This window comes from Cupressus sempervirens, chromosome 7, assembly GCF_028749045.1.
Source record: "Cupressus sempervirens isolate cs-2001-9-10 chromosome 7, ASM2874904v1, whole genome shotgun sequence".
Lineage (NCBI taxonomy): Eukaryota > Viridiplantae > Streptophyta > Pinopsida > Cupressales > Cupressaceae > Cupressus > Cupressus sempervirens.
This window is the reverse complement of record NC_143124.1, coordinates 880,669,554-880,741,642: the sequence shown is the minus strand read 5'-3', so window position 1 is coordinate 880,741,642 and position 72,089 is coordinate 880,669,554. Positions and strand designations below refer to the sequence as shown.

Genomic DNA, 72,089 nt, shown 5'->3' with positions numbered 1-72,089 from the left:
TCATAGTAACTTCAGATGCATTTTCTTGTAAAAATTAATTTTTTTGAACAGTTGTAAACTCTTAGAATGTGCATTGTTGTTTTCATGTATGTATGTATGTATATATGTATGTATATATATGTATGCATTTATGTACGTATGCATGCATGTATGTATGTATGTATATATATAGAGAGATATTGTGGATTGTCGATTAATCATTCCTCATTTTTTTTAATTGATTATGGAGATCTGCATGCAAAAGAGAGTGGAAAGCTCTGAACGAGGGTGGAAATCTTTGAATGTTGGTGGAGATCAATGGAGATCTAGGATTTTTTTGTTGTTCCCTTGTGATCTCCATGCCCTTTCTCTGTGATTTTCTTCAAGGAGAGAAGAGGTAGCTATGTAAATGTACTTTTCTTTTCCTTCTAAACATGTATCACTTGTTCATATATAATAGCTTTGGTCAGATTCAAGGATAACTGATTATGATGATTGTATACATATGTGCATGCATATATGTAAGTCAATTCACTATGTGAACTACTTTACATGCATACATACACATTTGCATAGTACTTGTGCTAAATTAAATTAATCATTCATGTCTTGAATTCACACAAGTAATTATCCTTGCATTCAATTGAATTTATTCATACCAAACTAAGTGTGCAAAAATATATCTCTTGGTGATTGAGTAAAGATCTTGTGCATAATATCGTCTAGGTAATGATTGGATGAATTCACATTAAATCATAATAGGATCGAGTAGATTATTCATTTATGTTACTTCGTAGTTTTTTTATTGAACATTTTGTTTAACATAATCAATAATTGATAAGTAGGAGATAATTTACACAAGTCAAATTGTTGTATTGCTATTAGGATTTAACTGTGTGATTTTGAGTCAAACTCATTGACCCATGTTTGATGAGTAGTGATTCAACATGAATCCATCTCTCATGAGAATAAATGGAACACTTAGCACTCATTAGAACACTTAACACTTGGTGAAGGTTTTTCAAATGGGGTTGCAAGCAGAGTGGGTTTAACCATGGAGGAAACTTCATAGTTAAGTGCGCTCAACATGGAGTAGCACTAGGATGGATGACCTCCTAGGAAGTCCCAGTGCTTCACCTCTGTGAGCATCACCTAGATCCAATGAGTGTTAAGTGTTCCATTGATTCTCATGAGAGATGGATTTATGTTGAATCACTACTCATGAAACATAGGTCAATGAGTTTGACTCAAAATCACACAGTTAAATCCTGATAGCAATATCACAATAATCAGTAATACAATAATTATATAGGTCAAGCTATATTTTAGTTGCTAATATTCGCAAATTGGCTAATTTTAGGCTTTTTTGGCTAGTAATTTGGCTAATAATTTAAGATTTGATACAACCTAAATCACCATCATTTTATAAAATTTAGCTCTAAAATATTTAAAATTGCTCAATAATTTATTTTATTGAAAAATTTTAACACAAATATTTGCCATAATATTTGTTACATGATTAGATTTGAGTCACCTAAATATAACATATTATTGGAGAAATTGAATTGAACTCACCAATAATTATCATAATTATTAGTTATTTTAGGGATATATCACCAATATTAGGTTTGCACTATTGATTTAAAGTATATGTAATGATCCTCATTATATTCCACGAGGTAAAATAATGTTCACTTTTGATTTGTAATATTCCATGGTGATTAATGAACTCATTATTATTGAGATTCGTCAATATTAATCATATTTAGAATAAAATATTGAGAGATTCACCAATAATTTTTTTTTTTTTCAAAATAATGAAAGATTCGCCAATATTTTATATCTTTTTTTGTAGGCGACTTTCTTAAAGTTTACCCTGATATAGCTACAGCTAGTACTCTTGTTTATTTTATTTAATCATATACATTTAAGACTATTATTTTTCTTAAAATTAGACTATATATTTGTTATCACTAGAACACAAATATAGATCTCTAATAGTCATCTTTTTTAATTTCAAGCTCTTCATATTTAACGTGAAGAGTTTCCACTACTAGACACTGGAATAGCCACAATGTGAAGCCACATAGCTCATGGATTTTTCCACCAAATTATATTTTTATTGTATTTTTTTTCCTTCAAAAATATTATAGGTGAATGTTCTTCTAATTTTCCATATATTTAATAATTTTTCACTTGTCATTTGAGGTAATTTAATATTATGAGATAGAGACATCTATCATAAGGATGGACATGCCAATTTTGATCATCCCATTTTGAAAGTTGATTCCCTTATCAAATTAATGAAACTACTTGCAACTAACACCCCTAACTTTCTGCAACTTGTCTGATTAGCCATTCACACAACCATCTTCCTCCTACTCCACCATCTAATCTTTTGTAAGTCTCTCATCTAAAGACCTAATACATGGATCTATTATCATCATGAGTAGACTCACTCTCCTAAGACGAATTCAATTGAAACTATTCATACCAAACTAAGTATGCATAAATTTGTACTTACAAATTATGTTATCTCTTGGTGATTGAGTAAAGATCAAATACAATTTTCCAAGGTGATAAATTGCATATGCAGATGTATGTATGCATGTATGTATATATGTATGTTTGTATATGTGTATCTCTACATCTCATTTATGTGCCCTTGTGATCACCTTCTGGGGGAAATATAAAGAGATACATGTTTAAAAGGAAAAGAAAATAACATTTACATAGGTACCTCTTCTCCCCTTGAAGAAAATTGCAGAGCAAGTACTCCTACATTTGGGCTCAAACACCAAAAATTACATCATCGTCGCAATTTGACCCCAAATGTTGTAGTGCTAGAAAGGGCACAGAGATCATAATGGCATGGCATGGCAACAAAATCAAAATCATAGAGCAAGGGTACAAAGATTACAAGGGTACGACAACAAAATGCAGAGATCACAAGGGCATGGGAATGAAATCCTAGATGTCCACTGACCTCCACCAAGGGCATGACAATGAAATGCAAAGATCATAATGGCATGGAAATGAAATGCAACAATCACAAGGGTACAACAATGAAATCTCCACCAATGTTCAGAGCTCTCCACCCTTGTTCAAAGCTCTCCACCCTCTTTCACATCCAGCTCTCCACAATCAAAACATGGAGAATGGTTTATGTTGTATTTTTTTTTTTTTTTTAATATCTAAAATCAACTTCACATTGTGTTGTAACTCTGCCATAGGTGTTTGATCCTTGATAGATTTCATTTCAGCATTTCAACATTCAATTTTTCAAGTTTCCTCTTCATTATATAGTCCTTTCCACTCTATAAATGACTTTGTTACTTCATTAAAACCAAGACTTGAACAAAGCCAATGATAAAACAAAACCCATATTCCAAAATCCAAATAATAAAACAATAAAACTCACTCTCTATGCTAAGTGACTTAGCTCAAGATCCTGCACAAAAATAATGCAGACTAGGAAAAATTGGTAGAGTTTGCAAGAAATTTTAGAAAAACATATCATAACAGATGTTTTTAGAAAGAAACAAGTCATAACCTAGTTAAATTAGTCTAGTTGCTGATTAGCTAGGTTGACTACAAATTCTTATAGAACTGTCATTAGATTAGGTACAATAAAATGAACAATCAATTATTACTAGTGGGCAGGATCAAATACTATTTTCCAAGGTGATAAAATTGCATATGCAAATGTATGTATGTATGTATGTGTAAATATATGTATATATGTATATGTATGTATGTATTTATCTATGTATGTATGTATATAGAGAGAGATATATATATATTGTGGATTGAGGGGATCAGTGGAGATCTAGGATTTCATTGTTGTGCCTTTATGATTGCTTTATTTCATTGTCATGCCCTTGTGATATCAACACCTCATTGTCGTGCCCTTGTGATCTCTATATATGTATGTATGTATGTACATAGATATATATGTATGTATGTATGTATGTATGTATGTATGTATGTATTTATATGTATATATATGTGTATATGGGTGTATGCATATAAACAAAGAGATCTTGGCACAATAGAAAAATAATAAAACTCACTCAACAGGTAGCATGGCCACAGATGCGATGACAACATCTATTGGTAAGTAGATTTCTCTTTTTTTCTGTCATTTTTCATGTTTTTATTTCACTTGAACTATTATTTCTTAGGGGGCATTTTCTAATATTAGATTCTTTTTTATGCAGGAGGCGATGAGGACATTCCTGGATGTACCCGTATGGTGAATTGGTCATGAGTAATGAAGATAGACTTCCCCTGAGAGTAGCAGAAGGCGATGAGGACATTCCAAGTACTTTAAAGATTGATCCTTTCTTAAAGATTTTAGATGTTAACAAGAAATTTAGATATGGAACCCTTTTTTTAAACTTTAAACATTGCTCCTTTCTTAAAGATTTTACATATTAATGGGGAATTTAGATGTTAGGGAGGGGTGGGGATTGGGGCCAAATGAGCTTCCACCTTCACGTGGTTGACCCTAATTAGTAGAAAATATTGAACTATTCTTGAAACCAAGTGTAGCTTAATATTAACCTATGATTGCATGACAACTAACTCTGTGAATCTACTGCGAGCTATGAGAGCATCATAGTTATTCATCATTTGTTGCCATTTTTTTTTATATTAATACAACACATCATCGCAATTGCAATGGCCACTTTTGATGGCTAGCCATCGGTCCCACAACATTCTTGCCACATGACTATCTCTATTGTGATGACCATTTTTAATGACTTGTTGTGGGACTCATTGCATTTTGTCACAAATATATCGCAATTGTGATGACGTTTTCAATAACTTGCCTTTGTAATTGGGATGGTAAAAATGAAGTCTCTACCAATGACTTACCTCAACTTATGACACCTATGTCTGTCCAAATTGGGATGGTCACCCCTTCTATCACAAATTGGGACGAAAAAGTCCAACACCCATTCGACAAGAGCCAATTCCTCATGATGTCGATTGGGCGATGACTGTCCATTGCAATTGTGATGGCTTGCCATCATAATTTGGGTCCAAATTTAGTAGTGAGAGCGACTACAAAATTTATTTTTATACCAACATTCATATTTATAATGAAATCATGTTGAGGTATGCATATCTCTTTTACTCGAAGATGAGTTTTGTGATATCTCTTCCTCAAATATCTCTCCCTTGGTCTATCCCTAACCTCTCATATGATTTGGCAAAGGTATAAGTGTTATGATGTTGACTTTTATTCTATTATGCATTGTTATATTCTTAATTTGTATTTGGTCTAAGAAGTTTGAGGTTTATAATTATTGCACACAACTGATTCTATTTATGCACTCTATATCTTACCGTGTGTGTGTATATATATATACATACATATATACACACACACATATATAATACATACATATATACATACATACATACATACATACACATGCACAAATATACATATGTGTGTGTGTGTGTGTGTGTGTGTGTGTACACAGTATAATCGCATAGTCATGAAACTTTAATGTAGAATGCAGATAGACTAACAATGAACTAGACTAAATCTAAGAAATCATTATCAAAATATAAATTCTACTAATGTTTCATGTTTCTCTAACTACAACTGCTATGAAACTTTAATGTAGAATGCAGATAGACTAACAATGAACTAGACTAAATCTAAGAAATCATTATCAAAATATAAATTCTACTAATGTTTCATGTTTCTCTAACTACAACTACTAAGAAAGCTCCTAGACCAGCATCTCAGTGATAGTTCTAGAACATGAGTATGCTTAGAATGCAAATCTACAAGAATGCATGCAAGATCTATGACTATAATGCAGATTATATGAGGATAAAAACTCTTAGAATGCTATGAAAATGGGCATACAATGAGCTAACATGTAATAAATGATGCTAAATAACATAAAAACAATGTTAAAATGCTATGAATTTTCTAGAATGATAATGCTAAAATGATAACTTAGAGTGTGCCTATAGTGTAGATGCCTAAAACTTGGGGTCCTTTCGCTCTTGGATTTCCCTCCTATTTATAGGATTTTGGAAGGGGTTGGGGTAAGAATTAGGATTTTCACCTTTGACTGGTGGATGAAAGTGAAACTGAAAATATCTCATAAGGGACCAAGAGGAAGAATCCAACAGACTTGGTTTTGAAGATAAATGGGGATATTTCTAATTCTTTTAAATGAAAAAGGGAGATTTTCTCTTTTGTGAGGATAATGTTGGCATTAAGTTAATATTGTCATTAGTGACAACACTTATCCATATCAGTATAGCTACCGAGCTCAGCACTTAATTCTCTACACTTACCGAGCATTCCAGTGTTAACCAAGCTTTGAAGAGTTCAGCAGTTTACACTGAGCAAATAGCGGCTACCAAGCAAATATAGGCAAATTTAAAGATCAATAGTGTCTACCAAGCTTCACAGTGTCTACCAAGCAATAAGTTTGTATCATGAAGATTCAGTGTAAACCGAGCATTGAAAGAAGTAGTGTTTACCGAGTGAAGCAAGGTAAACTCACTGTGCAGTATCTACCGAGTGATACTACATCTACCAAGTCACTAGTGGTTACCGAGTTCAGAACTACATCAAGTGATTAGTATGGACCGAGCCTTCACTTCTACCGAGTGCATGATGATGCTGAGTAATGCAGTGAACATCGTGTATCAGAAGGTCATCGAGTCACTTCAATGAACCCAAGTTATTTACTTTTGAGCCGACTTTGTAATGTATTTGTTCACTTGTGTTTTGGTCGAACTTGCAGTTTTGTAAATTTGAAAGGTATATATGTAAGGTGTATTGTAAGATATCACATGTATGAAGTAATAGCGATGTAATATGAAATATTTTTGAGAAATACATGCGAAAGATTATCAACAATAGTTCAAGGAATACAACAAGGTCATTACAGAGGCAGAAAAGTCATATTCATCACATAAGGTGATCAATGCATAAAGGATCTTATTAGTAATCAGTTGTAAGTAGATCCATTGCTTCATCTTAACAAGTGAATTAGTTTCTAAATCCTCTAACAAAGTAGACTTAACAGTCTTTGTATAAATCTCTTAACTGAGTGCATACTTCATTGTATGTTTGTAAATCCTCTAACAAGGTGGACCTAGCAGTCCTTTGTGCTCCCAACAAGGCAGATCACCATAAGTGGTCAATGTAAGCCTTAACAGGCCAACTTTATGCTGCAGTATTGAAATTTTGTGGGTATCATCCCCACCCCAATTTTGTTTTCTATTTGGAAGGTTTTTGGGTCACCAAAATATTGTGTTCTTTTGTGTGATGAATGTTTTATCTTTCAGTATTGATGTATGTAGTAACTTAGATGGATATGTGGTAAATTAAAAGGAAATATTTAAAGTTACTGATTCACCCCTCCCCTCTCAGTAACTTATCATATATTGAATATTTCCAACAAATAATTTATTAATAAATGTTTATTTATTTCCAACACTTTTTCTTTTTCTTCCCCCCTTTTTGAATTTCATTTTATGAATTTGAATTATTTTTCTTCTCTTTTAAAGTTGATTTAGGTTTTGTCGATTTGATAGATAATTAATGACCTGATGTGATTTTAATTTGAAAATTTGTTATGTTCTTCTTATTTCCTCCTTAATTTGCATTGATTGATCGAAATTGCATAATTCAAGTAGTTGCCAATTTTTGGGTGTCTACAAATGCCCTTCTTTGAGCTAATATGTGAAGCATATTAGTTCAAAGACTGTCTTGATTTTCTGATTTTAGGTCTAATTTTGATGATTGATGATGTTTTGATGTTTCAAGGTTGATATGATGTCTGATTGTCGATGACTTGATGTCTGATCATCGATGGTTTGATGTCTTGATTGTCGTTGATTTTTTTGATTGATGTTATGATGTTTTTACTTGGATACCCTAGTTTTGGTTAATTTGATGTTTGAAATTTTGGTTGGGATAGAACATTTTAGATTTTTCAGAATATTTTGATGCCCCAGTTTGAATGCCTCAGTTTGATATGGATATATTGCCCCCTTAGAAATGAAATTGGCCAAAAAATGGAAGTGCAAAAATTAAGTAGGTGCCAATTTTATTTCTAAAATGGTGGATAATTGACGGATAAAGATGGTCAAGTTAATTTAGTGCAACACCCAATTCGCAAAAGGGAGTAAAAAGATTCCAATGTTGGGCAAATAGGGTGAAAAGGTGATATAAATTCCCCCAAGGAGTGTTAAATAGGTCAAAGGCCTTTTACCCTTGTCATTTTCACTCTCTCTTTTGATATTTGGCATTTTGGAGCTTTGAGCTGGCGAGGATGGTTGTCCCTTTACGATAGCACAGATTCGAAAGGGGTCATCGGTACAAGCATCCAACAGACTATGTTGCCCCAATAAGTCATCGAGACCCTCCATTTTACGATTTTTGCATTTGTACCTAGATTTTTGGTGAATTTTGCACGAATTTTGGCAGGAAATTGACTTTTTATATGTTTAGCGCATTTACCATTTCTTTCAGTGCTTTTGATTTATTTTAGCACATTTGATGAATCTGTTAGTTCATATGTGGGATAGAACAGTGCTTTTAAAAACCTAGTTTTTAGGCAAATTAGCGCATATAGGAAAATTATAGTGCATTTAGTGGTTTTAGTAGTGCATTTGCATGATTTAGCGCTTCCAATTAGTCCTATAGTGCATATGTGTAATATTTTGACGCATTTGTTTCTAAGGGCACTTTTGCCTTGTGGAATAGTGCATATAGGCATTATAATAGCACTTAACCATGGTTAAGCGCATTCGATGGATGAAGTAGCACTTTTTAACAGTTAAGTAGTGCATCTTCCTGTTTTAATCGCATTTGAGTGATTTGGTAGCGCGTATGTCCTTGAAAATAGCCCAAATGGTTACTGAAGAGAAAAAACTAAGTGTAGGGCCTCAGTTGACTATAAGATAATGCAAAAGGCTAGATTTGAGGTTTGTGAGCTAGGGACAGTCATGCCGAGTGAACCATAGGGATCAGTTATTCACGAAGTGATGTTGTAGGATCAGTCTTGATGATAAATAGGTAAAGAGTGATGCCCCAATTCAGGATACAGAGTAGGGAAAATAAATCAGTCTGACTCAGGATAAAGAGGAATTAGTAACAAGTCTAAGATAGAACCAATAGCTAAGTAGTTAGATATAGATAGTAGATTGATGTATGATGATCACTTGGGATGAAAACTGACATTATTGTTTGTTTGTTTGTTTGATGAAAAATAGGTACATGGGTGAAAGCTCATGGTACAAGGATTTTATCTGTGGCCCTTAGAGGTAGTAGGTAGATTATCAAGTGTAGATTGCTAGGTGATCGACAGATGTGGATTCACTTATTTACTATAGATGCCCCAGTTCTGAGTGAACAAGGACTTATTGACAGTTGTGATCAAGTAGTGGCACTCAAACCACAACACTTTTCATTTGCCGATGGGGGAGATGACAATGACTCCTAAGGATGTATATCGAATATTTTAGATCCCGACAATAGGGGATTTGGTGTACTATGATCATACCGCCAATGGCACTGCTTTCTAAGATTTGTTCAAGGATGACAACATATCATGGTTTCAGATGCTACAGCATGAGGCATTGTCGATAGTTTTAGCAAGATTGATAGGAGGATTTTTGTTGCCAGATCACTGAAGGCGAGGGTGTCCAATTGGATGGGGCCGATTGATATAGGATATGATGGATTAGCCATGGAGATTTGCATGGGGTAGTTTCATTTTGACCCACTTATATCATGACTTACATCAGGTTGTGTATTATGGAGCCTCGTCACTATCAGCAAGGGTGATTTTGTTATAGCTATGGACATGGTAGCATTTGCCCATTACTCATCTAGTGTGTGTGCAATAGAGGCCACAAGGTATGTTGTACATGTATACTTACTCTAGTGCGATCATGCAACCCCATTTGGGCAAGATAGAGTATTGGCAATGTATATTGGATGACATTGATGAGGTTGTGTGGAGACCTTATAGGTTTACAGAGCCATGGGCTAAGGGCGATGATGAGATGGTATATTTCTTTGGTCTGAGGTATTTTCTTGGTCAAGTATCTGCAGTGATAGAGAGGTTTTGTTTCAGGTGGGTGGTGAGGTAGTTTGGTTGGCGGCAGGGCATGCCACGGGGATCAAAACATTATGCCTGAGTATAGTCAGAGAGAGTAGTATGGGGGCCAACTCTAGAGTATGAGGCTTGCCTAGAGGCTTTTCTGTAGATGATAGACACACCACAACCATGGGCATTACAGGATGGAGTAGTAGATGTAGGGATGGAGGGGGACTATGCACGATGGTTTTGAGAGCATCCCTTTGTGAGATATACAGATCTGGTAGAGCCTATTCCTGGGATTGATGAACCATTAAGTGGGGGCAAGGATGAGGATGATGAGGGTAGTCCGGGGAGAGGAAGAGGGAGATGGTAGGCCATAATCAGGGTGAGAGGTGTGGTTAGAGCATAGGGGAGGAGGGGCTGAGTAGCTATGGTGTTACCGCAAATGGGTGTGGCATGAGGTCCAGTGCAGAGGCTAGTGGATGCAAGGAGGGTTGGAGGGATCCAAGGCTGTCATGGTGCAAGGATGAGAGGAGAGATGGTTGAAGGTGTGGGAGTTGGATAGTGAGATAGATTTTTTGAGCAAGGTAGGGCAGAGTAGGTGAGGGATAGGTTGCCTGAGGATGTTTAGTTTATCCGATGACAGAGGCCATGGGTATAGGGTCCTATCAGAGATCCATGGGATAGATAGCCACTGGGGCTACAGTAGGTGCTACTAGAGGCATAGCCACATGTATAGCAGCAGGTGTCACCAGATGCACAACCACCACAAGAGAGGCCTGGGGTATCTACTAATTTGGGGTATCAAGACCTTTCTTATACAACATATCGATCAATTTACATAATATACCTAATAGGAAAATTATGAACAACAAATCAAATTTTTTATATCAAATTCTTATTTCTTTTTTTTGGTGTAAATACACATTTACTATTTACACTTACATAAATTTACTTAGGTTAATGCATTATTTTATTATTTTACAATATTTTATTATTTTATTTTGTGAGACACTTAGGAGTTTGTGTACCTTTTTGAGTTGTCATGTTGACAACATAGAAGTATGCAACTCTAATTCAACACATGGTATCTACAACACTGGAGTTTGCATCATTCACTGAGTTGTCATGTAGACAACACAATTATTCGCACTCCCTTTTTAGCACATGTTGTCTACAACATTGATTTGTGTGTTACACCCTTGTAGGCTTATTGTCTCATCATTGCACTTACTTCCGTGCTTAATGGAGGATAACCCATATCTAGTGGACATGTGTCTAGTTGTATGACTTATCATGTAGCTAATTCTGAGGCATTCTAGATGTATCTCAGAGGCCTTTACATATAGGCACTCCTAGTGTACTCTTAATGCATATTGAATGAATATATTGTCATTATGATCATACTCTCTCTTTCTAGTCTATAGTTGTGTTTATGTTTGAGTTCTTAGTTCCTAGGTGAATTTTTCCATAAGGCAAATTCTTACATGGTATCAGATCTTGGAGATTTTCTCATCACATAGCCATTTGAGACCATTGTTGTTTCAACACCTCAGCCCAAATCTGGAGTACTACAAAAATTGGGAGCATCTAGGGCCAGATCTAACCTCACCATTGCGTTTGGAATGTTGATTCGGTGAAGATCGACTGTAAATTCAGCTACATTCAGCTAGAGTCAACTGTGAGAATTTTTTTTGCAAATCGGCACCTAGAGGCCCCGATTTGCAATTTGGATATGGTCATTTGTAGATCTCATTAATTTATTTATTCGAATCTGAATTTTTAATTCTCTACTATTTTCAATAGTATTTTCGAAAATTTTTTGCCCTCCGGGCAAGTAGCGGAAAAATATTTTTTGTAGAACCAAGTTGTCAGTTCTTAGCCCTGCATAGAGGAATATTCCTTTAATCGCACCAAATATTCTATATTTTTCAACGGGATTTATTTAAGATTTTTTTAGCAATGCCTTTGCAAGTAACGACCGGCAATGAAATATACCACTCCAGGCACATCTGGCCATACACATAGCTCAACGGGCTCTTTGTGTTAATATCTGGCAAGTATTTGTTTTTAAACACTAACGGGCTCACGATACATTACATGTGGGATAAAATAAAGTAAAAACTCAGCACCGATCCTCCTAAATTTGGCGCCTTTTATTGTTTCCCGATAGCATTTCTTTGCCGACCTTCCAACCCTTCCTTCATTGGCAACGTTGATCCAAAGTCCGACGGTTATTTTTTGAGAACCCGATGTTGGTTTTCAAAACCCATCCTTTTTGGAGTTTTCTGGCCCGAAAAGTAGTCTTTTGACCATGAATTAGCTTTTCCAGCCTGTGCTTGTTTTTCGGGCATTGTGAACTAATTTTTGAGCTTTGCACACACAACAGTGACCTATACTCCTACAACAGTTACGTCTGCCACGTAGACCGTTCATTGAATGCCACGTAGACACAGCGATCTTCCATGTGACACCCCTTTATTTGACCTGACAATAGACCCTGCCAACTCACCCATTACATCCTCAGCTACACGTCAGCACATACGTAGGTGACAGGTTCCATTTTTTTAAAAAGTGCATTATTTTTTGTCTACTTTCCAAATCTGTAGTCAGATTCTAAGATTGTGTGGACAAAATTCTCACTTTTAGAACTAGGGCATTTTCTACATTGTAAAGCTTTGATTACTTTTCATAATTATTGTAAATCTGAGCTATAGTGCTTAGTGACAGATTTGTGCCTCAAAAGGCAGTTGTAAAAGCAAAATCAGAAAGTCCACTTTATTCATTTTGACAAGTGGCCCATTGTACACGCACTACTTATAAAGTGCCAAAAACATCTCTCTCTCTTTTTTGGTGGGGGTGGGGGGTCTTTTTATTGAGAGAAAGGGGGGTGTGTGTACTGTGTTCTTGTGTCTCTCTTTGTGTTCTTTTCATTTTTTGCATCATGGGTTCATTTAAATGTCCACCTCTAACTTCATGCAATTATTCTACATGGAAAGATACTGCATGGAGTAGATTAATGGAAAAGGGTTACAATCTTTATGTTGATGGTACAATTACCAAACATACTGATGCTAAAGAACTCATTGAATGGAAAAAACAAGACCAACAGGCTTTAGGAATTATCAGGAGTTGTGTACATAGAGATCTCTTCTTCTGCATTGCCTGTTGTACAGAATCCAAATCAACTTGGGACAAACTTGAATCATTGTATGGTAAGGTGGATGAAGAAAAGGGATTTCAGATTGAGGATGATCTACTTCTCTTGGATCCAAAGAACTTTGACATAATTCAGGATTACATCAACAAAGCCAATGATTATAGGGCACTTCTTAAAGATTGTGGAAATCCCATGAAGGATGACAAGTTGATTCATCACATCCTAAAGAGGCTACCTTCAGAGTATGCTTCATTTGTTTCAATTTTTAATACTCACAGGTTGAACATGGGAACTGCTTACCAGAAGCCTACATTCAATGCATTTGCAGAGATGTTGATTGTTGAACAATCTCACTTGATGGATTTAGGACTTCTCAAGTCATCAAAGACCAAAGCCTTGGTGGCTAGTGATGAGCACCAATCAAGTCAAGGAGGGAAAAGTTATAGCAACAACAAGAAGAAGCAATGGAAGCAGAAATCACAATTTGAGACACAACAATCCTCCTCACAACAAGGTAATTCTTCTTCCAACAAGACAGGAAGTAATGAAAAGAAGGAAAAACTTTTTTGTGCATACTGCAAAAAGCCAAATCATGACAAGTATCATTGCAAGACTAAAATAATCGATGAGTTAGAAAATCTACTCAAGAAGAACAAGATTCAAGTGTCAGGTACTTCCAAGGATTCAACTCCAACCTCTTCAAAGGGTAAAGGGAAAGCACTTATGGCAAACACAAGTTCGTATTCAGAATGGATACTTGACTCAGGTGCCTCCTATCACATGGGTTCTTTAAAGGGAGACTTTTCTTCATTGAAGCAGTCAAAGGTACCACACATCTTTGTGGGAGATGATACTAAAATGAAAGTTGAAGGAAAAGGACATATGGAAATGGACAATGGGAAATTCAAAGATGTTCTCTATGTTCCAAACCTTGGCTCCAATCTCCTCCCAATTTACCAAATCATTCACCTTGTAGATGGTCACAAAGTTAAGTTCCTTCCAAATTCAATGATGGTGTGCAGTCTTAGAGATGACTCATTAGTTGTAGTGGGGAAAGTCAATGATGACAAGAGGCTTTATTCCTTCTCCCACTTTGTGCCTAAGTCTCCTTCTCAAGCCTTGTTGACTCACTCACATTCACAAACCACATTATGGCACGAGCGGTTTGGTCACCTTACCTTCCGCTCTCTTCAACAACTTTGCTCAAAATGCATGGTCAAAGGTCTACCTAACATCAACTTTTATAAGGGTGAGTGTTCATCATGTTCAGTGGATATCCATCTCGACGAGAAGTATGATAAAGGGAAGTCTTCAAGATCACCAGCAGTTCTCTAGTTGGTTCACATGGTTTTAGCAGGACCCTTTGCAATGACTACAGTCAGCCAAGGCCACTACATCCTTACTCTTGTTGATGACTTTTCACGATTCACTTGGGTCTACTTTCTTCATCATAAGAGTGCAGTGGTTCATAAGCTTCAAGCTTTCAAGACTCATGTTGAACACAAATCAAGGAAAGCCATCAAGGTTCTACGGGTGGACAATGAGAATAGATATGTAGACAAAAGACTTAAGGATTTTTGCAAGCTTGAGGGGATTGATCTTCAGAATCCACCAACATTTAGTTTGCACAAGATAGATGTTGCAACACTGAGGATTAGGACTCTTAAAACTATGGCAAGTTGCATGATAAAAGCCAAGTCTCTTGATCCAGCACTTGAAGTTGAAGCCATTAGCAGTGTCGCTCACATACTTAATAGGTCTCCTCATAATGCCCTAGATAGGAAGACTCCTTTTGAGGCATGGTGTGGCAGAAAACTAGTTGTGAGTCACTTCATAGTCTTCGGTTGTCTAGCATGGGCTAACCTATCTTCCAAGAGATGCAAGGCACTAACACCTAGTCCTTGTACTTTCATTGGATATGAAGACAGTTCTAAGGCTTACAGACTTATGGATCCAGAGACACACAAGATTTTTGTGGAGAAGGATGTTCACTTAAAGGAAAGTTCACCCAACTTATCCTCTAATCCTCTCCGCACTTCATACACTGTGGAAACTGAGAGTGACACCAGCGATAGTGCTTCAACAGATTTAGACACATGGGGTTCTATCGACAGTTGTAGTGAGAGGTCATGACATCAGTCTGTTAGGATTAAACCACAGACAAAAAATAACAATTACATGCAAATATAACCAATGACAAAAAATAATAGATCACACAGAAACAAGAACACAAGACACTAAGATTTAACATGGTTCACCCAATCCCTGGGCTACGTCCACCAAACAACAAGTCTGATATTATTACGATCCAATGATTATAACCTAATTACAATCTGTAATCCCTTATAGCTCAATATCGCCGCAAGAACCAATTTTGAATCATCACTATGAAATAATCCTAACCCTAAGCCCTTTTATACAAGTATTCAACTACTTTAGGGTTACTACATGTCGGCCATAAATTAGCCATTACTATAGTGGCGAATCTATGAATAGTACCAAAAAAAATTTTGGGGGGATGCCTCGAGCCCCAAAGAATTTATAAAGTATGTACAGTACTTTCCTTATCAATCGCCATAAACTAACAATCTCCCACTTGGAGACTATTCCTGTAGCGATGTCGCTAATCCATGAGGCTCCCACTGGATCAAACCATCCTGAACTCTGTTGTTCTATTATTCATGTTCAGTCTAGAAGACTAACCAAAGCTGAAGAGGAGTTCAACTTCTCCCTTGTTACTACCTTTGTCAACTATCTATTGGATTATCATTTGTATTTATCTTCTCCATCTTTAACTATCCATCCTCCAAAATTGATCGAATGAAATGGTACCGCAACTATATATGTTTGGTCTTTGAATGCAGAGTTGAATTCTTTGCAAGATGAATGGCACTCTGACTATCTATGAACAAATAATTATCCTTCTGAGGATGTCCTAATTCTTCCAAGAAGAACTAAAGCCATATCAACTCCTTGGCTACCTCTGTAGCAGCTACATACTCTGCCTCTGTAGTGGATAAAGCATTAACCTTTTGTAACCTAGAAACCCAACTCACGGTTGGCCCACCAACAGTAAAGACATAACCTATAGTACTTTGCCTGGTATCAATATCCCCTACCAAATCTAAGTCAACATAGCCCTGTAAATCAGTCATAGAGCCCCCAAAGTATAAACACTTATTGGATGTTCCTCTCAAATATTTGAGAATCCATTTGACTGTATTCCAATGCTCAATTCTTGGATGACTCATATACCTGCTAACGAATCCCACTACATGTGCAATATTTGGCCTAGTACATACCATAGCATACATCAAGCTTCCTATAGCTGAAGCATAGGGTACCTTGGACATCTTATCCTCCTCTTCTTGTGTCTTAAGACACATCTCCTTAGTCAACTTCAAATGACTAGGTAAAGGTGTGTTGACAGCTTTAGCATTATCCATAGAGAAACATTGCAACACCTTCTCGACATAATCAACCTAAGATAGCGTTAATGTTTTTTTCTTCCTATCTCTGCAAATCTTCATACCAAGGATTTTTGTTGTTGCCCCCAAATCCTTAATAGCAAATGCATGTGCTAATTAGTGTTTCAACCCCTTAATGTGATCCATGTTAGACCCAGCTACAAGCATATCATCAACATATAAACATAAAATAATGTAGCTATCATCATCCAACCTCTTAAAGTAGACACAATGATCTGAATGACACCTACTATAACCATGCTCATGCATAAAACTGTCAAATTTCAGATACCATTGCCGAAGTGCTTGCTTCAAGCCATATAAACTTTTTTTCAATTTGCACACGAAGTTCTCCTTACCTTTGACCTCAAATCCCCGCGGCTGAGCCATATATATCTCTTCATCCAAATCACCATGAAGGAAGGTTGTTTTAACATCAAGTTGCTCTAAATGCAAATCTTCAAGAACCACAAGACTTAAAATAGTACGGATATAAGTCATCTTAACAACAGGAGAAAATATCTCATCAAAATCAATGCCCTTTTTCTATGCAAATCCTTTGACAACTAACTTGGCTTTAAATATTTTCTTACCTCCTTCCTCTTCTTTCAACTTGTAAACCCACTTATTCTATAAAGCCTTTTTACCTACAAGCAACTTGCACAAATCCCATGTCTTATTCTTCAGCAAAGAGCCCATTTCATCTTTCATTGCAAACTCCCACTGAATCTTAGTAACCACCTGCACAGCTTCATCATAACTTTCAGGTTCACCAACATTAGTAAGTAAAATAGAATGCAAGAGGGACAAAATCTTTGTGGAGGTCTAATTTTCTTTGTTGACCATCTAACATTCACCGGTGTGTGTGGTATTTGTTGTTGCGATTGTTGCACATCACGAGGAATGGCTGGAACATCAACTTGTGGAGTATTATCTAGCACTACATAATCATCTTCTTTCTTCTCATGTTGCTGCAACAGGTCTTTGTGAAACACTTTCTCATTGAATATGACATCCCTGCTTCTTACAATTTTATGATTTTCAAAATCCCAAAGCTTATAACCAAACTCATTAATGTCATATCCAACATATACACATTTCTTTGACTTAGCTTCTAGCTTGGTTCTATTTTAAAAATCTAAAACCCATGAAACATCAACACTTCCTAAAGATAGAAGCAAAGCATCCTCTTCAGATTTGTTACTTACCAAATTTACTTCGTTGTCTCCATCTGATTTATCTCCTTCATTTTTCTTTCGCTTTCAACAATCTTTCTTTTTATGACCTGGTTTCCCACAGTACAAGTAGTCATTGGGTCCTCTCGATTGCGACCTCCTCCCCTTTGACTTTCCTCTTGATTTCCCATGATTTCCGTAATTACTTCCTCTCTCAATCATTCTGCCCCTACTTTGTGCATTCAAAGCACTTCTTGATGTAGATCCACCTGAGGTTTTCTTATGAGTTTCCTCACTCAAAATAACACCGATCACATCATTATATTTTAGGGTACTAGATCCAGGAACAAAATTACTCATAGCCATTACCAAGCCATTCCAACTTTTAGGCAAAGAACACAAAATCAAGAGAGCCCTATTTTCTTCATCAAAATTGACACCCACAGAAGATAACTCACTAGTAATAGTATTAAACTCATTTAAATGATCTGTAAAAAATCCATCTTCTGCCATTTTCATATTAAATAAACGCTTCATGAGAAATACCTTGTTTGAAGTGGAGGGCTTTTCATATAGTTTTGCTAGGGTTTGCATCAATTCTTATATCGTCTTCGCTTTTGTAATATTAAATGCCACTAATGGTGCCAGACATAATCGAATGCTTCCAAGTGCCTTTCTGTCTAAAAGATCCCATTCGTCATTTGACATAGATCCCTAATTCTTGGCTTTTCCTTCTAATGGCTACCATAAATCCTTCTGATAAAGATAATCTTTCATTTGTATCTTCCATAACTAGAAGTTCTACCCATTAAACCTGTCAACCCTTAGCTTACCCTCATCTGCTATCGCTCACACTTGACCGTGAGACTCCCACTCAACTGTGAGACTTTCTTGTAGAGGATAACTAAAAAATAACCTCGCTTTGATACCACTTGTTAAGATTAAACCACAGACAAAAAATAACAATTACATGCAAATATAACCAATAACAGAAAATAATAGATCACACCAAAAAAAGAATACAAGACACCAAGATTTAACGTGGTTCACCCAATCCCTGGGCTACGTCCACTAAACAACAAGTTTGATATTATTACGATCCAATGATTATAACCTGATTACAATTTGTAATCCCTTACAACTCAATATCGCCGCAAGAACCAATTTTGAATCACCACTATGAAACAATCCTAACCCTAAGCCCTTTTATACAAGTATTAAACCGCTTTAGGGTTACTACATGTCGGCCATAAATTAGCCATTACTTTAGTGGCAAATATATGAATGGCGAATCTATGAATAGTACCCAAAAAGATATCTAGGGCGATGCCTCGAGCCCCAAAGAATTTATGAAGTATGTACAGTACTTTCCTGATTAATCACCACAAACTAACACAATCTAGTCCACATGCATACATTGCCATAGTGAAAGGTCCAACATAATAGGGTACACATCGTCTTCCAGCTTCAACTTCAGTTGATGACTACATGGCAGACATTTTAGGTTTGTTCATGGAGTCACACATTACAAACTTGGGAGATAGTCTTGATGATTTACATCTTCTCTTTGATAAAGATGATCCTTCTATAGTTGTTGCGAGGGCTCACTTTGACCCTCACGTCCATTCTCTACATGATCAATCTTCACAGGTTGACATGATTGTGGATCTTTATGAACAACAGTTGTCGGAGGTCTCTTTATCAATCGAGGAGACAGATGGTTCATTGGAACAAGTTCAACAGACATCCTTGCCAAATCTGTATTCGTGCTTTTCAGCATAGTTGGAAGGGGCAACCATCAGCATCAACATAGGGATACTTGAGTAGGTTTTAGGGCCACCATACATCTTTAGGCTTGTACCTTTGCCTTTGTTTCTTCCAAAGGGGAGGAACATCATTTTGCACTCTTGGACTAGCTTCTTCCTTGGAGCAGCAGTCACTGGTCGACACTCTTCATTTAGGGGGTAGGGGGGGAACTACCTTGTCTCTCTTCCTCTTCTTTCTTATGGGGGGGAATTTTTCCTCTTATGAGGTTTAGTTCTTCTCATTTTTCCCTATTGTATATACTAGATGTATGTTGTAATGGGGGAGTCTTGATTACTCCATCCATCCATGCATCCCTATCCATCTCTCTTTTTGGGGGAGGGATTTTCCCATGAGGTTTTCCCTCTTTCTTTGCTTTATAAGAGAATGCATTTCATTATGTACATGGGTACCTAACATGGCCTAGTAGTGGGGACCCATTATACATTTCATCCTAGTTTTTGTAAGCTTAAGGGCATTCCCCTGAGTTGCACTTAAGGGGGGGTGTTGGTGTAAATATGTATTTACTATTTACACTTACTTAAGTTTACTTAGGTTAATGTATTATTTTTTTTATTTTTTTTGTGAGACACTTAGGAATTTGTGTACCTTTTTGAGTTGTCATGTTGACAACATAGAGGTACACAACTCTAATTTAGCACTTGGTGTCTACAACACTGGAGTTAGCATCATTCACTGAGTTGTGATGTAGACAACATAGTTATTCGCACTCCCTTTTTAGCACATGTTGTCTACAACACTGATTTGCGTGTTACACCCTTGTAGGCTTATCCTTGCATCATCATACTTACTTCCGTACTTAATGGAGGATAACCCATATCTGGTGGACATATGCTTGATTGTATGACTTATCATGTAGCTAATTCCGAGGCATTTTAGATGTATCTCAAAGGCCTTTATATATAGGCACTCCTAGTGTACTCTAATGCATATTGAATGAATATATTGTCATTCTGATCATACTCTCTCTTTCTGGTCCACAATTATGCTTGTGTTTGAGTTCTTAGTTCTTGGGTGAATTTTTCCCTGAGGCAAATTCTTACACTTTTCCAAACCCCGCTCGAATCAAAATACAATTCTATACAATTTAAAAAAATGAGTGTTTCTATAATATTTTCAAAACCCACATGTTGATTTTAACAAATCCCTTACGAATCACCCAATTTACCAAACAAGGGTTTTCCAATCTTAAATTGTTTACACATGTTTTTGAAATGAAAAACAATAGATTCACAACAAGGGTTTCATATTAAACCACATACAATTCAATAACGAATATTAATTTTTTTCTCAAACAAGGGTTTCAACCCAAATGAATTTTGAAACAAATCTATCAATCATGAATAAGGCATAATGATTTCACAAAGGAAACTACTGCACAAAACTCACGAGATCATACTTGGATATGATGCTAAACTTTGGATGCATAGAGCTCGCAAGCGAATTCTTTTTCTTTTGGAAACCCTCTTCTCATAAATTGGCTCCTCCAAACCTGTGTGTGGAGAAATGAACTTTAATTCCCTAAAAAAGAGCTTTCCCCAAATTAGGGCTTCGATTTTGCAATCATACAAAACCCTTTTTCTTAACTAATTTATTATATTTTATTTTTCATGTGCAATCTTTTTGGAATTTAATTAAAACATCTTTATTGAATCAAGTTCTTTCTCTCTTTAATTAATTCTCAAGATGTTTTGATAAAATATTTATCAACTTAAATAATAATAGTATTTAGAGTTTCTTATCAAAATGAACTCCTATATACATTGCTATTGAATTAATTAAATATGATCACACCAAAATTAGAACTTTTCAATATATCTTTAAATTTAATTAATTTCTCAATTAATTAAATATTAATTTTTCTTTATGACATTTTTCATTAAATTAAATCATTAAATATTCATTTAATTTGATTTAATTATAATTGAAAATCACAATAGACTCACAAGATGAACTACAAAAAACCCATTAAAAAGTACAAAATACTAGATCAAACTCAAGGGTCAAAATTACGGATTTACGTCACTTAATGAATTCAGAAGGGAAAACAACTAAGATACTTGTCCTACTTTCTAGGACAACTGGCTTAAGGTTGGGATTTGGACTCAAGAATTAGCTCCCCCCTTTTACCATTGAGATATTGCGATAGGGTATGCTCATCTTGGTAATTAAGCAAAGTCGATATCCATACCTACAATCTACATAAAATCCATGCATGTACATTCACATATAATTTAAACTAAACAAGTAATGGTAGGGAGTGGTGCATCGTGTAGATCCTGACTAGCAGGTCATTACGACTCCCTCCCTCATCCACATCAGAAATGTCAAACACAAAGTAAAACATACAAGTACACCATACAAATGCAAGTATGGGGTAACCATATAACTATATATAAATCACACATCTAGCTATCATCATTAGATAAATGAAATCACTGTATGAACATACATGTATCATCATAGAAATAATCCTAAACACATGAAATAACTAACTCATCACATAAATTAACTACATATGAAATAACATCTAACCAAACTCAATAACTAAGTATCTTTGATCATAAGACATAACCATCAAACTGGCCTAAAAGAATTCAACAATACAATATGAAAATTCAACTAGGGGTAGGCATTACACCTCGTAGGTAGGTGGGCCCTACTGATAGCAAAATGCTCTTTTTGTACATTGTCCTCAAGATCTGAATCCTTTGAAGTGTTGCAATGACCAAATCAAGAAAAACAATATATATGCAAAAGATATTAATGGGTCTTCATAATTCCTTTCTGATTCTCTAGTTCATATAGAAATGCAAGAGAAAAGCATATAAGATTTTCCAAGACCACTACAAATAATCTAATATTTCAATAATTGCTTTGATACCATGTTAGAATTTGTATAAAGTAAATAAAAATCAGAATCTAATGAAAGAAATAGATTAATTAAGAGGAAATAAAATTGTCAGAATAACAATACAAGAACAATCTCTGATGTAAATGCTCAAAGGCATAATAGCATCAATATTTCATAATATGTAATACACAAGAGCTAACCTATTTATATAGGCAACAACTGGGAGGATACTTGGACAATATTGAGACAAGTGTCTTAACTTGGAGGAAGTAGAGTCCCGATGGAATCAACCACCTACCATCCATCTACAATCTAGAAGGGTGGTTCCAAATTGGAATTAACCACGTGTGATATCTTAGGAGTAGTTGGAGTCAAAAGGATGACTCATAATATCCTCCTAATAATAATACCCAAGAATATATAATTTCTTCTCATTTATGAGCTCACCTAAGTAAACTTAATATAAGAGTGAAATGGAAAAGAACCATTTACTCTAATACAATTAGGTGCTACTAATTTAGACACTAATTCATGCATTGAATTAGGTGCTAAACTGGACACTAATTTAGGTGCTAAATTGGGTGTTAATTTAGACACTAAATTAGGAACTACTAATTTAGGTGCTACATTAGGTGTTAATTTAGATACTAAATTAGGAACTACTAATTTAGGTGCCAAATTAGACACTAAATATTGTGGGCTAAATAACACCTGATTTAGTGCCTGCAGATTTTATTCAGTGCAAAAGAAAAGTCAAATATAACACCATCCCCAAAAATAACACAAACTTTTCAAGAAATTAGAGGTGTTATTTAATGTGCACTATTTAGTGTTTAATTTGGCACCTAATTTAGTAGTTCATAATTTTGTATCTAAATTAACACCCAATTTAACATCTAAATTAGTCTCTAGTTTAGCACCTAATTTAGTGCTTGAATTAATGCCTAAATTAGTAGTGCCTAACTTAACACCTAATTTAGTGCCTAAATTAACACCTAATTTACCACCAAAATTAGTGCCTAATTTACCACCAAAATTAGTAGTGCATAAATTAACACCTAATTTAGTACCTAAAGTAGGACCTAATTCAACACATAATTTTGCACCTAAATTAGTAACACCTAAATTAATGTGTAATTTACCACTTGAACTATAATTCCATCCATCTACTTTAGTAATCTTGGATCATTGGTTTTGTTCTAATAATTGTCATTGCTATCATAAGGTTCCCCCCTTCAAAGCTATTGATCCATCCTTTTCTATAAGCCTTATTTTATATTTTGGTCTTAACATTCGATTATGACATCCTTGTATTACTCTTGTAACATTATAGTGATTATATTTATACTTTATGGATAAGACTATGTGTGACTTTATTAGCATCAACATTTTAGATCATACTCAATGATCCATCGTCAAGATGAGAGATCTGAGAATGTGAAGAAATAATAGGATGAAACCCATGTTTTAATAATCTTATGATAGTGATGACAATTAGTGGAACAAAACTAATGATCTAGGGTTACTAAAGTAGATGGATGACTTCATTGGATTGTTTCTACTTGTGCTTTGAGGAAGGATTTATCTTGCACACGTGCATGGGTAATGACCCTATGACTTTGATGAATATTGGGAAATCCTTTGTTATATGGTTACCTTAGTTGATCACATCATGTTAAATATGAATTATGGAACCCTTGTTTGTATTTTCATGGTTTATCAATCTAATATAATCATTTGTAGTAGCAAGTGCATGTTTGAGAGGATATTATCTATATTAGTTTAATTTAATTTACATTTATTTCTCACATCCTTTAATCTTTTACACTTACTTTAAAATTGTGGTTAGAACAATTTTAGATCAATTTAGATACCAATGTTTTCCATTTTCAAATTTGATAACTATAGGTATAATGTTCTCAGTTTTATGGGAATGATTGTGTAAGTTTTTTTTTTTGTCATCAATGTTTCAAATCATACTACATGATCCATCATTAGGATGCAAAAGAGTCAAGGAAAAAAGAAGAAAGATCATGACGTAGACAAGGGAAGAAAACTAGGGCCAAAAGGCTCACCCAGCTATCCAAACCAGCTTGCAAGAGTTAATACAACAAAAGCAAACACAAAGAATAGCAACTAAAGGAGGAAGAAGAGTGAACTATTTTTATTGATTCATCAAAATATCTTCATACATGCCCAACTGTAAGGCCTTCTAGGTTACACTCAAATACAAATACATTCACATTCAAAGATCCAACAACAAATTCGTACTTTTAGTTTTGCTCTACAATCTACTTCCCAAAAACTTTCCAAAAACTTACCTAACTCTAAGTCTAAACCCTCTATATATACTTTGCAAAACAACCTATAGATCATTCTAGAACATTACATAAGAGGAAGGTCGACCCACAACGGTTTGGAAACATCCCAAGAAAAGATCTTAACATAAATGTCGTAATTGAAATAAATCTCTCAAGTCAGCTCGCAAAAATCACGTCCAAATGCTAACACTCGACATAAGGAGGAGAACTTGGCACATGAAGGATCACTTGACATACATTGGGTAACTCGGCAAGGAATTGCTACAGTAACTCGGCACATGAAGGAATTGCTATAGTAACTCGATTCCAACTAAGTGCTACAGTAACTTAGCAAAAACTAAGTGCTACAGTAACTCGACATCAACTGAGTGCTACAATAACTGGGCTCCAACTTATAGATTGAACAAAAATGAGCAGGATAATAAGGCAACCTAGTATGCTCCTACATTAGACAACCAGGGTTGAAAGAAATGATTCTCCTAAATCATTGAGATGTCACAACCTGAGCTGAATCCAACTCAAATTGAGGAATCCATGAAGCATCTTCAATAGGTCTATTCTTCCACTTCACCAAATATTCATATTAATCTTTTCCTCTTGTGCTCTTGCCAACTCTCTGATCCAATATCTGTTCAACTTCTTCAATCTGCTTCGTAGGATAATCATTTGATACAACAACTTCATCCTCTAACTCATGATACTTATAAAAATCAGCAATATTGAATATAGGAGATATATCCATGTCATCAGGTAACTCAACTTCATAAGCATTACCACTGTCAAACTTCTTCAAGAGCTTGAAGGTCCAAATTTCTTCATCTTTAGCTTGCTGTATGTTCCAACTGGGAATCTTCTTTTCTTTAGATGAACCATCATCTCATCACCAACTTGAAAATCATGGTGTCTTCTAGACTAATCAACATTCTCCTTATATTTTTGATTACTTTGTTCCAACCTCAACTTCACTTCCTTGTGCAAAGACTCCATAAAATCAACAAATTCTTCTTCTGCAGCGCTTCTCTTTTCTTCACCAGCAACATCTCTCAAATCTGATACTCCTCTAAGCTTCATTTCAATAACAATCTCAAAAGGTGTCTTCCCTATAATCCTATTCATAGAATTATTATATGCAAATTCAACTTGTGCCAATACCATCTCCCAATTACTTGACTTATTCCCAACTAAACATCTCAGCAAATTACCTAAGCTTCTATTCACAACCCCTGTTTGTCCATATATTTGTGAATGGAATGTAGAACTAAACTTTAATTTAGTACCCATCTTCTTCCACAAAGTCTTCCAAAAATAACCAACAAACTTACTGTCTCTATCAAAAATAATGCTTCTTGGTAATCCATGCAATCTCATAATCTCTTTAAAGAAAAGTTCAACAACATGCTCAACATCTGATGTCTTTTTACATGGTATGAAATGGCCATCTTGGAAAATTTGTCTAGTACAACAAATATAGAATCACACCCCTTCACTGTCTTAGGCAATCCAAGAACAAAATCCATACTGATATCACTTCAAGGTTTCTCAAGAACAGTAATAGGTGTATACAAACTAGTATTTTGACTTACTCCTTTTGCAATTTGACAAACTCCACAACTCTTTACAAATTTCTAAACATCCTTATACATTTGTGGCTAATAATACTTCTCTTTTGGCAAACTCAATGTCCTATCAATTCCAAAATGTTCAGCCAGTCCACCACTATTATTTTCCTTAATCATATTCAATCTCATAGAACTTCTAGGAATACACAACTGAATGCCTTTGAACAACATACCTTCTTGAATGAAGTACTCATCATACTTACTTATGTGGTTTGTCAAATTTGGTGCTCTGCGCTCTCTCCATGCCTTAGAAAAATCAGGATCAACATCATACAACTCTTTCATTTCATCAAAACCAAGAACTTCAACCTTCATTTCAGTCAACAAAAAATGTCTTGTACTCAATGCATCAATAACTTCGATAGTAACTCCACTCTTATGCTTAATAACAAATGTGAAACTTTGCAAATACTCAACCCACTTCATATGTCTTTGATTCAATTTATGTTGACTTCCCAAGTATTGTAAAGCTATGATCAGTATACAACACAAACTCCTTAGGAATCAAATAATGTCTCCACTTCTTCAATGCTTGAATAATAACATAAAACTCTTGATCATACACAGAATACTTCCTTTTGGCATCATTCAACTTTTTACTAAAGAAAGCAACGGGTTTACCTTCTTGACTTAATACAGCTCCTATTGCATTACCACTTGCATCACATTCAACTTGAAATACATTGTTGAAATCAAGCAAAGCCAATACAGGTAATTCAACAACTTTTTGTTTCAAAGTTTCAAAACTCTTATCAACTTCATGTGTCCACTTGAATTCCTTTTTATCCCCCTTCATTGTTTCAGTCATAGCATTACAATCAGAACTAAAATTCCTTATAAACTTCCTATAAAAACTAGCCAAACCATGAAATGATCATTCCAAATTTTCTTTAACCTTCTCAAGATCAATCTTCAATCCATCAGCTGAAATCCCAAATCCCAAATACACAATCTCCTCTTGCATAAAAGAACATTTTTTTCAGATTAATCAGCAACTTTTCCTCTTTCAACCTCTGCAATACTTGTCTAATATGCTCAAGATGTTTTTCCTTAGTCTTACTGAATATCAAAATGTCATCCAAATAAACAATCACAAACTTACCCAAAAATCTTTTCAGAACTTCATTCATCAACCTCATTAAAGTACCAGGTGCATTAGTCAAACCAAAAGGCATAACCAACCATTCATACAAACCATCTTTTGTCTTGAAAGCAGTCTTCCATTCATCACCTTCTCTAATTTTGATCTGATGATAGCCACTCTTCAAATCAATCTTGGTAAAATACTTTGCTCCACTCAAAAAATCCATTATGTCATCCATCCTCAGCATAGGAAACCTATATTTCACTGTTATCTTGTTAATAGCTCTGGAATCAGTACACATTCTTCATTCTCCATTCTTTTTAGGTGCTAATACAACAGGTACAACACATGGACTCTAGCTTTTTCCAATCAAACCTTTTTGCAACAACTCATGCACTTGTCTGTTAAGTTCTTCATTCTTTGTAGGTGTCAATGTGTATGGTGCTTTGTTTGGCAAACTAGCTCCAAGAATCAGATCCATACAATGACTTATGCTTCTTACAAGAGGTAAACCATCAGGAATATCATAAAAAATAATGTCTTTATACTCATTCAACAATTCTATAATTTCTACTAGTACTTGGTTATCACTATCTACTATCACTCGATCATTACCAGCTTCTGCTGCTCGGTCATTACTACCAACATTTAGTCCTCTAGGAACTATGACAAAACAAACTTGATTCTTCTTCACTTCTTTTTCGAATTGCTTTCCATTAATCATGCAAACCTTTACTGCAGTACAATTGACCTCATATGGACTTTCAATCAAAGGCAACAATATTTGCTTCTTCTCATTCACCCAAAGAGTATATTGATTCAATCTTCCATCATGCATAACATATCTATCATATTGCCAAGGTCTACTTAACAGAATATGACAACAATCTATAGGCATAATATCACACAAAACTTCATCAAAGTAATGTCCAATCTTGAACTTCACAAGGCATTGCTCATTTACCAATATCTTATGCTCGTCTTTGATCCATGAAACATGATAAGGTTTGGGATGCTTCAGCCTTTGCAATTGCAACTTTGTAACCAACTCTTATGATTTCAAACTTGTAGAACTTCCACTGTCAATGATCACTTTGCAACATTTTCCAACAATCTTACATCTTGTCTTGAAAGGAATTCTCCTTAAAATAGGTTCCTCATCACTTCCCTTATTACATAAGGTTCTTCTCACCATCAAATTTTCTCTAGCCTCGGGTCCACTTGGTGAACCCTCGTCATCTCCTTGAATCACAACATTTATGTTACCTTGCCCACTTTTAGAGGATCTACATTCAAAAGATCTATGCCCCTCTTTACCACATTTGAAACAATTACCATGAAATCCACCTCTAGAATAATAATTATCTCTTCCTTGGTAAGAATTACCACTTCTCCATTCGGTCTTGCCCTTGTCATCATTCTTCCATTCAGATTTTCTTTTATCCTATACAAAATTGTCATATCTACTACCTTCACCATAAAATCTACCTCTATCTCTCTAGAATCTACCACTTCTACCTCTTTGGAATTGTTCATGCTTCTTTGTCAAGATCTCCTCAGCTTTTAAGTCATATCGATATGCTTCTTCAACACTTTCCAACTTTGCAAAACTTATTTCATCTTGAATTCCAGATCTCAATCCATTTATGTATGTTGCAATTTTCTCAACATCATCATCCACATGTCCAGATCTAATGTCCAATCTATAGAATTCCTTAGTATACTCTTTCACAGTCATGTCTTTTTGTTTCAAATTTTGCATCTTTCTCAACGAGCTAACTTGGTAATCAGCAGGAAGGAATTTGTTCTTTAACTTGTTCACCATCTTTGGCCAAGTTCTGATCTCCTCCTCTCCTCTCCATTGTCTATCAGTTTGCAAGTGCTCCCACCATATTCATGCATGACCTTTCAACCTAGTGACTGCAATCTTCACCTTTCTATTATCAGGAGAGTTTTCAAACTCAAAGAACTTCTCCATATCAGAGATCCAATCCAACACAGCATTAGTATCCAATTTTCCATCATAAGGAACAACTTCTACAACAGGCTTTGAATTTTCCCTAGACAACACTCATAACAATCTTTCCTCATCTTGATCTTCTTCAGGTTCTGGATTATGGTTTGGTGCTGCTGATTCATCATCACTTACATCATCAAGATGTGCTCCTCTCCTTTGGGTTGTCTCCACATCATCTACTCTGGCTACAATTTATCTCAACTGATCCAATATAGCACAATTGACATTTCTTCTACCATGAACCATCTTTACAAATCAAGTTCCTATAAGATCATAACCCTCTACAAGTTATAGGTCAAATTCGTAGATCTGCCACCCTACAACCAAATCCAAATCAGGGTTCTACATGATCCAATCTCCACAAGGACGAACCTCAAGCTCTAATACCAATTGACACAGGCAAGGGAAGAAAACTAGGGCCAAAGGCTCACCCAGCTATCCAAACCACCCTGCAAGAGTTAACACAACAGAAACAAACACAAATAACAACAACCAAAGGAGGAAGAAGAGTGAACTACTTTTATTGATTCATCAAAATATCTTCATACATGCCCAATTGCAAGGCCTTTTGGGTTATGCCCAAATAAAAATACATTCACATTCAAAGCTCTAACAATAAATTCATACTTTCAGTTCTGCTCTGCAATCTACTTACCAATTTTTTTTCAAAAGCTTACCTAACTCTAAGTTTAAACCCTCTATTTATACTTGCCAAAACAGCTTACAAATCATTCTAGAACATTACATAAGAGGAAGGCCGACCCACAATGGTCTGGACACATCCCAAGAAAAGATCTTAACATAAATTTCGTGATCGAAATAAATCTCGCAAGTCGGCTCGTAGAAATCATGTCCAAATGTTGACAATTGGCATAAGCAGGAGAACTCAGCACATGAAGGGTCACTCGGCATACACTGGGTAACTCGACATATGAAGGAATTGCTATAGTAACTCAACACATGAAGGAATTGCTATAGTAACTCGACACATGAAGGAATTGCTATAGTAACTTGCCACATGAAAGAATTGCTACAGTAACTTGGCACATAAAGGAATTGCTACAGTAACTTGGCCCCAACTAAGTGCTACAGTAACTCGGCACCAAGTAAGTGCTACAATAACTTGGCATCAACTAAGTGCTACAGTAACTCGGCTCCAACTTGTAGATTGAACAAAAATGAGCAGGATAACAAGCTTCTGCATTAGATCATACTATATGTTCTTCTTTTTCCCTTGACTCTTTTGCATCCTGATGATGGATCATGTAGTATGATCAAAAACGTCGATGACAAAAAAATTACACAATCATTCTCAGAATACTGAGAATATTTTACATGGATTGTGAAAATCTAATAGCTTTGAACTATAGGTATAATATTCAAAGATACGAAAAATCCATATTTTATTAGTAAAAAAAGAAATAGAACCGAATAAGTGTAATTGTTGTACTTAGTTATCAAATGATGATAATACTTATAAAATTTTATTTTTGGTTCACATGTTCCATATCTAAAATGACCTAAACAAAATAAATATAATAATAATATTTGTACAAAACCATGTTTAATTAATATGCTTATATAAATTCCTATAATTAATTACTTTTCTTAAAATTTTAAAACACTTTTTTGAAGTAAATATAATATGACCATTTAAGTGTTCCACTAAGATCTCGTTCTGGTTAACTATTAGAGGACCCTCTTCCATTTTACTCATTAGAAATGAAAAAGTGGAAATTATTTAAAAAAAAAATAGTGCCACAGGCATAATGTAAAAGGCCTTTAAAAATAAATTGATTAAATGTGTTTTTGAAAGTTTAGACTACGAGACGCATATAGAATTGTTAACTAGGCGAGACCGTTTGACACGTATGGCGGTTCAACCTTAATATCTGATCGCTGACCATGGGTGGATTTGGGCGCATTCAGAATAAAGATTATAATTTCTCTTATTCGCCTCTCTGCCTGCAACCATTGATACCTCTGGTTGTCTAGCGGCGAAGTCTCCGCTAAAAGTTGTATAGGTGACTAGAGAACAAAAACTTCATAAAGAAATCAAAGAAGAGTTCTTTAGGGTTTACTTTCCTACATAAGCCTGCACCTTAGTTGCCTTTCCAAATTTAGCGGAGCTGGCAGCTTTGAATGAAGTCTACGCCTTTTCTACATAGATACAACTGGAGAGATTCCTGATAATTTCATTCGTCTCTTCTTCGTTAAAGTAGGTGAAGACTCAGTAGTCTCACTTTCTTACCCCTACTGAGATTTCGATCTAAAGAGCATCGGTTTGGTATATTGCAATCCGTTTCACGGTTGGTTTTCTCTGTATATTCTGTGAAATGATTTTCCTTTTTGTACTAGTTTTGCAGCTTGATACCCTAGTTTTGTCGTACGTTTCTTTATTGCGCCAGGGTTGAAGCCGTGACTCTCTCTGTTGCTTTTATTAGCCACCATGGCGAATGCTTTGGACATGTCTCTCGATGACTTGATAAAAAAGAACAAACAGTCTGGTCGAGGAGGGCGAGGAGGTCGAGGCAGCGGTAGGGCGAACGGGGCTTCTGCAGGCCCCCTACGCAACCGGGCAGTGCTTCGATCGGCAAATCGCCCAGCGCCATATTCTCTTTCGAAGGTAAGCAAGTGAAAAATTTGAGGCTGGGTTTTTCTTTTTCCTTTTCGTGGTTCTCGATTTCTATGTAAAAATATTTTCCGAAGTGGTGAAGATGGTTTAAACGTCGTTTTTTCAGGGCTTTTGAATTCCATTATTGATTATGTAGAATATGTTTTGTATTGATCACAATAAAAATCTATTATCTTGTATGCACCTATAGACTGTTTGTAGCTTTTGAACCAAATTATTATTGTTATTCAAGGCTGTAGTCATATCTGTTATCTCTCTGACCGACAGAGTTCTTATAAGTTCTCGATGTAGTTGACCCTCTGCGGATATAGTTTTGGAGAATGTTCAGTATTAAGATGAGAGCAGATAGCAGAATCCCAAACTTAGATTAATTAAACAGATTTCTATCCTTGAAAATTCTTGAAATCCGGCATACTCTATGGGTTGTTTGCTTTGTAGCCTTCAAATTTGGAATAGACTCGCACTGGGCAATTCCATCAAGGGTTTAAACCCAGCCAGACAAAATTGGCTGCCAAATTAAATCTAGCAGAAGCCATTCATCCATAAATTGACCAAAATTGTCAAAACAGTCCCACAGGCGGCAAATGTTCTTTATTCTCTGTTGTGGTGCTGTGATGCACGAATTGGATGTCGGAATGTAGGATGGAGGAGGGAAAATATCTTGAAGGAGGGGTACCATCTTGCTTATTTTTTTCTGGTGCCTGGCATAAATAGAAATTTGGACGTTGCAATGGAGTAGGGAGGGATAGATACTTTTTTTGAGTTCTCCCTTTCGCTACACTTTTTTAAATGAGGGATGACTTGTTAGGTGCCAGGGTACACTTGACTTAGATCGAGCCACTTTTTATTTGGACCAAGTCTCATAACCTGTTCTACATATTCAATTGCATGATACATTGTATGGAAATAGAATCTAAGATGCTATCAAATAATATTTGCAGGATTTATATAAGTATTCAATGCAATTTTATTTTTCTCGCTCTTGCCCAACTTTATCAAGAATTAAAAAATGTTAATAAGAAGTGGTATTATAGCCTCTCTGTTCAGAGGGATAGTCCTGTTCCAAGGATATTTGTTTTATGGTATTATTGTTTTGGTTTGGGAATATTGGCTATCTGATGAATTCTTTGTTGGATCAGCCATTCCAGCAAGCTCCCGAGTCTGCCTGGCAACATGATCTGTTTGATGCACAGATGACAGATGCAGCTCCATCCAATAGACTTTTTCGGATTGAGACAGGAACAAGAGTGGATATAGAGAACTTGGATTATGGTGTTTCTAATGATGACATAAAGGTAGTAGACTCACTATTGCATTACTTATTTATTTTTATGAAATTTATTTCATATTCCCATGCTACTTTGGTTGCTTTTGTTCAATGATGAGTGTTGTCTGATTTTTTTTGTTATTTTCTTTTTCAGGGTAAGTATTTTTTGTTACTTTCAGCTCTCTGTCTGCTCCATTTCAAGCATTTAATCTCTTTTATTTTGAAAGGCTAGTGGAGCAAAACCAAAATAGAAAATACCAAGAGACATGCTTTATTTGTAACCAGAATCACTGTAGTTATACATGCAAAATGCTTTTCTCATTTTGATATCCGTGCCATCATTTCTGTAGGAATTGTTTTCAGAGGTTGGTGATATTAAACGGCATCAGGTTCACTATGATAGGAGTGGGAGGTCAAAGGTATTTGCAAAAATGTCCTATTGCATCCATAATCCTGGTTGCTTGCATGTTTGTGCAAGAAAGGGCATTGTTTTAATTCACTACTATTGTTTTCTGCCTGATGGCAGGGTACAGCAGAAGTTGTTTTTGCTAGGCGAGAAGATGCTGAAGCAGCTGTGAGACGATACAATAATGTACAACTTGATGGAAAACCACTAAAGATAAAAGTAGTTGGAGCAAACCCAACATTGCCACCTAATTATCCAGCTCCAAATTATCTACCTAGAAACTGGACACCAGATAATGGATTCTTGGTACCAGTGAGGTAAGGAGTAATGAGCAGATAGCGTTAGCCTTTTTGAATAATGGCTTATGTTTACACATTTATTTGCCTTCTTGTGTTGAAGAGTTACCTTCTTTTGCAGCTTTGATCATATAAAGATGCCCCCCTCTAGACGGCATTTTATTCATTCTGTGCTATATTAGAATATTTTTTAGCTTGTTTTCAAATGCTTCTGTTCCCATGCTAAAACTGTAGTATGACTGTAGAAAGCATTAAATATCATGTATGTTCTAGATATTTGTTGAATGCTTGTTCTAATTTGGTGCTAACATGTACTTCCGATCCATCTTGTTTTACTACTATAATGTGCCTTGTGTGCTGCTCTCTAAATAAATATAACAATGATGAGAAATTTGATATCAAGCTCTGATTACTTCAGACTCCAGCCATTCCCCATTGCTGAATGCTGATTGGAATTAGGAACATCTTGTTTTATTGGTCCTTGACTCCTTTCAAAGAAGATATAAGATTAAATTAAATGCACTATATTTGTTAGTTGGTAAGATGGTGATGGCGATTCTAGGAATTTGCAATGTTTTGTGTGGACTACATTTTTCGTGATTGACCATATATTCATGATAATGATATTTAAGTATAACACTGACTAAGAATATACAAATGATAGTATTCCAGCAGTGATAAAGTGAAACACATGTGATTAAGACAAAATTGCACCAAACTAATTTCTTTTTAGTAATCCTTTTGCAACTGTAAAATTTGCTTAATATACAAAAATCTAGGGCAGAGTTTTCTATAAAAAATGTATTTATTGGCTCTAGTATTACCATTATTTTGTTTTATAATCCAGAGGCCGAAGCCATATATTAAGAATCGTAGTATGACCATTATTATCCTAGTTAAAAAAATGTAATTGAATAGAGAGTGACTGTTCTCAAACTTAACAGACATAATTGGATTTGTTAACAGGCCAGTACCTAGCTAAAGATAAAATTCATTTTTTGGGTTTGTGATGGGGATTGCTTTGGCCCAAGTTTGTTGTTTAATTTTTTGGGAAATCTTGGCATTAATAGACCAAACTGGACATTTCTTCTTAAATGTATTAAGATCACTTTGTTAACGTGCTATATAGGACATAATGCACATAAAATGTTTGGGTCTGGCATGGATCTTATCTTTTTGTTAAATAATGAACTGAGATTGTCCTATTGGAGTCATCATATTAGTAGAGGCAATTCTGCTTTTCCTTTTCTAGGAAATTGTTTTGCTGGTGTCTTTTGCCATCAGCTTCTCAAGGTAATGGCCAAGAGATACTTCCTCAATCTATTGTAAAGGCTGAAATAATAATCTGAAAAACCACCTCTTCTAATAACTTAGAATAATATTTGCTAAATCTATTAGCGTACTTTATGCTCTTTAATAAGTTTATGCTGTTTATTTATGTTGCTGATTTGGGTAGGGCGTCTGGAACTTGGTATGGTGGTATGAGTTTTTTCCTTGGGTATGGCCAATGGCTATGTCACAGGGTTTGCTGAAGTTCGCCAATGATGTTCAAAATTAGGTGAACTTTATCTTTTTATGAGAAATCTTTGTTTGCCAATAAATTCTTGCAAAATCAGTTTTAGATTTTAGAAAAACTGCCTATCTTGATAGCATGGCCAACATAGATATCGCTGCATATAAGATGCAATTTAAATGAGTATGATCATCGCTTCAGACTTGGACACAACATAGGTGCGATCCTGTTTCAGACGTGATTCAATTCAAAATGTCGTGTTTCCATAGTGCTCATCTTCCCACTCAGCTAGAGGGCCCAGATGCAAGGTAGCCATTTAGTCTCTTAAGGAAAACTTCAAACTAACCCTTGGTAATGTCTATAGGTTTGGTTTCTCCTTTTCATTTTTTTGTTTGTTTTTTTTGAAATATCTTTATATGTTGGTTTAGAAATGATCTTTTTTTTTTAAATTTTGTTTTTGGTTCTATATATATATATTGATTAGTAAACGGCCAAGGCCTTGATTATATTAAAATTAATAAAAGTACAATAGAGTATCTCCTTTCAAACGGGCATTGGTAGGAAAGAATGGAGAAGAAAACCTCCAGTCTTGCTTGGTACCATAGTCTATATTATTACATTATTGGAAGGGGCATACCCTAGTTGTCATTTTCCAAATTTTATTTTAAGTACAAAAAGATAGACTAGTGTCCACTTCTGAATTTTGTGTTCATTGACGTTATACTGATCATTCATAATTCTTTGTGCGAGATGAGAGTAACAAATTCGACCAGATCTTTACATTTAGTAGGTACCTCTTCTATAGCTATATTGGAAGAAATGATTACACCTTATTAACCTGCTGATCAGAAATACAACTTAAAGAGAACGTTAGTATTGTTAGTAAAAAAGATTCGACTGGGCAATCCTCGAGCTCCTAGCTTGAAATTAATGAAATTCTAAGTTTAACCATATGGGACTAGATTATTTGAGTCAAACCAAATTAATGGTTGTTTCTCTCAAGCTCTAATATAATATTCATTTATAATGCAAGCTTTGAAAAAACATTCTTTCGACTAAATAAGAATCATTGTAAACTTTTGAGTCCTAGTGAACCAAATTTTTATATAGAGGCATTGTATTTCTCTGGGATTAATCTGAACTTTGTTTATCAATATTTCCATACAGAGTTAGACTATTGCCCTTGTTAACTTAATGCCATCTTAAAATAACACATTTTGAATTTGTACTTATTAGGGTCGACACTGTGGGTTGCTAAATGTGAAACATTATTTCACCCTTCTCAAATGATTTTGATCATCAAAATCTGCTCAATTTAACTTTCAAGATAGTATGGAACTTGATAATCTTTTACATTTTGAAGACAATTTCCTCTAACACATCTAAATAGATAAGGTAGAACCCGGTTTAAATTTAACAAATTTGAAATGAATATTCGTCCTTAACAATACAACCCTATTAGCTTACATCATTCGAAGGAGGCAAAAGGCAAAAGCTAATCCCAACAAATTGATATAAAGATAACACATATTTTTATTTATATCGAAAAGAATTTATAGACCGAGTTCTTAGATAAAAGAGTACCCGAGCTATTAAACATTACTACCAAGCTTGTAGACCTCCCCCTGAAAATGATGCTATTTTGATGTATAAAACAAAATCCTATATACAGATCTGACATAGTCCTCCATATATACAAGGACTCAAAATAGAACTTACTATGTATATTCTTATTCCGAATTAAGAAACTTTGGTTACATATATATACCATGCTTGTGGCATACATGACCTGACATTTTTTCAGAACCAAAGCCTACAGAGCTAAGAGGAGGAGATAAAAGATCAAACCAAGAGCTAGCTAGACACAAAAGGCCGATGGTAGGCAAAAGATACAAAACAGGGGAAACCCCAACCATTTTTTTGGAATTCAAAAACAAAACATTCAAATGGAACCAACATGAATAAGTCATCCAGAGCATACACCTATTTCCAATATACCATGATAATTTATGTGATGTCGTTGGGATTCTTAGTTTGGAAATTTGGCGGGAATTCAAAGGAACTCTTTTCCCTGTTTGATTTTTCCATGTTGGGGTTACATAATTCCAGAGCTTCCAAATTATCAAGCACCACACCCGAATGAACATAAGACTTAAAGATGCTGAGATAGTTTCTGAGCCATTCCTTGCTACGATCTTCTTCGATCCCTCTCCACCTAAGAAGAAAATGAATTTTGGCTTCCATTCTCGGCCATGCTTGAAAAAAGGCAGCATTCTCTCGGATAACTAGAGAAGGACGCCTAGTTATGATGGCCAAATCAAAACTCCTAGGTGGATGCAACACGTACATTTCTAGGAGGGGAATCCTAAATTTCTCATCTATACTCAGTATAGCTTCTTTCAGACCCACACACCAAATTGGATTAAAAACATTAAAGCAGAGTTTGATCATAGCCCACTTCTCTACTTTGGCTCTGGCCAAACAGCCTATAAATGCCCCTATAATATCATTATTAGTTCTCCAAGAGAAATCATAGTTAAAAATACCTTCTCTTATGACACGACTCACTGCAATCCTGGTCATGTCATCCACCGAGTTTAACAGTTGGTTCCATCTCTCTGGTTTTACATTACCTCGTTTAACAGTTGGTTCCATCTCTCTGGTTTTACATTACCTCGAAATGCCATGGTCCACGCCTTCGAGGCGTGGAATAAACTAATGTTAGTTTCCATATTAGGGTTGATGCTAGCTCGAACTGAAAGAAAAGGGAATAGTATAATGAATAAATAGCATACTAGCGCACTACAAGTGAAGGATCTAGAAGAGCGTGGACTAATGATGTCAACAGATGTTGCCACCTATATGGGGCCGAATTGTGATGAAACATGACGATGCCTAGTATCTTGACATGATGGATAAAATAGGGGAGATAAAAATGGGGTTAAGATGTTAAGATAGAATTATAAAAACACATCCCAAAGAAAGATTAGTACTATTTGTAAAAATTGACCAGTGTTCATAAAAGTGCTCTCCTAAAAATATGCTAATCTTCACTCCTATTTGAGGGAGTTGTTATGCTAAATAAGAAATACTTTTTATATTCTTGTTTAAAATTATATTTAAAATCTAACCGTATTTTGAAAGATCCTCGCTAATTATTTTCCGTCTAACTTAGGAGTAGAATTACATGTTAATCTAAGAAGATATGCACACACACACATATATATATATATATATGTATGTATATGTACATATATGTATGTATATGTACATATATGTATGTATATGTACATATATATATATATATATATATATATATATATATATATATATATATGTATGTATGTATATGTATGTATATATATATATATATGTGTGTGTGTGTGTGTGTGTGTGTGCATATCTTCTTAGATTAACATGTAATTCTACTCCATGCAGCAAACTTAGGGAAAGACGGAAAATAATTAGCGAGGAATATATATAATATGATTTATACAGGGTATTATGGATTATATATGTATGATTTATATAGGGAATTATGGGTTTACTAATAACATATATATGTATGTTTATACAAGGTATTATGGATTTACTAATCACACACACACACACACGCACACGTGCACGCACACACATGCACACACGCACACACGCACACGCATGCACACACGCACGCGCACACGCACGCACACACATACACATGTTTGTTTATATAGGGTATTATGGATTTACTAATAATATAGATGTTATGTTATTTGGACTCGTATATCTGAATTGTTCTTAGGGCTAATTTAGGTGAATTATCTAATTATATTTAGAGCTGTTACTTGATTTCCGATTTGTTTTCTTACGATTAAACATTAAGAAATATAATGTGTGCCAGGAATTCCTTTTAAGACTATTGATCATTATAGCTTAAAATATTTTCACCATTAGCACCCTTATTTGCTAGCTGGTTTGCCTTTTTGTTAACTCTCCGGAAAATGTGGAAGATCTGAATATCTATGAAACGGTCCAGAATATTAAGCACTTCTTCCAGTTTCGAGTTTAAAACCCAATTCGCAACTTTCTTTTCCTAATGGCATTTAGGACAATCTGAGAATATCCTTAAATAAAAATCTTTGATAAACCTAAATTTAGGCAAATTTGGAGACCTTCTTGCAGGGCTTTTAGTTCAGCTAGATTGTTAGTTGTTGGTTCTATGGATTTAGCCCTTTTAGCAATCCACTTACCTGACTCATTATTAGTGATACATTCGATTCCAGCAAAACTAAGATTGCTTGTTGAGGCTTCGTTAAAGTTTAACTTGGTCCATCCAATTGGTGGAGGGATCCATTTGCAATTCTCCTTCGCCTCTTTATTCTTTTTTAATAAATAAGTGGAGGATTAATTAGAGTCTTCCAGTTTTTTTCATTAATCCATCCCAGCTTGAGAATGATCCTTCCTCTATCTGAGTTTTCCTTATATGAGTGTTTAAAGTCTCAACTATACATGCCTCAATTTTTTTAATAATCTCTATTGTCTGCAAATCTTGATCACGGAATATTCTCCTATTTCTTTCTTTCCAAACCTCCCACATAAGGATAGATGGGCAAATATTCCATATTTTATTGTATATACCTTTACTACTATTTGTTGGCCAGCCCTTAAGGAAATCAACTAGGGATTCCAGCATGGGAGTGGTCCAACTCAGCATATGTCCGAGCCATTCCCAATAGTATTGTGTATATGTACATCTATATACGATGTGATCAATATCTTCATTGTCTTGCCTACATAGTACACATCTTGATGGACCCTCAATACTTGACTTTTGGAGTCTGTCATCAGTTAGGATCCTCTTTTGAAATGCTAGCCATAAAAAAAAACCTGACTTTGGCAAACAGGATGAATCCCAACAGAGTTTTAGTGGGATATTCACTTCTTCTCATCTTTGGGTATTAGTGATAGCTCTATATACATTTTTAACACTATACCTGCCATCTTTTGAAGCTGCCCAGATAAGATTGTTGTTTCTTTCTAATTGCTTTATTTTCCTTTTTTGGATTTTTTTCGTATACCTTTTTTAACTACTGGATCCATATCCAAATTCTTCACAGATTTCCATTCCCAACTTGTGATTTCATTAATAATTTTTTTGGTTTTATAATCACTGACCTTGCACCCCCATTGTTTAACTAATTTCTCTTTGATAGTCTTTGGGAACCCCATACTAACTACTGAGGGGTATTCATCCCATGAATCCTCCTAGAATAAGGCTTCATCACCCTTACATCCCATGTGAGAAATTTACTAACAAGGGCTCGGCTTTTAACTATAAAATTCCATCTTTTGGATCCTTTAGGGAAGATCCTTATTCTAAAGATTGAATAGGGATCATCAACATTAAGGTATTTGTTGTACATGATTTTAGCCCATTTATGATCCCTTTCTTCAAAAAGGTGCCAGGTAAGTTTAGCCCCTAATGCTTCATTTTGCCAACTTAAGTTTTTTATGCCTAAACCTCCTAATTCCTTTGGTTTACATACATTGTCCCACTTTATGAGGGCCAATTTTTTTTGAATCAATAAAGTCATTCCAAAGAAAGCTTTTGAGCTTTGCTTCGAACTTCTTATTGATATGTTTAGAGAGAGGAAGGCAAGACAACGGGTATGTTGGAAGTGTGGACAAACCTGCTCTAATCTTGGTAACTTCACTAGCTTTTGTTAGCCATTTATCTTTCCAGCTTCCTATCCTCGCATCCATTTTTTCAAGAGTCATATGCCAAGCCTTATTAGATTTACTGCCTTTTTCTAACTCTATTCCCAAATATTTGCATGGGAATGCACCTCTTTTATACCCCATAATGTTACAAATTTGCTTTTCAATTTCAGGTTTGGTGTTAATGAGAAAGATTTCAGATTTTTGGTTCAATATTATAATTTAATATTTTTAAACTTTTAATTAGATTATAATCATATATTATCTTTATTTATTATATATTAATTTCTGCCAAAGGCAGATAAACTAATGCATTCTTTCAATTTTTTTAACAATTAGTGTATAGAATTAATTTTTTTAACAAAACTTCTATAATTTAAATTTAATTTAAATTTCTTCATAATTTAAAATACCATTATTTAATTTTTTTTGTAAGTAAGAAATTCAAAATTTCAATAAATAAACAAATTTATGCATTTAATTACATTGTTCAATGACATCGTAAACTATATAATGACAATATGACTGCACCATGTTTTGTAGTGTCCATTTTATACACAAATACATTAATTTGTCCATGTTTGTTTCCCCACTAATATATGTCTTTTCAAAACTAAGAGATTCAAACTATCTCTAAAACAATTTATTTTTTATTCTTATTATCATTTCCAATTGTTGAGAGTCCTTACAAATAATAATAACCACGAAAAAGTGGATTGGAAAAATAAAAAGTATTTGCTGACATAAGCCATTTATTTTTTCCTATACAAACAAAATAATATGCACATTTTATTTCATTTATTATTGTCAAATAATGACAATCAAACCATTAGTTGGTTTACTAATAGCTCAGTTATTTATAAATATAATAAACGATTAAAGCATGGTTATCGAGAAACCCGTCTCCCCCCTGAAAGACACGTCTCGGAGATAGAGATGCTTCTTGGAGACTTTTCGCATCTCCGAAGACCTCAAAAAAGGTTGAGGACTTTATGACGAAGTCTCCTGAAGTCTCCTAGTCTCCTAAATCCAAAAAGTGAAGTTTCCCCAAGGTCTCCTAATAAAAAATAAATGTAAAATATAATATTAAATTATTTTATATATTTTTGCCCTTATTTTAATTTTTTTAATGCAAAAATTGAGACCAATGACAACTTAAATGATTTTGAGAGCATGATAGCTGAAGACATTGAGATGGATGATCACAACCTTGTGGAGTAGATCATAGTACTAGTACCATCAATATACTAGTACTAGATAGATTTCTGGTTTTTGTTTACTGTACTAAGTTTGCTCATTTTTGTTTGCATATCAGCAATTTAGCATCAAACTATACTTTTGTGAATTTAAAATTAATGATAATCTCATCAATTATCAATTTGATATGATGACGATCATATGCAATATTCGGAAACCAACTATGACTATGAGATATAGTAACGTAATTATGTGAGTTTTGAAATATTTGACTCAATATTAATGTGACATTGCTATTATTATTTACTTTAGTCTTTTAGTTTTATAGTATTACTATTTTGCATTTAGTATTAGACTATTTAAACTATTAAAAAAATTGCCGTCTCCAAGTAATCTCGTCTCCTATTTTTGAAAAATTGTAGTACTGGTACTAATACCAGTACCAGAGACCTGCAAGTCTCCTCGTCTCTCGGTGACCTTGAATTAAAAAAAAAAATTAATGTAGCTTAATTTTTTTGTCAATTTTTTATATATTTTATTAATTATATATATTTTTTGGAATGATAAAAGGCAATTGACATAATTTTAAAATATTTTTGAACATAATTACAATTTTGTTTTACCCTCGTTTAATGTGTAAGCACTTGGAGTAAAAGAACAGGGAAGAAAACCCCTGGTCTTCCCTGGGACACTTGTGTCATTCTACTAAAATGTACATTTGCCCCTTATTTAGAAAGGGGACTTTGGGAAGGCATATCGTCCTTTACTTATAATTGGAGTGATGATACACATTTAGGGTACACTTACCCCTAATCCCACTCTTACATATAATTGAAATGATAATATAAATTTGGGGTACATATGTCTTTAATTTGGGGATTTGAGTCTCCTGCTTGCTATGCTTCCCTTTGACAGAGCTAAATTTTGTTTCTGCGTTTTTCATTTTGACTAAGATCTTCGTTATTGTATTTTGCAATAGTGAGCATAGGATGAATGAAGAAAACTTATTAAAATTAAAGAAAATCAAGGTTTAATGCTGAATTTATCAAACCATATGCATCTCTCCAGTTATGAGATAAACACGCCTTAGTTTTCAATTGCCATTTAGAACACTTCTACTTGTGTCTTTGAATAAAGAGAATTTACATTCTATCAAAAACATTACACTTGTTAAGTTTAGCTTGAAACACTTATTGATAATACCCTATATTTGTTTTGGGATATTAATTAATTTATTGATAAATCTTTGTATATCCATTAGGAAGTAATCTTTCATTTTGTCTATCCATATAATTGCTTTCGAGCGAAAGTGTCAATAGAGAAATTAGACACTCATTCTAGCCAAGTTAAGGTCACCTATGTCAAAAATTGGAAAAAAATGGAATTGGGGAGAAAGGGAGCTTTACAGAGAGAGATGTCATGCTAAAATGCCAAACTGAAGGAAAAGGATGAGAAAGAATACCAATAGAAAAAGGAATAATTTAAAAAATAGAATCCAAAACACAAATATATTATGGAAAAATTGAATATGCATTAAGAAAGAGATCTAAACTACACCTTAACTCGAATAAAGCTTCAAAATATATAAGTTTTTGATTAGATAAACAGGGTTTACAGGGATCCTGAAACTCGAGAGTTAATACATATCAGGCTGAAAATAAGCGTTAGAAGCCTAGCCACAAAAGAAACAAGTCTAAAGTCTGAAGTAGCACAAGGCCTAGCCAAATAAACAAAGGCCAAAGAAAAGGCCAAACCAAAAAGACAAAACGAAACAGCCAAAAGCCAAAACGAAAAGCCAACCAAAAAGGAAAATAACAGGAACTACTCCTCGATCTTTCTTTCCAGCTCCTGCATGACCTGTGCAGCCTCCTGTGCCATCTTGTTCTTCTCGGCCTCCTACTGGTGAGTCCTGAGATCTTCTTGGTCCAGAGTAGAAAAGGTGATACCAGTGGTATTGTCTTCATCGGATCTGGCTTTACCCCTGTCTTTTCCTTCCACATCCCCCTGCATCCCCCAAAATATATAAGTTAGTCCATATGAATTGCTTGAAATACTTATTGATAATACCCGTATCATGCCTGTGATATTAATTCATTTAATAAAAAGTATTTCTATATCCATAAGGAAATAATCTTCCATTTTGTCTACCCATATAACTGCATTCAAGCAAAAGAGCTAATAAAGGTATTGAAGACTCCTTATGTTAAGGTCTCCTATGTCAAAAACAAGGGAAAAAAGAAATGGGGGAAAAATGAGTCCTACAAAGCAAAAGACACCAAGCTAAAACATCAGGTTGAAGGAAAAAGATTAGAAAGGAAACCAACGAAAAAAAGAATCTTTGAAAAAACATAATCAATAACATAGATAAGATCTGAAAAATTGAATGCTCATCAAGAAAGAGAGCTAAACTAAACCGCAACTCTAATAATGCCTCAAAATGTATAGCAAGTCCATATGTTAAAATCATTAATGTTTACACAACCACAAGTATGAGATTATGGTTGAGCATTTGAGTCTAAAGATAGCGACAATAAAAAATATACAATCTTAGTGTTAATTACATATGACGATAATTCAAATACGACATATGACTATTATTTTGTCCTCAGAGTCTTCAGAATTCAAGCCTTTTGCAGCCTTGGCCTTTCTTTGACTACTTTTGTTCGTATACATCTATTTGATTCTGCTAGACTTGCAGAGTTCTGGTAAGATGAATTTCATGCGCTCCAAGTCACTCAGGTCCAAAGATGAGGGAATATGATATCCATAGGCTTTAATATATTCTTCTAACCAAAGGGTGTATCTCCCTTAATGATATTGGACCAACGTAATAGAAAGTTATTGTTCCTTTCCATATTTGGCCAAAGTCTTTCAAAGGTAGATATATCTCTGATATTAAGAATGAATCATCTAGTGATTTTAGCATATTCTAAACTTCCAACAGGTGCTTCCATATATGCCTTAGGGTAGGGGAACTCTCCATTAAAATTTATGCAACTACATTATTGAGGGCTTTAGAGGCAATTTTTAACAAAGACTGCTTTACAGAGCGCTATGATGCCCCATTTGACCAGTTTAGCCTAAAAGATATAGGCAATGAAAGTATTGATGGTGTTATTATTGGTTCTCCAAGTGTTCTCATAACTAAAGTGTCTTTCTCCAAGCACCCTTTCAATAGCTTGTTTGGCTAGGTCATCTATGATGTTGAAAAGCCTGTTCCAACATTTTGGTTTACTGTCCACCATGAAAGCCATGCTTCTAACTTTTGAAGTGTGGTAAAGCACAATGTGGGTATCCATTGGCAAATTGAAAGCTTGGAGGGAAGATGAAAAGTTAAAATAGGAAAGAACATCTAGATTGTTCCCGATTTCCGGTGTGAAGAGTATTGTGCTAATGAAAGGAAGAGCCTCGAGGTTAGCTAATCACAAAGAATACATGTGACCTATCACTTAAAGCATGTGGGGATATTGCCAAAGTCACGACTCATCCAACAAGGGAAAGGGAAACAATGGTGAATCTATTTAATCATGATGATAGGGGAAGATACTAATCTAAAGAAGTGGGATAAATGGTAAAATAAAGTAGATAAATAAATAAATACAAAGAAACAAAAAAAATGTAACTAAATAAACCGATCACAAAGCCCCTATAAATTGAAGAGTAGGAGAAATCATTGTCTCGAGGTTAGCTAAGCACAAAGAATACATGTGACCTATCACCTAAAACATGTGGGGATTTTACCAAAATCGTGACTCATCAAATAAGGGAAAGGGAAACAATGGTGAATCTATTTAATTTATGATGATAAGAAAAGATACTAATCTAAACAAGTGGGATAAATGGCAAAATAAAGTAGATAAGTAATTAAATACAAGAAAACTAAAGAAATCTAACTCAATAAATCGATCACAAAGCCCTATAAATTGACCCATTAATTAGAATAATATTAAAAATATTAATACTTTAAAATCATTTATTATTTTTTATAAATTTATTTCTTTTCCATATTTTTGGTTTTTCTCTTTGGCTAAGAGCCAAGGATTAAGGGGTATCCATTTTGCCCAATTTGCTTGGGGCATGATCTCGACCTCATTCCTTTTTTAATGTCAAAGCCTTATACTCAACAAGATTAGATCCTTGGTGGGCTCCTTAAGAACCTTTCAACTTTACTGGTAGACCAAGTGACCATTGATAAAACATGACAATTTCACTTTATAATATCAAAAGATGAAAAATTAAATTATATGATGAACAAAAACAACTTATCTTTTAATTTCATATATTACCTATTTTATTAAATCTTAATTCCAATTAATTAAAGAATTACTTTTACCTTTTTTCAAGTTGTTAATTTAATTATTAAATTTAATGTGTAATTAATTTAAGAAAAAAGGATTTTGATATATTTTTGCTTTCATTTAAATTATTCTATTTTAGATTTCAATTTGTATATAATATTCAAATTTATTTTAATTATCTTTCTTTTTATCTTTATAAATTTAATATTTAGGTTGAATAAACTATTGTATTTTAAATATAATACAAAACATGTTAGGGTAAAATATTCGTTGTTTTCTAATTAACTTTAAGAATCTTTTACATTTAAAACATGACAATTTCACTCTCAATAAGATGAAAAGATGAAAAATAAACTATATAATAAATAGAATACAAGTCATCTTTTAAACTTTTTAATATATTTGCATTTTATTATAATTTTAGTTCTAATTAATTCAAGAATTGCTTTTACATTTTTTATCGTCAATTTAATTATTAAATTTATGTGCTATTAAAATAAAAAAATGGGATTTTGATATATTCTTTCATTTTAAATGATTCTATTTTAATTTTCAATTTGTATATAATTTTCAAATTTATTTTAACAATCTTTCTTTTTATCTTTGTAAAATTAATTTTTAGGTTGAAAAAATTATTATAGTTTAAATATAATAAATATAGTTTAAATATATAGTTTAAGTATTATCCAAATTTTAGGGGTGGCGGAAACGAAGTTGAACTCAAACATAAGATGGATACATGTACGACATGTGCGTGTTTTTGATTTGTAAGATGCAACCTGAGTATTGGGAACAACACTACTGGAGCTATAAATTAGTGAGGTCATATTTTGAGAGATCTCATGATCAAGCATCTATTTATAAGTTTTATTTTTTTGATGGGTAATAGGTCAAAGCCAAGATTAATTATTATATTTTTGTTAATATTAATTATTCATTGTTGATCTCAAGTAGACTAGAACCCAAGACCTCCCAGATGAGAGGCTTACAACTCACTGTTGTGTTGTAGGTTGTTGCCTCTATCTTTAAGTTTATAACCCATATCTCTTCTATTTTGCTCACCACCTTTTCTCATCATGATCGAGCATCTTCTTATCACTCCACAGTAGCTCTGCCTCCTTATTTCTCCTGCTTATCCCTCCTGCCCATTCCCCACCATCATCTCTTATTGTTCTTCCTTCTTATATCTACCTGCGTCAGACTACCCTTATTCCGTCACACACACCCTATAGCCCTTAACTCCTGTGATCTCCTTTTTTGTACAGTTGTGCTGGCTGTGTCACTCCTTTACCCCTGTCCTCTGTTGTGCCATTCTGGTCCTACTCATATCTCCCTCTGCTCTCCCTCTGCCACATTTGAGTTTCCCCAATATACTGACTTGTTTTCCTCTTCTTAGTCCTGTCTCCCAGTACCTTCATATGTTCCAACGTGGTGGCATTTCTGACCTCACTCCCTTTGTCACATCATTGGGTTATGCACACATACTCCAATCCACTGCACCTTCTCTGCATTTTGTTTGTGCATGGTATCCAATTATTGGGTTTGATCTCTTGACCACCCTATCAACAGGGCTCTTGACTTTCCGTCAGGCTCCGCAGTCATCCCTGTGTGTGTGTATTTATGTATTATATCAATTAAACATTTAAATATTAAGTTTGATCAAATATAAGTGAAACATGGCAATCACTATTATCCTTAAAGATTATTTTCTATGTTAAGCTGAAATTAATTGTTTATTTTAAGTAATGTGGAAAAAATCTTTCTTTATAGAATTATCAACAGTAACTGTTGAAGTCTGAGATAGCTGCGAGTCAGATCTTTCTACCTGCGATGACCTGCAATTCTGTAGCTGCAATCTAGGTCAAGGATATGCCAAATTTCATCCACGAAACTTGGATTTCAGCAAACTTTTACCATTTACAAACTTCATCAGAAATTAACGTTGTTTAGTTTAATTATTTAGCGATTGTCATACTATTTTGACAATTTTGCAGATATATTAATCATATTTGAAAATTAATTAATTTATAAAAGGTAAATTTAATGGTGACTTTTTTTGGAATTTTTATCCTTGCCAAATCCCATCTGAATTTTATGATCAATGAACTCGAATTCGAATTCAAACTTTGTGACTTAGGCTGCAGTAGAGACCTGAAAATCCATGTTTATTATAGTTGAATCCCACTATATGCTCATAGGGGGACACTTGTACCTTATCCCATGATTTAGTGGGCAACTATGAGGATAAGCTCATAGTGGACAGCTATGATATGACAGTGCCCCACTATGATAGTGGGCAACTAATCTTATCAAACAAGTTAAGATATGATCATATCTAATCATAGTGGGCAATTATGATATTTTATATATTGAATAGCTTAAGTCTCCAATCTATATATTGGGAGCTTCTTGTATCATAAAAAATAAGTTGGAGAACAAGTTAGAGACTTTGTAGATACATGCTTATTGATTGACTGTGTGAAGACACCAATCAGAAGCATTCATCTTGTACTTTTTTTGAGAACTGAGTAAAGGAACTATTTTTAGGTGTGGCTGGGTTGTTTCCTTCAGTGAAGAGGATTTTTCCTAGGATAATCCATGTCATCTGCTCATATGTTGTTCTGGTTTTCTGCATATTGCTGTTATGTGATATATCTGATAGTGGACAACTAATCTGATCTTCATAGTTGCCCACTATCATAGTTGTCCACTATAAGTTTATCCTCATAGTTGCCCACTATATCATAGGGGAAGGTTCAAGTGTCCCATTATGAGCATATAGTGGGACCCAACTATAATAAGCATGGATTTTCAGGTCTCTACTGCAGCTACAGACTTGCAGGTCATCACAGGTAGAAAAATCTGACTTGCAGCTATCTCAGACTTCATCTTAGCAAGAGAGAGATCTTCAAAGTGCCAGAACCTTATCATGTCCCACTGTGAGCATATGGTGGGATCCAACTATAATAAGCATGGATTTTCAGATCTCTGCTGCAGCTACAGACTTGCAGGTCATCACAGGTAGAAAAGTTTGACCTGCAGCTATCGAAGTGCCAGAAAAGATAGCTGCGGGTCAAACTTTTCTACATGTGATGACCTGTAAGTCTGTAGCTGCAGTAGAGACCTGAAATCCATGCTTATTATAGTTGATTCCCACTATATGCTCCTAATGGAACACTTGTACCCTATCTTATGATAGAGTGGTCAACTATGAGGATAAGCTTATAGTGAGCAACTATGATAGTGGTCAACTAATCTTATCAAACATCTTATCATATAGTGGTCAACTAATCTTATCAAACATCTTATCATAGTGGGCAATTATGATATAGCTGTATTTGAATGGCTAAAGTCTCCAATCTATGCATTAAGAACTTCTTGTATCATCAAAAATAGGTTAGAGAACAAGTGAGAGACTTTATAATTACATGCTTATTTTAACTGTGTGAAGACATCAATCATAAGCATTCATCTTGTACTTATTATGAGAACTCAATAAAAGACTCTAGGTGTGGCTGGGTTGTTTCCCTTAGTGAAGAGGGTTTTTCCTAGGATAAATATCTGTATCATCTGTTCATATGTGTTACATGGCTGGCTCAATATGTCAATGGCAATTTCTTGAAGGTTTTTAGCTGAAGGCACAAACATTTGCCACCATCTATTTGAAACAAGGAAAAGAAAAAAAAAGATTAGTCTCATTTCCACCTTTAAATCTAGAAAGTCCATAAGCTGCAACATTTACCTGGCTGCATTTTCTTACGACCTTCTTTGCAGATTTGGTTTGCAAAAATGGGCCCTCTTGCATTTATTATAGGCATCCATTTCAAGCAATGTATATGTGACATTAGTGGTCATTGTCAATATCACAGTATATAGGCCACTAAGAACCTCTTCATCTGCCTTGAAATCATCACGGAAACAAATTGCTGGATTGAGATAATAGGCTGCTGCATGGATGGGTCTATGAAGCTGATTTTGCCACCTCCTATCAACTATGTCCCAAATGGGGCTATACTTGTCCTCAACTTCTACATATTTGGCTCTAATGGCCTCCTTGGCCTTATCCATGCCCTCATATATGTAGCCTATAGCGGACTTCTCGTTAGCAACTCATAGGAGGGCTAAGAGGGGGCTCAATGACGCACAAAACAATTAAACAAAAAATAATCGAGTGGATGATTATATGATCACTAAAATATGAAACTTTTCAAAGTTGCACAATGAAAATAAAAACAAAATATGCATAAATTAAATTTTAAATTTTAAGTGTTTAAATTACCTCCACAATCTCCTTACAAGGGGTCCAAAAACCACCTTCATCATAAATGCGTTTTGTTGCATCTATCCCTGCAAGGGTGGTGGCATGGGACAAAGAAGAGTCCATTGTGGACCAACAAACATGCACCTCAAAGCTAACCTTGAATTTAGCCAAGATTTTAGTGTGATAAAATTAGACGTAGATCTTGTGATATTGGGATGAGCCAACTCCTTTTCCCCATGTATTTCCTCATAATTTTGAGGACCAATGCATGATTATAGGTGAACTTGCAATTTTTTTTGGCCTTATCAACACATGATTTCACCCAACTAGTCTTGTCAATATCCTCTAACATGAGGTCAAAGCAATGGGCCGCACATGGAGTTCAAAAGATTTTTGGGTGCCTCTCCATCAAAAGTTTTCCTGCAGTAATTTTAAATTAATTAGTAAAAATTTAGATGTGTTAAGAAAATTTCAATTTTTAAAAACTAAAATAAAAAAATTAGAAACTTAAAATTTCACTTGCAGTAACAAAATTCGCTGCACTATCATTCCCAATTGCACAACATTCTCTTCCCCTATCTCCTTCAGTTGAAAAATATGGTGGATCCAGAAAGTGGAAAGAAAACAAAATAATTATCATTGACCAATCAATAAAACAAAATTTTAGGCTTTGAGAAGTAGAAGATGATGAATCACCTCCTCAGGAAACAAGAAAATTTAGGAGTCCTATTCCCCGTCTTTCTATGGTCCAACTCAAGTGTCATTTCCTCAACCATTTCTAGTAAGAGGGGGGGCCACTCAACTCATCTTCAGTGGGGGCTTCAAACCCTGCACTACAAATGGAAACCACATCAATCATGTGCTGCCAATAAGGAGTCCTGTCACGTTTATAAAAATATTTAAGTTAGCATATTTTAACATCAAGTTAAAATTATACAGCTTATTTTCAAAGTTTAATTTAAAAAATTAAAAGTAAAACAATCAAATATAAATGAACTACCTGGCTGCAATTAGTGGAATGTTGTGAAAAACCCAAAACTTGCAAATTGATCTTCGAGCAGAATGGATCTCCTTGTTCCAACCCAAGCTCTTAAGTGAGAGCTGTGCATCAGGAATGGAATGTGGTACAAAAAAATTGTCCAACCTAGATTTTCTGACTGTAGGATGAAAAGTAATTCCAATACTACTATCAAGGGCAGTGCTACTATTAGGAATAGATACAGAAGCAGTAGCAATAGCAGAAGCACTAGGATGATAGAGAGGAAAGGGAAGAACCTACTCCAACACAACCTACTAAGCCTTGGGTGTAAAACTAGAGACATATGCAGATGCAGATGTGGGTTTACAGGAACCAATCTGAGCTAACTCTTTTAATTGTTTGTCTTAATTCCTTTTCTTGTTCATATTTTTCTAAGGCAACATAACAAAAACGTTTAGCTTTAGTACTTGCAACTTTACAAGGCTCAGCATCATGTCCACGCATGCCAACAATATGTTATTTCAATTTATTTATCCCTTCACTATGAACTAGCTTACAAAATAAGCTTATTGTTTGATTTCTACCTCTATCTGGAAAGTCTATGGTGTACTTCCAACACTCATCGTTTTGATTGCCTTTAGTGAGCTTGGGTTTGTTAGGTAGAGGAGCCATTGTGATTAGGGAAAAAATGTTTTCAAAATGTCATGGTTGCTGCAATAAGACAATTTTAACCAAAAATAACTATTTAAGCACTATAATTGATGAAGATTTAACATAAAAGAAAACCCATAAACATAGAGAAAAAATTCATCCAAAAAATCCATAAACATATGGAAAAAAATCATCTAAATCCAAAAAATTCAACTCTTACCACTTTCAAATGTGTTGATAAGTGTTGAGAAGAGCTCCTATAAACTCTTTGATGATCTAAATGCAAGTATATAGCCGCTCCAATGTCACAAATGCAAGATTTTCTCTTCGTCCTTCCAGCTGCTTGCAAAACAATGGCTCTCTATTTCTCGTTCTTTCTATTTCACACGTAAGAGTGTTATGAAAGTCCGTTTAGGGTTACGAGGAAAAGAAAAAAACAAAAGAATACAAAACAAATTTTATTGTTTTTTCACATCTGTTTTTGCCCTGCCGTGGCCGGGTCACATGCATCATGACTCGCAAGTCACATGGTCAACTGCGGGTCATGAGAGTCTGGCGAGTCACGCAAGGTGACCTGCCGAGCCAGGGTTACGGGCCATTTTGACCCAGCTGAGGCCACCTGAGTCACTGACCCGGGTAACTCGTCTGACTTGCGGTTGAGTCTCGTTTCTCTGACGAAGAGTGGCCTTTTCTCAAATTTTAATGTTTAGCCTTTTTAGTGTATATATTGCTCTTTATCAAGTTGATGCCCAATATATCTAGAAGGTGTAATTTGCTCTTAATCCTGAAACGTTTGAATGGAAAAGGGCTTTTCCATTTCTTTTTTGAAGTTTATGATTTTTCTTATCTGAAATGTGAATCTAAAGTGAACATATATGGTGTTTTTGTACACAATTGGACCCTCTGCATTTATGATGGTTCTTTTCAATATGATTTCTTATTTGACAAGCTTTTGCCCAAATTCTCCCCTCCCAGAAAAATTAGATCTGTTCTCCTGATAGAATTATAGCATTATAGCTGTTGGTTGTATTCTTTCAAACAGAGGTTTTGGAATGCACTTGTTGTTCACCATCCTAAAGTCTAGTTTACAAATGTATATATGAGCATACTTCACAAAATTATCTATGAAATATAAAGTCTTTTCCTCCATGTATTAATTTGTTTTCTTAAAATTTTACAAACTTGTAATGTAGTTGAGTTGATGTTGTTTTTTGTGCCATCTTCAAATTTGTAGGTTTTTCATTGGTAAGCAAGTTCATTTTTTTTTCTGGCAGGCCTTGAATGATTTATTGTAGAAGATTGTGAAAGAATTAATGTTATGGCCATGCTTCTCATGTCAAAGCTGATTATTTAACCGCTCATTCTAAATAGTCTTTTTGGATCTGATATGCTTGAACAATATATATCATATGCCTTTTCACCTACGACAACTATCACCTGTAATCTGACTAACTTAAAAAGAGATTCTTTTTAGTGCAGCTACATGAAGGAAATTGCTTGTTTTGAAAGCTGTCCAACACTTTCATTTACACTTGACTTGGAGTGAAACAAGATCACAACTTTTATTTTTATCATCTGTTGGTTTATACTATTCTGGTTGTTTTGTTGTTGTTGAACTCATGTCCTGAAGTATGGCTGTTTTTCCTGCAACACAAAATATTATGAAAATTTTCATGACGTGATTTGGAGCTGCAACTAGCATGATATCTGCTTGTGCAGGTTTATTACTCGAAGGGGGTGCAGGTGGACTGGTTGTGAGATTGGAACCTCACAGTCTACAGATGCTCAATTTTATATATTGAAAGAGTAGGGCTCCCTGCAACTGGATATAGATCAGATAGGGATGGCAAGGTCCACTCATTTGACAAGCCTTGAGAATTTGAGGATCAAGTTTGATGGCAGTGGGAGAAGCTATTTTGGCTAATGCTGGTTGAAGAGGGCTTTCCAGAGGAGGGTGGCAACTCTGTGCATGTTTGTATTTCATGTTGTGATTGCAATGAACAATGTTGTTAAATGTTTATGACTCTGTCAAAAATGTTGATAATTGGTAGGGATGAAAGAGAGGAAACCTGTTTTGGCTTTGCAAGGGATGTTAAACAATATTCTGAATAAGCAACGAAGAGAAAGAACTGCAGAACATGGTTGCCAGGTCAAGAAGTTCTTTGTAGTTGGTAACCACTGATATGAGATAAACTGAGTGGCTTACTGTGCAGCAAACCTGGGGGTAGATGCAAATGGCAGGGAAAATGGTGAAAAGAAATTTTTCCTTTTAAGTAAGCTCATGACTAAATATTCTGGTTTTTAAAGCCTTCCATATCCTTTTGGAGATGTAAATGTATTGATGGTAGTTGTTTGCATAATACCCTCGCAGATTAAAATATCAACATTTTGTTCATGACTTCCCATTGATATTGCATTCATGCCCATGTTTGAATAACTCCTTTGCCCGCACTCTCTGTTTGGCATGCACAGGTTTCAAAATGTTACAACATGGCAACCTGTGTCTGAGTGGTCTCCATTTCTTATTTAGAGCATTGAAAGTCTTATTTCTAGTAGGTGCAGATGAAGAGAAGACGGGGTTCTATTCATCAAGGCCTGGGCAAGCACAATAAAAGCAGAACTATTCCGACCTGTCGCACATATAAACCTATAAAAAAAAATCAATAAACTTGCTAATGTTGTTTAGCTCGGAGGAGCAGCATTCATGGCAAGCCATGTCTGAGTGGGTTCTTTTTCTTATTTAGAGAGCTGAAAGCCTTATCTCTGGTCGGTGCAGATGAAGACAAGCATCGGTCCTATTCATCATGGCCTGGGCAGGCACGATAGAAGCAGAATTGTGCTGACCTGTAGCACATAGAAACCTATGAAAAGTAATCAATAGACTCGCTAATGTTGTTCAACTCCGAGAATTAACCATTTATGGCTACAAACAGCTTTTAGAAGTTTTCTATCTACATAGTTTTAAGGTTGGTTCAAGTATAGTAAGTTAGTAACCTAACACCATTGTGTGCCTTTTGTCAATGCAGTGGGTTCTTTCTTGTGGTTGCTATGGTTCTTCATGGTTGAATTTACAGATTGTTCAACTATGAGTATGGTCTGATAGGAGTTCATCACCAAAATCCTTATTTCTTCATTTGATCTGCTTCCATATTTGGTTTTGGCTCTACCAGTCCCCTGGAGAAAGGACTTGAGCTATATATAACTGGCTATTGTCAATTCAGCTTATTTCTCAGAGTTCAAAACTAATAAAAATGTCTTAATTTCTTCAGAAAATATCTGAGCAGAATGTGTTTGCCTTACAATAAAGACTAATTGAAAATACAACTTTTAGTCAGGTGCAACATCATGCGAGGTGACCCGATGTCACCCAGTTTCTCCAAAATGGAAGGATTTCATGGTTTGCATATCTGTTTTCACATGAGTGCTCTATCACTATGCAAGGAGGCAGAAATCTGAGGTGGAAGGCAAGTGCTTGCATTTAGCTAAGGCAATTATTGTTCTTTTCCAGGAATTTCATAAGAAGGGTGAAATTTAACCAAAGGGAGATGCTCAGTTTGCTGGTTGTATGTCTACTGATGGCATCTGTTGGCAAAAACATCTGTATCTGCCTACTCGAATTATGTTGTAAGCCTCCTTTGTTGCATCTGGTACAATGCATGGTGTTTGAAATCGACATTGTCATGTTCTCTGCTGATGAGAAATGTCCAAATTATATTACTTTCTAGATAATTATTCTGGATTGCTGTCTACATCTGATCTTGTGAAAAATATGAAACTTAGTGCTTTGGTCCAAAAAATAAATGCATGAAACCTACTCCTTCATCTCCCATTTCAATTTTCAGGTTCCAAAAGTAACTCAAGGTTTTGTTGTACCAGATCAGGTAAGTGATCCAATGGTTGTGTGAGTTGTTGAAAGTCTGTCTTGGACTATAATGAAACTGAGGAGCTTTTGGAGGTCTTTGGTTTGCCCCGAGGATCATAGCATCTTCTTGTACGATTTTATCATTTATTAAAATATCACTTATCTGACTTCTCTCAACTTAGCTTTTTTTGATTTTTTTTTCCAATTGGCAGAATATGTTAAATGAGGTAATGTGTAATCAAAGATCTGCATAGCTCACTTTGCAAGGGGGGCACTTCAGTTTGGTGAACTAACTTCTCAATGTGACATCAAGAATATTGCTTCTAAACTGCAATGTACTCAATAAATCTGAATTGATAGTTTTTTCCAGTTCTTGATGTGCTTGATTGAAAATTGAGTTATGGGTTGTAAGTTAATTATATATTTCCATCTTGACTTTTATTCAACTTTGTTAATCTTAATGAATTTGCATTAAAAAAAATAAAGGTTATAGGTTGCGAGTTTAGTTGGATTTTCTTAAAGTGGTTGCTATGCTCATTGTCTATCACATTTACAGCTTTAACCTGAAATTATTGCTTATGCATCAATATGGTTATGTGATCTGCAGGGGGCGAGGCAGAGGAGCATTCCAAGGCTCTGGTGGTCGTGGTCGTGGTCGTGGACGGGGACGTGGGCGCGGACGAGGTCGTGGAAGACAGAGTGGTGAAGAGAAAAGTGCTGAAGATCTTGATGCCGAGTTAGAAAGTTATCATGCAGAAGCTATGCAAACAAATTGAGATCATGTTTTATTTCAATTTTTGTGGTTTGATTTGGGACTCAAGGATGGATACAGCTCAGGATTTAAAAATGTCTGCAGTCTAGAATTAATTGGGATGAGTGTACAAATCATTGATCTCTTCAGCTGTGCCATAATCTTAATTTATAATGTTGAAGATATCAATTAGTCCTCATCAGGTTGGTCTGGCAGGTCTGAGTCATCTAATTATTCACATTGTTTTCACTATGAAAATTTGCTGCAAACTTTCTTTGCTCGTCTCTGACCTGAGATAGTTGACATTTAAAACTCCTAAAAATTCTGATACAAGGGTAGCAACCGTACAGCAAGCTGCTAGTGGATAGCCTATAATGCACTTATCTGCTACCCTATGGAATCTTTCAAATGTATTTAGTTTTCGGGTGTCAAAAGAAGAGTCTAAGCAGGCTAAACAAAAGATTCCAAGGGATGCTGACAGTCTTGAGAAGAGAAAGTTGGAAGACTCACTCTTCCGGGATTTTGATGCATGAAGTTGTAGCTTTTACATATTTTCGATATCCTAGTTTGAAGAACAATTTAGATGGACCATCATAAGAGTTAGTTTGGAGAATAATTAAGATGGACCATCTGAAAGAGTAACATTGTGGGCATTGTGGTTAAGGCTGTTCATTAACATTTTCCAAAGCAAACTTCTAACTAAACAGTTTTAAGCTTTATCGGGTAGTTCATGTTTGCGTTTAGCAAACAAAGCATGCATGGCACATTTTACATGAATGCTCTGATTAGATTGTCTTAGTTCCATAAATTGATGTAACCATTTATTTGCAAATCCATGTATTCGTTGCCTCTAGATTACTGCATAACAAAGTCTCCCTAACTGGAAAGAATGTGATTTGCCTTCTGTGGCTGCTTCTGTGGGAATGCAACAATTTACTTGTGTGGGAATTTGTAATTATGTGGAATTGTATAAAAGCATAAAGGCGTAGTGGACCATAGTAGCGAAGTTGACAAATGTTATTGCTATAATTTAAAATAATTTCGAAGGACATAATTGACACTAGAGTTGAGAGATTATATTTTGATATGTTTTTCCTTTGCTCGACATTTGGCTGTCCAGTATTTGTCTTATTTTTAGACTTAAAATAAATTTAGAAAGAATTACACAATAATATAGTAATTTTTCGAGGAATATTTGAAGCTTAGTACCCAATGAATTTTAAAATTTATTTTGCATTGCTTTTAATTAAAAATTGAAAAGAAAATTTATATTCATTCTCAATACTTTATGAAAACTTGAGAAGAAAGATTTTTTTAAAGGAATTTTTATGTTTCTTAAGTTATGATATTATCTTTTGATTTTCTCGGTTGAATCTCTGTTTTAGCAGAAATAGCTTTTTACTAAATACTCGAAGCATTTAACATAAGAATTTTTCCTTTTCGAATTGTGGACCCCTCTTGTCCAGTTTTAAAAACGTTGGACACAGCTATAAGCGTCTTCCAATAGTCGTGTTATTAGTTAATTTAATTGCAACGCCTGTTAATTTAAATTGCTAATATTTTTTATTGTAAAAATAATTGTATTAAAAAAGTCAATGTTTTTTTTTAATGGTTGGATTATAAATTATTAGAGGGGTTTAGATCATTTTTTTATTAAGTGACAAGAATTCCACAATGGAGGTTTTCATTAAAACTAATTTTGACCTCATTTGTATTGCTTAAAATAAGAAAATGATTAGAAATGAATTGGTTAGCTCAATTTTAGGTGAATTTCATGTCACCAAATTCTTAGAAAAAATCTTCAGCTCTATTTGATTAAAAAATGTGACTAATGTTTTTTAAAAAGTACAATTTTGCTATATTTTATTTTTTTTAAAGCATCTAAAAAAGGACGTGGCTATCCTCCATACAAACTGCAGTATTGACTAAATTTCAAAAAAATAAAAACACTTTTTTTTAAAGTTTCAGCATTTGATCTTCATGATATGTATATTTTGTGATTGAAAATAAATAATTTTTTGAGAAAATTTTGTTGTGTTTACGTGAATCTGAAAAATAATCATGTCGATTTTTTTTAATCTTTGGTGCAATTTGTCTAGAGATTAGCCAACACCTTAAAAAAATTACAGATAGAGAATTAATAATTAATAGTTGTATTATATCTAAGCTAGATATTTTAAATGATTTGGATATATGAAGCTTATCTCATCCCTTTGAATTTATGCTCTTTCGTTTCTTTTCTTTTTATCACATTTGTAGACCATAAGAAGACTTAAAAATATTTATTTCAAACAATGTGAATTTTTTTTAATATTGAAAAAACAAACACTTTTTCGTAGTTTCAAAAATATTATACAAAGCATATATCTTGCTATTGGCATAACCATTGCACCTTATTGGTGCAAGTGCTAGTTTAAAATAATTTTGAAGGGCATAATTGTCATTAAAGTTATGCAATTATTTTTTGATATGTTTTTTCTAGTATGAAACACTAATATCACACACTAACTTTGAATCGGTCAATTCATGTTGTAGGTAGTTATGATTTTTTTTGATTGCCACGATCTTTTTGCTTGGCTTTAATATGCCTGGCGTGTTCAGTAAACAGGTAGGGTTGATCTTTACCTTAACTTTTGCCAGCTTTTAAAATGTTGTTTTCCAGATTGAGCATTTAAACTATACCAATACTATTGTGGCTTAATAGGGGTCTATTGTGTAGAAGAGGTTCATAATAGATCGTCAACTTTTGCAAGGGCATATATTATCGTTTAGGTGGTTGTGGGGTTGTGGTAGGTTTAACTAGCTTTACATTTTGATAATGTATTATAATATTTTGCAGTAGTCAATGCAATTAGATTTCCATAATCCATATTAATATTAGATAATTCTTAGAATTGATTGTGTGAAGATAATAGTCTAAGTTGTTAATTCTAACAATCAAATTTAGAAACTATATAGTATTCTACAATATTGAAAATAATAGTCTAGGTTGTCGATTCGAGTTTGGGGATGAATTTGGGTTAAAAAATTTAATTCATGGATTTGTGTCTTTTTTGCCCATGTTGATTCAAAGGATTGTGTGTTGTATGTGTATCACATACAATCCTACACATATTTGGGGATGAATTTGGGTTCAAAATTTTAATTAATGGATTCATGTCTTTTTTGTCCCATGTTGATTCAAAGGATTGTGCGCATATGTGTATCACCTACAACTGTGTGTGTGTGAATCTATAATATTTGATCATTGATCAATGTCAAATGTAAAGATAAATATTATAATTATGGTTCAAAAGAAATTATCACATCAAATTATTAAATTACAAAATTCAAATTCAAATAAAGTAGTATTATCTAACAAGGAAACTTATATTATCTAAAATAAGAAGCTATTACATGCAGTACAACAAATACATACCCAACTACATGCCATATGGGCTACAATATTATCAAAATTTGGAGAAAACCTCTTCTCACATTACCTTCTCCCGACTCTGCCAAAAAAACATTTTACACCTCAAGAAAGGGCCTTAAGTAGCCTATCCCAAGTTTAGAATTAGGAATACAACTTACATTTTTCCATTTGGTGGTTGACGCCAAAGCAGAAGGTTCTAGAGTTCAATTAGAAGTCGGTGCAAAAATAAAAGGTTCTAGAAAAGATAGTCCAACTTTTGGGAGACATAACTTTTGATCCGGGACTCCAATTGACGAATCATTTACATTTTCGAAAATCTCTTTGAGTGCTCTATAGCCCTAGGCTTCCTATGGACGCACCCCCATTTTTTGAGGATGTGCAATGCTATTTAGTGCATCCAATCTAATTCTGAAACATTTCTATGAGGTCTCTAAGCATCTTAAAATTGTAATAACTTCCAAACCATGAAACCTTTTGACCTTATTTATTTTTTTAGAGTTATTTAAAATTTAATTACAACATTTCTTCCAATTCACCTTTTAACTCTTCATAACTATAACTATGAAAAAATAACCCATTTTCTACATTTGCACGTATCGTAAGGTGTGTCAAAACACTAACCTAGAAAAGTAATAACAAAAAATATGAGAGTTGGACTCTCTATTCTACCCAAATGTGTATCAAAAAATGCAAACACATCAAACATAAACTATTTCCAAACATATTTTTGGGTGATACAAGATTACCCTTACAATGCTAGATGCTCTCTATAACGCCTCGCCAAGGGATCCAAAAGAATTAACCTAAAGTTTTAGTAAGTTTGCTAAACATTTTTTAAAAAAAGAAACAAGACAGATAATCATACACATCAAACACATAATAGCGGAAGCAATAACATACTATCAACTGTAAACATGCATAACAGGTTACATTCCTTAAGGATCTCAAGAAGTTGAGTCACATTTAAATTTTTAATTAATTCTAAGTCTAACAACTACCACATCCACATGAAAGAATAATGAGAAAGTTCAATGTCCATAATATACATTTGTTCCAAATGCCTCATGGCAAATTATATCCGGAATGCTCAATCATCCACTGTACATGTCACAAGGTATGAAAGGCTTAAAAGAATATACATATGTAGAAATAGAAAGAAATCACAATCCTCAAATCCATGATACAAGTGCAATAAAATAAATGAAACTAATAACATACATAGTACATCTATCCATCATAAAGATATAACATCATAAAGCACAACTAACTAAGTGTGTGGTTCCTCCCAACCATCAATAGCATCATTAGACCATCGTGGGTCCTAGCCATCCCCCACGCATAACATCCCAAGCCACCAAAGAGATCATCGATACTATCATAATAGGGATGTCACACCTAAACATGTTACAACATATGCATAAAGAAATCACATGCTACAATAAAGCATAAGTAAACAACATCATCTAAACATGATAAAGAAGCATACCAAGAAGCTCCAGCCACGGTGACTACGAACAGATCTCAATGGTAAGAGTAAAAAGCACTACCACCCGACCGTGTAGAACCTAAATGGCCCACTCCCACCGCGCTGAGGAGATAATCTCAAGTCCCAAACAGTATATCAAATTACATAACACAAATACTCTCTAAGTCCAAGAAATCCTATAAGTATACTAACTCAAAGGTTCCAACATAGATCGACATCTAGACCTAGAAGCACCACAAAGACACGTAGGAAACCTACTATGCAAGCGGGAAAGTGTCATCGCACAAATCACGTTGGAAGTTACCCAAGCAATCCCCTAGGAATCCCGGGTCCCCTATGATCCTGTAGCCACTAGTATCCTCTCGTACTGACGAGGCATACTATTGAATGCAAGGTCGCAACCAAGCGTTCTGTCTACCCCATCCTAGTTTGTACTAGCACTCAAGGCATGGGAGAGAACATACAATTATCTTATTAGGTTCATTTTAATCCCCATTTAGTGTAAATGTTATCACTTATTAAAAACAACTTAAAATGAGTTTCTCCAAGCAACCTCTTAGGACCCCGACCCCCATTGCAAGCCACTTCCTGACACTACACATAGATAACCTACCCTAGGCTCATGAAATCACAAATCAAAGAATCATAATAAAATCACCTCAGTCCTATACAAGCGACTGAAAACATCATAAATATAATCCACAATAATCACATCAGTTCTCCACGAGCAACTAAAAAGCATCAAATAATTATCATAATGATCACAACAATTCTCTATCAGCAACTGAAGGCATCAATGATAAATCACAATATCCAATCGTTCTCAACGAGCAACCGAGAAATATCTCGAAATAAATCACAATATTGATCGAAGACTCCCAAATGGTCAAGTGAAAACATATCACAACATAACATCATCAAGAACAAATCACTCAAAACACCTTAGTCCTCTCAAAATGATTGGAAAGCAAATCAAATATAACTGATCGATGACTCAAAAATGGTTAAGTCAGGTAAATCAAATACATATACCTCAACTTCACACAAGAGTACTGGAAAGCAATAACAACCAGTGAATACATCCATCATAGAGCATATCAACACATCACCATGGTTGGGTTTAGAAAGATCGAGAACAAAACAACATAGCATCACAATCACATAACCCCTGAGCCTCTGGTAACAACCTACGACTGGTCAAACTAGGTCAACCCCAAAACCCCCAAAGCATAAATCACATATAGAAACAAGATGCAAGTACATGTTTTATAGTTTGGGTTTGATTCACATGGTTAAGTTATATATGAGGTTTCAGTTCTCATTTCAAAGTATATCTCAAGCGTATAAGATTCTCCATTTAATCTACAAGTCACCCATTTGATTAACTCAAATATATATAAAGTTCCCTCATTATAAAAATCAATTTCTTAAAAAGGATAATAAGAGGATAATCCATTCATTTGTTTAGTTCATAAAAATAACTATTTATTGATTTTAAATATAATAACTATGATTTTATAAAAATCAATATTGTTAATCAATAACAATTAAATAAATTTTAAACTCCATTAAGTTATCTTCAAATATTAATTAAACTTAATTAAATTATCTTTAATTAAATTAATAAATAATTATATTCGCATTCACATAAATTAATAATTAGCATTACAAATTATTAATTAATAATTAAACAAATAAAATTATTTAAAAAGATTTTTTAATTAATAATATTTATTAACTAGTAAATTTGTTAAATAAATATTATTAAATTAATTAATAAATATTAATAAATTATTAATAAACTTCATTATTAGTAAATATTATAAATTAAAATAATATTAAAATCTATATAAAACTATTAACAAACTAGTTTAATTAAAATATTAATAAAAGTTTATAAAAAACTTCACACGTATCTTACTTTAATTAAAAAATCTAATAAAAGTTTATAAAAACTTTAATATATCTTATTCTATCTAAAATATTAATAAAAACTTATAAACTTAAACTTAAACGTATCTCATTTTAGTTAAGATATTAATAAAAGTTTATAAAGAAAACTTTAACGTATCCCCTTATTCATGATAGCTGCCGACCTCTTATAAAAGTACCCCCCCACCGAGCGCAGTACCCTGCAACTTTCACAGTGCAGAGGTACACATGAATGCCGCCGGCCAATAAGGTAAGAGGGCGGGATTTGTAATTTTATTTTATATATATTTTCTTTTTAATTTTAATTTTTTATGTTTAATTTAAACATCAAAACAATTACATCACCAAATTGTGTAAAAAGGTGTGTATATTGTTTAATTTTATAATTTTAAATTTATTAAAATTTGCTATCAATCAAACGTTATCTTTTATGTATATATATTTTCAATTTAAATTTTATAAAAAAAAAAAAAAAAAATTAAATTCACACCATTATTTTAATTAATTAATTAATTATTTAAAAAAATAAAAATTATTTCCAATATTAATCTGATAGGAATTTTTTTAAAAAAAACTTTTTAAATTTCTATTCTAGAATTTTCTTTTTAATCTCAAAACTCTCTTCGATTAATTATTTCAGAGAAAAATGAATGTTTAGGAACAATAGTTGGAGTTGAGCAGGGACAACAAATAGTTACTGTAGATTCTGATACAACACTATGGCACTACAAACTTGGGCACATGAGTGAGAAAGTTATGAAATTAATTCATTCAAAGCAAGTTTTACCAGGTCTGAAATGTGCCAATATGGATTTCTATGAAAGTTGTGTGTACAGAAAATAAAAGAGAGTGAGTTTTGTAAAGAGTGGGAAGGAAAACACAAATAAAAATTAGAGCTTGTGCATATAGATGTATGGGGGCAACCTCAGGTATCTTCCCTTGGTGGCTCTCATTATTATATTACATTTATTGATGATGCAACTAGAAAAGTATGGGTTTATTTCCTTAAACAAAAATATGATGTATTTCAAACTTTTAAGAAATGTAAATGCTTGGTTGAAAATGAGACTGGTAAAAAATAAAAATGTCTCAGATCTGATAATGGTGGTGTTTATTGCAGTCATGAATTTGAAGATTATTGCTTCACTAATGGTATTCGTAGACATAAAACTATCCCAAGGACTCCATAGGAAAATGGAGTGGCTGAATGCATGAACATGACAATAATGGAGCGTACAAGGAGCATGAGGTTGCATGCTGGGTTTCCCTTAAAAATGTGGGTGGAGGCTATCTTTGATTAATAGAGGTCCCTCTACTCCTTTGGGCTATGGTATTCCAAAGGAAGCATGGACTGGTAAGAAGGTGAGTTATTCTTTTCTAAAAATTCAGTTGTGAAGCATTTGCACATATAGATTCTGAAAATAGAACCAACCTTGAACCTAAGTCAAAGAAATGTATATTTGTTGGATATGGCATTGATGAATTTGGTTATAATCTTTGGGATTTTGAAAATCATAAAATTGTAAGAAGCAGGGATTCCATATTCAATGAGAAAGTGTTGTACAAAGATCTGTTGCATCAACATCAGAAGAAAGAAGACGATTATGTAATGCTGGATGATACTCCAAAAGATGACGTTTCAAAAATTTCTCATGATTTGCATCAAGCACAACAACAAATATCACACACCAAAGTGAATGTTAGATGGTCAACAAGGCTAAGTAGACCTTTAGAAAGATTTTCTCCCTCTTTGTACTCTATTTTACTAACAGATGCTTGTGAACTTGAATGTTATGATGAAGTTGTGCAGGTGGATACTAAGATTTAGTGGGAGTTTGCAATGAAAGAAGAAATGGATTCCTTATTGAAAAATAATACTTGAGATTTATGTAAGTTGCCTACGGGTAAAAGGGATTTACAGAATAAATGGGTTTATAGGTTGAAAGAAGATGATGGAGGTAAGAAAAGATTAAAGCCAGGTTAGTTGCAAAAGGATTTGCATAGAAAAGGGTATTGATTTTGATGAGACATTCTCTCTTATTATTAAAATGACTTCTATTCACACTGTTTTAAGTATTGTGGCTACTGAAGATTTGCATTTGGAGTAGCTTGATGTTAAAACAACCTTTCTTCACGGTGATTTGGATGAAGAGATATATATTGCGCAACCACAAGGATTTGAGGTCCAAGATAAGGAGAACTTAGTGTGCAGATTGAAGAAAAGTCTATATGGCTTAAAGCAAGCACCTTAACAATGGTATCTGAAATTTTATAGTTATTATGCATGAGCATGGATGCAATAGGTGTCATTTAGATCATTGTGTTTATTTTAAGAGGTTGGGTGATGAAAACTACATTATTTAATGTTTATATGTTGATGATATGCCTGTAGCTAGGTCTAACATGGATCACATTAAGGGCCTAAAATGTCAGTTAGCATATTCATTTTCCAGAAGGATTTGGGGGCAGAAAAAAAAAATCCTTGGTATGAAAATTTGCAGAGATAGGAAGAACCAAAAATTGACATTATCTAAGCTGATTATATTGTGAATGTGTTGCAACGTTTCTTTATGGAGAATGCTAAAGCTGTCAGCACACCTTTACTTGGTCATTTGAAGTTAAGGAGATGTGTCCAAAGACACAAGAAGAGGAGGATAAGATGTCCAAAGTACCTCATGATTCAACTATAGGAAGCTTGATGTATGCTATGGTATGTACGAGGCTAGATATTACACATGTAGTGGGAGTCATTAGCTAGTATATGAGTCATCTAAGGCTTCAACATTGGAATGCGATTAAATGGATTCTTAGATATTTGAGAGCAACATCCAGTAAGTGTTTACATTTTGGGGGCTCTACTACTGATTTATAGGGCTATGTTGACTTAGATTTGGCAGGGGATATTGATACTAGGCGGAGTACTATAGGTTATGTATTTACTGTTGGTGGGGCAGTAGTGAGCTGGGTTTCTAGCTTACAGAAGGTAAACACTTTATCCACTATAGAGGTAGAGTATGTTGCTGCTATAGAGGCAGCCATGGAGATAATACAACTTCAATTCTTCTTGGAAGAATTGAGACACCCACAAAAGGATAATTATTTGTTTACACATAGTCAGAGTGCCATTCATCTTGTGAAGAATTCTGCTCTACATTCAAAGACAACACACATATAGTTGCGATACCATTTCATTCGGTTAGTTTTAGATGATGGATAGTTACAACTAGAAAAGATACATACAGATGACAATCCAACATATATGTTGACAAAGGTGGTGACAAGGGAGAAGCTTAACTCCTCTTTAGCTTTGTTTGGTCTTTTAGATTGAGCAAAATAAAAGAACAATATAGTCCAAGGTGGTTTGATCCAGTGGGAGCCTCATGAAGTAGCAACATAGCTACATGATTAGTCTCCAAATGAGAGATCATTTTCTAGTATGCAGTTTGATTAGTACCCAAGTGGGAGATTGTTAGTTTGTAGTGATTGATCAAGGAAGTACTGTACATACTCCATAATTCCTCGGTCGAGCCTCGAGTGAGGGTTTGGGGGTAGTAGCCCCCAACATAGTCGGGGCCGATAGGCAATGACTCTCAGGAGGTTTAGGGGCGTAGCCCTTGAGAAATTTTTTTGGGGCTATTTTATCGACATTTTTGTACTAACATGTTGTAACTAATTTTAAACCTAAAGCAACAAAAATACTTATATAAAAAGGGCTTAGGGTTAAGGATTTTCGTAAGGTGTGATGCGACAATTGCTTATTGCGGTGGTATTGAGATGTAAGGGATTATAGATTGTAATTAGGTTGTAATCATTGGATCATAATAATATTGGACTCGCTATTTGATGGATGTAGCCGAGGGATTGGGTGAACCATGTTAAATCTTGGTTTCTTGTGTTCTGTTATTTGCGATTTATTGTTATCTGATATTGTTCATATTTGCATGTAAATGTTATTTCTGTTCTTGGTTAATCCTAACAACAATTATAACAATGCAATAAAACCATTAGCTCCATTATTATTCATGAATATGCATTCACACTGTTGGTGTAAATAAGTATTTACTTATTACATTCTATTTAAGTTTACTTAGGTCAACACATTATTTTATTATTTCTTAGGTGAGGCACTTAGGAGTTTGCGTACTCTTATGAGTTGTCATGTTGACAACATTGGAGCAAGCAACTCTAATTCAACACATGGTGTCTACAACACTGGAGTTTGCATAATTAATTGAGTTGTCATGTAGACAACATAGTTATTCACACTCCTATTTTAGCACATGGTGTCTACAACATAATTTTGTGTTCTATACCTTTGTAGGCTTATCCTCTCATCATCACATTTACTCGTGTGGTTAATGGAGGATAACCCACGCTTGGTGGATATGTGCTTGGTTGTATGACTTATCATGTTGCCGACTCCTAGACATTCTAGAAGTGTTCCAGAGGCCTTTATATACAGACACTCCTAGTGTACTTACACATTGAATTGAATATCATATCATCATTCTGATCATACTCTTTTGGGCTACTATTCTGCCTATGCTTGAGTTCCTTGGTCTTGGGTGAATTTTTCCCTAAAGAAAATTCTTACTTGGTATTAGAGTTGAGGGAGATTCTCTTCACATAGTTGTTCAAGACCATTCTTGCTTCAGCACCTCGACCCAGACCCAAAGAACCCATAGAAATGGGAGCATCTAGAGCCAAAACGAACCTTACTATTGCATCTAGAACAACGATTCAGTGAAAATCAACTATAAATTCATCTATTTTTGGCTAAAATCAATTATGAGGCAATTGTTTTTTGCAAATCGGCACTCAAAGGCTCGATTTGCAAATCCAGTATGGTCATTTATTGGATCTGTTGATTTATGTTTCAGATTTGTAATTAATTTTTCTCTGTAATATTTCATCAGCAATTTTTCAATTTTTTTTTAGCCTGTCAGGGCTGCAGAGATTTTTTTTGCAGGAATTGGGTAGCGACACCCCTGCTCCTATAGGGAATATTTGTAGAATATTCCTTTAATATTTGGTGGGCTTTATCAACAGTACTAACCGCATCAAATTAATCTGACAACCTACCCCTAGCGGCCTTCACAACTCATCAACCAACGACAAGGGTTTACACACCACACGACGACTTTACATTACATTCATGGTATTGTGTTTTTAAACACTTCTACCTCTATCACCTAATAACATGTATGGGACAAATCATTCATTGGCTTTTAATTTCTGGTTGCCGATAAACAATTTCCTCCCGCCCGTAGTGACCAACACTAGCGGCACCTGCAAATCCTCCTTCCGACAACGATGACTCTGCTTTCTAACCTTAGCACCATCCATTGTAATTTTTCAACCATGACAAAAAATCCTCTCACCAGCCACGTGCTGCCACATTACACTTGCAGTCCACAGAACCTGCCATACTGCATAGTCACCGCATGGGCATTCCAACTCATCAGCGTGACTCCATCAAACATGTGGAAGCCACACAATGTCACACTATAGTACACTTCCACCCAGTCAACAAGGACTAACACGTAGACCTCTGTCCAAGACATGACAAAAAATACCAATCAACTCAGACACGTGTCCTTCCATGTCGGACCACGCCCCCATGTCAACGCATACGCAACCTACCACATCAGAGTGCACATGTCGAAGGCCATACTGCCAACTTGGAAGACATGTTGGACATCCCTACTATGCCACATGTAAATTTGTGTGACAACCGTACAAAATTTGTACAACCACATCAGCCGTGACATCATCTAGGGGGTCGAGTATGTTGACATCATCATTTTGCTGTCATAAAATTGATGACCGTCTAACCATCATTCAGAGGAAAATTACAACTACTGTGGTGGCTGTTTGACCATCAAATTTCAACCTCATCTTTTGTTGATCAGACCCTTCTCCAGATTCATTTTTGATTTGATAGTTCGACTTTGGGAGGCCATATCTCAGTCATTCGAGCTCCAAATCAGGTGCAATTTTTTTTGATTTTGGCTAAACTTTCCTAAATTTTTTAGTGGTGTAGTTCTATTCTAGTTTTGGTGCATGAATTTGTCAAAAATTACATCTTTTGGTGACTGTACCTGTCCAATCCTGCATTTTACAACTTCAATTGCTCCGTATCGGGCTCATCTAGACTCAAAAATAGGTTCCTTTTTTTGAAAGTGTGTTATTTTTTTGTCTACTTTCCAGATCTACCATTAGATTATAGGGTTGAGTGGAAAAAAGTGTCACTTTCAGAAACAGGTCCTTTTTCTGCATTGTGATGCTTTGATATAACTTCAAAATTGTTGTATATTTGAGATACATTGTACTGTTCCTTTTTTGAACTCTATAAGGAGGTTGTAAAAAAAGAAAAATAAGAAGTCCACTAAGGCCAAAATTTGCAAGTGGCCATTGTAAACACACTACATATAAAGTGCCAAAAGCATTTTTTTGGAGAAGGGAGGGTTTGATTGAGTGAAAAGGGGGGGTGTTTTGTGATGTTGTGTTCCTCTTTTCCTACTATTTTCTTTCATTTCTTGCATCATGGGAAATTTTAAGTTTCCAAAATTAACACCACATAACTATGCTACATGGTCCATTAAAATGTGGTGTCAATTAATGCATAATCAAGTTTTCCAATATGTTGATGGTACCCTTCCTAAATCAATAGGTGATCAAGTATCTAAAAGTGACATTAATGATTGTAAATCTCTAGATAGGAAAGCCCTAGGTGATATTATGTTGGGGGTTGAAGATAAAATCCTTTATCAGATAGAGAAGTACAAGACATCCAAGGATGCTTGGGATACCCTCAAAAACCTATATGGTAAAATGTCTAAGGAGGATGTTTACAAGATTAAAGATGAACTTGTCTCCTTAGATCCTAAGACATTTGATTCTATACAATATTTCATCATAAAGGTGAATGAATTAAGAACGAAGCTTGATGATAATGGTAGTCATATTAAAGATGATAGGTCACTCTATCTCATTCATAATAAGTTGCCATCTGCGTACTCCACATTTGTTTCTTCTTACAACACCACAAAAACTACATTAAGGGCTGCCTATCAAAAAGTCATTTTTGATCATTATGCTCAATTGTTGGATGATGAAGAAAAGAAGTTACAATTAATGGGGATTCTCAATTCAACCAAGTCTAAGGCATTGGTGGCCAATAATGAGGGTTCTCAAACTTCAAATAAAGGAAAGGGCAAGAAGAAGGAGTGGAAAAATAGCACACAAGAGGATATAGAAAAGACAACACCACCATCAAATAAAAAAGGCAAGTCTTCCTAGAATTCAAACAAGAAGGGGTACACTAATAATGAGAAGAAAAAGTGTGCCTATTACAAGAAGTTGGGTCATGATGAACAAGAGTGTTATCATAAAAAGATTGATGAGTTGATGAACATCGTAAAGAAACACAATGTTCCATTTCCTAATGCTTATAAGGAGAAAGGATCTTCATCTTTATATTCTAAGGGCAAAGGGCAAGCACTTATGGCAAACTCAAGTTCTTCAACAGAATGTATTCTTGACTTAGGTACCTCATATCATATGGGTTCTTCAAAAGAAGACTTTTATTCATTGAAGCAGTCTAAGGTACCACAAATCTTTGTAGGAGATAATACAAAAATGGAAATTGAAGTGAAAGGACATGTGAAGATGAAAAATGGGGAATTCAAAGATGTTCTCTATGTTCCTAACCTAAGCTCTAATCTCCTTTCAATTTACCAAATCACTCACTATGGAGATGGCAATAAAGTTGAGTTCCTTCTTGATTTTGTAATGGTGTGCAATCTCAAAGATGGTTCATTGGTTGTGGTGGGGAAAGTTA

The 72,089-nt window shown here is 34.6% G+C and overlaps 1 protein-coding gene across 8 annotated transcripts; it reads left to right on the top strand.

Annotated features, from left to right (window-relative positions):
• The first annotated feature begins 31,558 nt into the window (after positions 1–31,558).
• Positions 31,559–58,245, top strand: LOC149550280 (THO complex subunit 4B-like). Of its 8 annotated transcripts, none has more exons than XR_016354190.1 (8): positions 31,559–31,906; positions 32,042–32,223; positions 33,372–33,527; positions 33,850–33,918; positions 34,026–34,222; positions 54,520–55,073; positions 55,273–55,670; positions 55,827–56,073. XR_016354190.1 is itself a non-coding variant. In XM_089793363.1 (6 exons), the coding sequence occupies exons 2-6, from the start codon at positions 32,047–32,049 to the stop codon at positions 57,436–57,438; spliced, it is 768 nt and encodes a 255-aa protein (XP_089649489.1). In that variant the 5' UTR covers positions 31,559–31,906; positions 32,042–32,046; the 3' UTR covers positions 57,439–58,245. The 8 variants fall into 8 exon arrangements, 4 of the variants coding, with proteins under 4 accessions (XP_089649489.1, XP_089649488.1, XP_089649491.1 ...); XR_016354188.1 differs by having other exon boundaries at positions 32,006–32,223; XR_016354189.1 differs by having other exon boundaries at positions 55,273–56,073.
• The last annotated feature ends 13,844 nt before the right edge of the window (positions 58,246–72,089 follow it).

What these genes read in the sequence shown, in the direction of transcription:
- LOC149550280 (XM_089793363.1), top strand. Translation starts at nt 32,047, where the DNA reads ATGGCGAATGCTTTGGACATGTCTCTCGATGACTTGATAAAAAAGAAC. An exon ending in ATAGGAGTGGGAGGTCAAAG is followed by an intron (nt 33,919 to 34,025) that starts GTATTTGCAAAA and finishes GCCTGATGGCAG; the next exon opens with GGTACAGCAGAAGTTGTTTT. An exon ending in GGATTCTTGGTACCAGTGAG is followed by an intron (nt 34,223 to 57,269) that starts GTAAGGAGTAAT and finishes TGTGATCTGCAG; the next exon opens with GGGGCGAGGCAGAGGAGCAT.